The sequence below is a fragment of the Cheilinus undulatus genome, linkage group 13, assembly GCF_018320785.1.
Source record: "Cheilinus undulatus linkage group 13, ASM1832078v1, whole genome shotgun sequence".
NCBI classification, from domain to species: domain Eukaryota; kingdom Metazoa; phylum Chordata; class Actinopteri; order Labriformes; family Labridae; genus Cheilinus; species Cheilinus undulatus.
Genome location: NC_054877.1, coordinates 17,665,235 through 17,733,787, shown reverse-complemented (window position 1 = coordinate 17,733,787; position 68,553 = coordinate 17,665,235). Strand labels below are relative to the sequence as shown.

Below are 68,553 nucleotides of genomic sequence, written 5' to 3'. Positions count from 1 at the left end.
AAAATTAAAATTGGTAGGAAAAAAACATGAAAATGTGCAGAAAATTTGTAAGATAGGATTTTAATAGCAGCAGATAGCAATGAAATATGGCTTAAGTGTTTGTTAAGTGGCAAAGTTGGTTAAACATGGCCAAAACTATCACAAAAATTGTGAAAAGAACAGTCAAATGCAGTCAAAAAGGGCTTAAAACATGGCGTAAAGGGGCTAATAGAGGCAAACAGGAGTCAACTGACACAACAATAGGTGGAAAGTTGCAAAAATTGGTCAATTGTGGCAGAAAGTTGCAGAACATTTTAAAAATGAGCAAAAACAGGATTTGTGGCAAAAAAGTGATGAAAGTGGGGTTCAAATGATGCAAAAATTGTACAAATTTAATGAAAAGTAGCAAATAGTGGTAAAACAGGTGGAAAAGTTGTTTAAAGGGGTTCAAAAGTTGCACATATGAATAATTTCAACATCAGAACCCAATAATACTTTGGCACACTTGTCAACTCAACAATGAAGTTACTCTTAGCCAGGACGCTAGTACCAATGCTCCTGAACCAACACACATACAGTACTTAACAAATTTATCAGACCACCCTAACCCAGCCAAAGTAAGGTTTATGCCACAGCTGCCCTCAATTAACAGCATTGGTAATCACCAAAATCATTTTTTATGTTTCTAAAATGGTTAATACACCAATATGTAGAAGCTCTTTAACCCAAATGATATTTTAATGCTAAAATATCATTATTATTGTTATCCATGAATTTTCAAATTTACTGATTTACAATAAAACTGAAAAAATAGTAAAGCATATTAATATTTCTTGAATAATATGTCAAATTATAGTTATTTACTTGCATTCGTGAACAGAAAAAATGAGTTTTAGTGGTTGAATGTTATGCTTGATTAATGTCTGACTTCTCAGAGAAGCCCAGTGAGTCAGCTCAAATTTGGGTGAATTCAGTTTGAAATTCCTCATTCCTGTTCAAAATGGAAAAACATGGAGAGCTCACTGAAAATGAAAGAGCCCACATTAAAGCACTTCATGATGCTGGATGGTCTTTGAGACAAATATGACAGGTGGTCTAATAAATTTGTTAAGCACAGTACATTAATACAATCAATAAATCACAACTGGGGACGGCTGATACTCTGGATTTTTCAGGGGCCCAGCCAAATCTGACCTGAGTAAAACTGGTTTCATCAAACAATGAGGATCCTAAAACACAAAAGGCATCAAGTTATCAAACTATCTTAAAAATGAAAGGTTAAGTTGGCTCCAGCTACAGTGCATCTCAAGGTTTCCACAGCTTGGTCCTTTAAAGGATGACACCAGGGGGGGCCATTCAGATTTAAAGGATGGCTTAGGCCATCTCCTGGTCTGAAACTATGTCTCCCTATTGAATTTGTTTTACAAGCATGCATGTTTTCCCAGTACCTTCATTTTGGTCATGCAGAAATTAGAGATGAAACCCTCTGCCCTGATTTTTCAAGTTGTGTGTGTGTGTGTGTGTGTGTGTGAGCATGCTTGTGGCGGAGTGTGATGAATGAAAGGTCCAAGTTAAGATAACGATGATGAATCTGTTAAGCAATTGTTTAAACTTTTCCCCTGAGTGGAGCTTGTAGGCACATGTTTGAATATTTTCTCATCTGTAATATCTAATTTATCAGTATGTTTTAAGGTACCGTGTACAACTGCACAGTCATCATGCATCTTGATGATTTCTCTTGTCATAATGTGGCTAATGACAAAAATAAATAAATAAATAAATTTACTGCTGGGTCATGTGCTTTTTTCCTCCTCTGTGAAATGTTTAATTTTTTCTTTATCAGATTTCCACTGCTGTCGTCTCCAGCTTGTCAGACCTCCTGATTCTCTGACGTTCCACTTTGAGTTCATCTGGACATCTCAGTCATCTGACTCTTGAATGACCATAATGCATTGCAGCGTGCAAATCAAGAACAGAGAGTTAACGGGTAATAAAAGAGGGTGGAAGAGTTTATTTGTTGATATAAGCACATGATGAAGATGAAATGAATATTTCTGTTAAAAAAGAATCACTATGAAAAGCACATATAAAGTCAACACATGCATTAATGCTATTTTAATTCTCACATTCAATAAAGATTAATTTTTATGTGAATTAAGAAGTTAATAAATTACATTTAAGTTAATCATGAAAGATTGCACATGTTTTGGTGAATAAAAGGACCTGGTGTGCAGCAATGCTGTATTTAAATATACATTATTATTGGACAAAAGTATTTGGCCACATCTGTTAATTATTGAATTCAGGTGTTTCATTCAGTCCCATTGCTACAAATATACAAAATCCAGCACCCAACCATAGAGTCTCCATTTGCAAACATTTTTGATATAAAATGGGTCATTCTGGAGAGCTCAGTGACCTCAAGCGTGATAGGTGCCACCTTTGTAATAAGACAGTTCATGAAATTTAATCCCTGCTGGATATTCCACAGTCAACTGTAAGTGATATTATTAGAAATTGGAAGCATTTAGGAACAACAGCAACTCAGCCACGAAGCGGAAGACTACATAAAATCACAACGCTCTGCTGATTCCAAAGCTGATAAGTTCAGAACTTCCACTGGCATTAGCGTTAGCCCCAAAACTGTGCTGCAGGAGCTTCATGGAATGGGTTTCCATGGCCAAGCAGCTGCATGCAAGCCTCACATCAATAACTCTAATGCCAAATGTTGGATAGAGTGGTGTGAAGCACACCGACACTGGACTGGAGAATGTTACCTGCCTGACTGCATTGTGGCGACTGTGATGTTTGGTGGAGGAGGGATAATGGTTTGGGTATTATTTTAGTGACGGCCAATATTAATACTTCAGCATACCAATCCATTTTGGACAATGCTATGCTTCCAACTTTGAGGCAACAGTTTGGAGAAGATCCTTTTCTATTCCAGCACGACTGTACCCCAGAGCACAAAGCAAGGACTATAAAGACATGGCTTCATTAACTTAGAGAGGAAGAACTTGACTGGCCTGCACAGAGCCCTGACCCCACCCCCACTGAGTACCTTTGGGATGAACTGGAACGGAGATTGTGAGCCAGGCTTTTTCGTCCAGTGCCGCATCTCATTAATGCTCTGTGGAATGAATGAGCTCAGATTTCCACAAAAATACTCCAAAATCTTGTGAAAAGACTTCCAATAAGAGTGTAAGCTGTTCTAGCTGCAAAACAGGGATTAACTCCATGTTAAAGTACATGTATTTGAATACAACGTCATTACTATTCCTGTTGGTATATGGGGGTTTAAATAACATTGTAGTCGATGTCCAAATACTTTTGTCCATATAGTGTCGAATCACATAACTAATTCTTATTTTATAGTTATCAATTAACATGAAGGAGGCAGCCATTAAGGGGGGCTATAGATATTTTGGCCACACTTGAAGTGAATTATCCACCGTTCATTCTATGGTTTCAACATGTGGCAAATCCGTAGCCGAGACAGGCCCACTCACTGGTCATCTCCATGAAGCCTGGTGCAGCGCTGAGACCACTTGCTAAAATTAGAAGATAAATTCACATTAGTATTAATTCAAACATTGCATACATTTATCTTGAAATCAGTGACAGCAGAAAAAGGAAAAGGTAGTGTCAGTAAGAACACACCTGTCAGCAGGTCGTGCAGGTTGCAGTAATTCAGTCCATCATCGAGAACAGTGGTGATTGTGAGAGAGGCAGACTGAGCCTGAAAATAACATACAGAATGTATTAGTTTACATGTGTGTTTCCTATCATTTATCCTAAACCAGTAAGATAAGTGTGACTTACAGACACACGGCAGCTGGCAGTCAGAACAGTGGTATGCAGCGTGAACTCTACACTCTCGACATGTTGTTTATCTGCGGATGCGTGGTGAGCATGGATGGATTCATTGGTGGCAGAAACAAGCTGTAGAACGACACACAGGCGGTCATGCTTTACCTCAAATATGAACTTCGGAGTTTTTGCACTTTTAGATAATAAACCACTCAAAAACAGTGTTGCATGCAGACTGGATGTGACAGTTGCACCTTATTCCATCTCTGAGATTTTACATTAACATGCTAGTTCAACAACTTTCGCTCCTTTTTGAAGACTTCATAAAGGATCTTTAAAACTGCCTGCAGAGATTTTTGCAGTCAGGAGAGGCCAGGCTTGGTTGATTGGTGATAAAAGCTCACTTTGAAGTGGGTAAAGGTGTTTGAGTTGGAGTAAGCATTGAACGGTCCAATGAAGTGTTCATAAAATCGTTTCCTTTGGTCTTTGCTTTTGTGTACAGAAGTATTATCAAGTTGAAAAGGGAAAGAGCTTTTCCCCAAATCTTTATCTTTCCCCCTTCTCTTAAGACTGAAAACTCTTGCAAAATTTGGTACATGAAATTCTAAGCACTGTGTCTTAACAGTTGAATTGATTTACTTGACATCTATTGTTGTATTGTTTTGTTTCTGGTTAAACCCGTTTGTTCTTTGCTTGTTTGGATGTGCTTGTAATGTTCATGGCATTGGGGACGAGGGAAACATCAATGTCCTTTGAAAATAAATTAAAAGGTTTGAAGTGAAATGAAAATGTTGCCCAGAGTCATCTGTGAAGTCTCTGATTTGAACAAGAGGACATGCTACAACAGTGAAAACAGCCTGAGGCTCATAACCCAGAATCGATAAAAGTAAGCCTGCATGGATGTTCATATGCATAAACTCTACTTTGTGTTATCATTGCGAATAGAAAAAGGGTAATTAGTAAGTAACACATTCATATTAAAAATAAATGCTACATATTATAATTTAAAAATAAAGAATCTTTTGTGCTTTTTATCTTGTATAGACTAAACCACACATCCAAAATCAGTATACTCTGCCAGCATGTCCACGTGAGCCCCATTTGAGTCAGAGTTGGGCTGCAAATGTTGGTCCCATGTGGGTTCGTCTACAGCTTTAATGGTGGCCCCACCTGTGATTAGGCACACCTGTGATTGTCCTTGTGGACTTCCAGTGGTATCTAACTGAGATCTCTAGAAATAGGGCCTTAATGGGTCTCATATTGGCCCCATCTAAACCCTAGATACCACACAGGCAACCCATATGTGGCCCACATGGACATGCTGGCTGAGATCCTAGGGGACAAACTATACTACCAAACATAACTAATACAGCTAAAGCTAAGCTCACAGAGCAGGTACGTAAGCTACATAAGCTACGCAAGCTATGTATCTATGTTACCTATAGCTTTGCAAACTTTATCTACGTTTGCTAAATGTAGATCATATTACTAAAGCAAACATAGCTATAATTCATGTAGTAATGTAGGTACGTAGCTAGAGTAGCTGTGTTGGTTTTTGCTAAAGCAAGCCACAGTTTGAGTTACTACTTCTAAAACGGGTCTATACATAATTTGATCCTGGATTGGACCTCTGACCTTTTCCTCTGTTAAATTTAATGTTTTATTATTAAATGTCGCTAAGTCTGTAATGTTTGCAATGCAGTTGTTTTATGATTGTGAATGCCTGACTTTGTTTATGAATGGAGTTGAACTGTACTGACAAATTACAGCAGAAGCTGTGCATTTCAGATGAACCCTCTGCAGGGCCAACCATGGGTGGGGGCTCCCGGGACACAGATTTGTGGAGGGCCCCATTGAGGTTAAAAAGACATTATCCATCCAAAATGTAAGCAATAAGTAGCTTCATTTTAAAACTTGGTATTATGATAATACAATAGTTATTCAAATACACATTTTGTTTAGTATAGCCTTTTTTTCTAAATATAAATGTCCTCTTCTTTAAATAGCATGAGCATTTATTTTAGTATGATTAACATGATTGGTGGCCCCAGTGAACTACAACAGTAATGTCAGAGTGTTTAGCCACAATAAAACCTAAAACCTTTGTTCTTTTTCCACAGCTACTTGGAGCAAGGCCCAGGAGACACATGTTAATTTGGAGGCACTAACGCTACTGTATAAATCCGATATGCATGTGCTGATATTATAGAAATGGCATCAGGGTGGGCCCATTCACTGGACCATTCAGGGGCCCTGCCATTTCTTTGTGCACCCCTGCTGCAGCCAGGATGTCTTAGGTTGAATAGCAATTCAGATTTCTCAAATCCAGCATGAAGGTCATACAAGAAAAAGATCAGACACGTAACAACAAGAGTGTAGACACAGGAAGTGGTCAGAATAGGACTCTGTAACAATTGCATTACTCTACTCTTGGTTTTGAATTAAGACAAATTTAGTTTTGTATAAAATTATGATAAGGGTCCATGCAGGCCTGATATTATTGTTGTGGGCTGGATTTGACCAAGGGCACACCCTTTGGGGATCATTGTACTAGACCGTATACTTACATGAACAAAGTCTATAAATAGGTTGGCCCACCCTTGAGAGGCCTCGTAAATGGACCCTCTCTAAATGTCATTTAATGATATCAACACATGTACATTGGATTTGCATTAGCGTCAACTTTCACTTTGTTGGCCTGGCTCCAATCCACATTTGAGCTGACTGGAAAAAAATGATTGCAAGTCTTATCACGGTTATATACATAAACTGGTAATGCTGTCATAGCCTTATGAGTCCACGGTATTAATATCATTAAAACAACAGCAAAAAAGAGGGGCTTTACATTTTTAAACAAGCAACAATAAATATGACGCATATTTTTGTTGCTTTAATTTGTAATATGGGTGTTTAGGTTTAAAATAAGGATTAAAAAAAAAAAAACTTAGGATTTGCTTGTCTGCATTGACCTTTCCATGACTCTGGACCCCTGAAAGCTTTACCATTTGTCCTGGGTGAACTGGACTTCAGGAGCTGTTGCAGCCAACTCCTAGTTCAAGAAACATACTGACATACCACATTAATACGCTTGATAGTCTAAACATGCAGCCTTTTGCATCTTCTACAACATTTTGAAGAAAATTTGTGATCTTTTCAGAGGGATTTGGATGCTTTTTATGATAGAATCTGACTTAACTGTCATCTGTGTAAAGATTTGTTGCATTTTACAACATTTGCAAAAAAGATAAATATTCTGATGTTTCAGGAAGACAGAAAAAATGTTTCAACCTCAGTAGAAAAGCAGCACATTTTTGAAACACCAGAGAATGAATGAAAAACCACTCACCATATAGTGACATTTTTCACATCCTTTCAGAGGACTAAAAGCTTGAATTTGCCGCAGCAGTTTGGTACCAACGTCAGCACACGGCAGCCCAAACAGCCTGCAGGAAGAGAGCAATTATCACAGTATGGTCACACTATTCTTGAAATGACAGCGGGGGGTGACAATTTGCCATCGGCTGATGTTTTTTAAAGTGTCATACATTTGATGCTGAAGCTTGAATGCTAAAACACAGAGAAACAAGTATTTCTGAGTCTTACCAGAGAGTTCTGCAGAAAGCATGGTATGGAACAGGTGCAGGGACAGCAAATAGTCCTGTAAGAAATGCTGAGGCCAGCAGCAGAGACCTCATGGTTGTAATTAAGAAGGATTATGGGGAGAGAGGCTGCAGGTAGCTCGCTTTGCTTGAGAGGGAACTGCAAAAATCTGAGCTTGTGACTGAGCGAGGGGATGATTTTAAGAAGAGAGTGAGATGTTAAAGAAGTCACGAGGGTGTGGAGGACTGGAAAATATCTGATCAAAGATGTAAGCTTTTGGTCTGAGAGGAATGAGACCCTCTTCATGTCTGAAGTCACAGCAATTAGAAGTAATGAGAAGTAGGCTAATGTGTTCAGGGTCATTTATATATAGGGTGTTTACTGCAGTTTATTTACCATGGAAAATGTAATGATGATGCTCTGGATCTATGCAGCAACACAGAGGCTCAGTGTTGAAGCCTTTCAAACTGTGGTGCCCAATCTTTTTTCCTTTGAGCCCCCTGTCTGTATTTAATAAATGCTGAGCCCCTCATGACCCAGACCAAAGAAAAATAGATACCATTCTGAAAAAAATGAACACAATTTAATTATTTCACCAACAAAATCCAAAGGAAATAAGTCTACACAGGGTGTTATTCTGACTTCCTGGTCTGAATCCTGATTGGACAGGGTCTGTATGGAGTTCGCATGTTCTCCCTGTGCATGCTCAGGTTCTCTAAGGGTACTCCAGCTTCCTCCAGCAGATCAAATACATGCTCGTTTGATTCATTGGAGGCTCTAAATTGATCGTAGGTATGAGTTTAAGTGTGCCAAGTAGTTTGTCTCTACATCATAAAACTAAAAATATCAAACATACTCAAAACATCACTGATTACCTAGAAGTTTTAAAGTAGTGGAAATAATGTTTTTGGTTTTGACTCAAGTTGAAATATATAGTTCACACATTTTCCATACACTGCAATTCTCCTTTATTTCCTTTTCCGTTCCCCATTCACATATTTTAATGCTGAACAATCACGCCACCAAAAGTAAGCTAATTTTACTAACTACAGGTAACAAAAGCTTAAAGGTGCACTTTGACCCAGAAGGCGCTCTTCCACAGAATTCAGTATCATCATTCTTGTTATGCTGAAATCGGTCCCAACAAGTGAGACTCTCCTAACTGAGAGGGTAACTTCACTCATGGTGAAAATGTGTCTAATGCCAAAAGGCATTCCTGGAGAACTCTGTGTTAATGGATGATTGCCAAATAATTTGAGAACAATGACAAAAAAAAAATCAATGTTTGAGGACTGTTTACTTTAAACTAAAAATGTTTTCTATTATTCTATAAAGACAGAAACACAGAGCTGAAATAGCTATGTTGGATTTTTAAGTTTACATAACTCTTTTTTACCTTTTACTGTTCAGTCTTAAGGTGTATATGTCAGGCCTGTGACTGACTGGCAACCAGTCCAGGGCATCACTCACCCACTTTCAGCCACTGGCATCCCATAATGACATATGTGATGTGTAAAATCTATGGATAGATGTTATTTTTACCAAAATGCCTTTAAATAACAAGTTGATTAGGGTTTTAGCCCCATTTCTGGATAAAGAAGAAAATCTCACTCATAAAAAGGCCAAAAAAGGCAAAAAAAATATATATATATATATGTTTAGCAGTGCCGCAAATGTTTTACTGAAGTGTTTGAAAATAAATTGGTTTAAAAATCTTTTTTGTAGACACTTAAAAACTTTTCTGGAAATGGGGCTTATTGGAAGTGTAATGATGTAATTTTTTCTATTGGAAATTAGACAAATACAATTACTAACATTGACTTTGCTTGCCTATAGAGTGAATTTACATCAGAAAAATGTATCTACCTATACTTAAAACAGGCCCTGATACATGAGCCTGTATTTTAGCACTATTCACCCAGTAAAAGTACGTTTCAACCAACAGAAGGGAGCGCAGCAGTCTTACAGACCATCTAAACCTCTTTGAGATGAAATGCAAATATGCAGAAAACAAACAGAGTTATTTTATTATTATTCTCAATGATACCAGCATAACTCTGCCTTTGAGATACAAAATAATGTGTGAAGACTTTTAATGGGTTACATTATTTCAACATTTTGATGACTGTTAAGCTTTACAAGTGGCGAGTCCGTAGCCCAAACACGCCCACTCATTGGTGATCTCCAGGAAACCTGGTGTGGATGTGAGTCCACTGGCTGAAACACAAACAAATGTAATTATTACATTATTCCACACTGATGCTTAAAACTTCTGTGGGAAGATTTAAACTAGTCAGGAAACAGACTGGAACTATAGGTAATGAGTGTTTATGAACAAAGATAAAACTAGTGATAACATTCATAATTTCCTTTTCAATAAAATCATTGTCTGGGCACAAAACAAAGATCATAACTCAATGATGCATTTGAGATGTTATAATAAAAGAACACATAGTGATAAACTTGACTTCAGAGAACCATGACAAACTCTAAAACCAAAGTAGGTCAAACTGTTAAAACTGTGACCTCACCTGAGAGCAGGTTGTGGAGGTTGCAGTAGTTGAGACCATTATCAAGAAGGCTGGTGAACCCTACAGAAATGGACTGACCCTGTTAAGGAAGCAAGTTTAATGAATAATTTAGTCTTACACTGAACAATTCAAATTGTATTTATACAATTTATTGTCAAAAATATTGCACTTTATTTTAGTTGGCCCAAATTACCTGGTAATTTCATATTAATTAGTGTAATTATCAAGTAATATTACAAGAATAAGGTGATAATTACTTTGAAATAAGTAATAAATTTGTAATTGTGGCAATTCTCTGGTAATTAGGTGGTATTTGAGCATAACCCTTTTGCCATAACCCCCTAATCCTCACTGTTTCCCTAACCCTTGCAATATTGTGGCAATTCTCTCTGATGGGGTGGTACTTCACCAAGAAATTTTGTAGTAATAAGATAAGTAATTCTCAGGGTTAGGGAGTTAGGATTAGGGTAGGTTAGGAAAGATACAATGACCTCCCTGTCTGGGCTGTTTCCTTAACGGTTTGGTATAGAGGACCAAGGGAAAGGTACAGGCCACGCACATGGCTCTGGAAACCACCAAGCATTGTCAGACATTCACACAGGTTACCTGTCAGGAAAGAATGATTTGAAGTAGAAGATGTAGAAGGAGAGTCCACCACTGATGGGTTGGAAGCGCTGAGAGCAGAGTATCTGGTACTTGGTCCAGTGTTTTTGTGTTTTTATTGAGTTAAGTCGTGATTGATTTGGATTGTACAGCATGTTGGTTGATTGTTTGTGTTTTGTTTTGAGATGTGTCTACTTTTGGTCCAGCACCGGAGCATTAAAGAGTAGAATTTCAGGACTCAATAATCTGAAGTATCTACCCCGGCATCACTGGAAATTTTCATCCTTGAAACTCTAGACTCCGTTTGCCAGGTCGGTCTCATGCCCAATCAGAAGGTCTTGGAGTATTTTTTGTACAATTGGCTTCTTTGTGTCGATTATAGTTATTTTGGTGTTTAACTGTCATTTTGATGTTATCAAGGATTTTATCCTAATCCCCAAACAGGGTTAGGTCCCCAATCCCTGAATGGTTAGGTTTAGGATGAGGTACTGGGGTTGGGGATATATTCAAAGTGGTCCAAGACCAAGGGTTATGCTTAGGCGTGGAGTCCACTGAAACTATGTTGATACTACCTTATTACCAGAGAATTGCCACAATATTAGCACTTACTTGATATTTTATACACTATTACAAGGTAAATACGTCCTTAAAATGGCCATACTTCTGAGTTATCACCTGTAAAATGACTAGTTATTACTAAGTAATTACCACCTTATTCTTAAATAGTTACTATATAATTGCACCTATTTCTATAAAATTACAGGGTAACCAGGACCCACTAGAATAAAGTGTTCCCAAAAATCTGATTACACTTATTTGGCTACCAAGGACCACACCACAGCAGGATAAAAATGGACTATTTGCTGTACTTTTTTTTGTATTGGTGGATCTGTTGTATTATTTTGAACAAACGAAATAGAAATCTCACTATATTGGGTTAAAATTGCTGCTGAACCCTTAAGTGTTTGTGTTGTGGGTTTTTTTCTGTGTTGCATGTTCATGTGTTCTTTCAGTCTATTCTAAACTTAGCTTTAGCTTTAAAAAATCAGCACAAGTCTGTTTCAAATTCCAGGGCATTTCTTGATCTTTGTCTGTCCCAAATTTTATTGTAGATAATTTTATAGGAACAGATATCACACTCGATCTTGGCCAGAAGGCTGAAGTTATATGTTACAATAGGGAAAAAGGAAAAATCAGGCACCTGTGCTGTGTCTGCAATAAAAGTGGAAGCTAAAACTCTAATCCAGACAAAAGTACAAAAAGTTCTAAATGCTTGATTGCCGAGCAAGAGAGCACTCCAGCTAAAGGTGTTATTTCACTTTGGTAATAAGAGGAAACATTACTCACACTTGCACGGCAGCCCCCCGTCTCCACAGTCGGGCTGAAAGTGAATGTGATGTTCTCAGCCTGGAGGCCGTCCAGGGACGTGTGGTTGGCTCTGATGGACAGAGCGGAGGCTGACATGAGCTGGAACAGAAACCTACCATTAGGCTGAACATAGCTCTATGATTTAAAGGTAGACATTTCTATCCTTGTTTGCATCATTTGCATTGATATATGACATTTCTTACCATGTACTGAGGATAAAAAGCTTTAATTTGAAGAGCAAGTCTGATGCCAACTTCATTGCAAGGTTTTGCAAAGAGCCTGGAAGAAATTAAGTTTTGACAAGATTTATGCATAAAGATGTAATTTAAGCTTTCCCATAAAATATTCCTTTAAGAAAAAAAACATTCATTTCTGCACTCACATTTAGATGCACAGCAGATATGAAATGACTCACCACAGGGCTTTGCAGAAAGCATGGTAAGGAATAGGAAACGGGACAGCTGAAGAGCCCAGTAGTCCTGCAAAGAGAGTCAAGGCCAGCAGCAGAGTTCTCATGATGGAGATACAGCACGTTTCTTTGTGGATGAAGATGGAGCAATAAGAGGATTGTCCCCACACATGCCAATTTATATGAAATATCGGCCTTGTCATAAGGCTCATTGAAAGCCCTAAAATCGGATTATGATGGGCATGACTTGTGTGTCTTGTGCTGATTTTATGACCTGGTCGGTGGTCTTGTGTTGATGTCTCTACTTACACAATAAAATTATTCTTACTCAGTGAAAATGGGTGCTAAACCTACATGTACTTTGTGCTCTGAGAAGAGTAATGGCACATTTCAACATGAAATGTCTTTCAAGTGGCCGGACTCTGGGGGAGAGTAGCCTCCACTTTGTCTCATTTATCAGAAGATCTCTAACACTGGGCTTGATAGTGGACAAAAAGGGTGTTACCAGGTGCTGTAGCCTAGTGGTATGTATCCGCATGCCTCATGTACAGAGACTGTTGTCCTCTGGGTAGCCTGTCCATTTTTAAATCTGGTCTATAGCTTCATTGCCTTGTCATTCCCCACACTCTCACCCCACAGTGCCAAATCTATCCAGTATTTTATGAAAATAATAGTATAAATAACCCCGTCATAAATCTTTAAACTCACAGTATGTCCACCACCAGGGGACACTTAATCCAAACAATAACAAAAGATGAGGAGTATAGATGCACTGTAGTTTTGCCCACCTCCGTTGCTTACTTCTTGTTTGGATTTAGGTCTCTATTCAATGATAACTGTGCTCCATAAAAGGGGGAGAAAAGCTGTTAAGAGTGGCCTTTCTGTTTGGTACTCGAGTGATCCCAGAATGCTTTGTGTGGCATGCTGGCATGAAAAGTCACAGACATTTATGACTGTAAATTAAGAATTTCACTAATGCTTAGGTAATGTTTCAAACAAAAAAAATGCATAAGAATAGACATTTAAGAAACATCATTATTAGGAGTGTAAGGAAATATCAATAAGCTGATATATCGCGATATTTTGCGGCGCAATACTGTATCAATATTTTAAAATGCAGTATTGACATTTTTTTAAGTAATTTACTTTGTTGGTGCGGTAGTTTGTGGTGTAATTTCACCCCCTGACAGTTAGTTGGCGGCAGGCACCACCATCTTCTCCTCTGCTTAGACAACGAGATCACGCAAGACTTCCTGTCTGAGTGATGTAGTTGCTCATGCCTACCCAGCAGTGCAGCTTCTGCTGCATTCGTAGCGGATATGTGGACTTGTTTTGGCTTCCAAAACATTAAAGACGGTACAGACTTAAACAGGAGTCATTTGTAAGATATGCTACGCCAGATTGAAATGCTCGGACAACATGACGAACCCAAGCGCTAGACATAGCGAAAGCTTAGCGGCTAACAGCTAACGTTAAAGAAGCCTGCTGAAGCTACCGCAGATTTTTACTCATGCCACTATAAATTACCCAGTCAATGGGCTCTATGCACGGCAGGGGGTGGCGTATTTCCGGTGGAAAATAAGACCGGTTCTCAACTTCCGCAATACATGCTAGGCCAAAACGGAATCTAAACCCTCCTATACTGCCTTAATTTGTCCGTTTCGTTGTTTTTTTTTTGTTTCGATTGTTGTTTGTGTTTACTCTACCATCATTGCTTGGCATCCAAACATGCTAAAATGATGTTTCAAAAACAGGTTAAAAGTACTTCTGGACATTGTTGCTGCGTGCTGCAATGTACATCTTCAGCTAAATTTAACTCGTCATTGACAGGCAGCTCAGGTAACTCATGCAAACAGCGAGTAAACCGCAACGATTTTGCCATCATACCCCATTCTCTTCTCCCGACTGGAAGTGTGGGAGCGGTCTAATGCCAAATGCGGAAGCAGTTCAGGAATAGAGCCGATACTTAGTTGTTGTTTTGGTTTTTGTTTGTTTTTTTTGTTTTTTTTGAAGGACCTGTGCCATCGTAGTGTCATTTAGAATGACGGCTTCCATAATACGATTTTTTTTAAAAACCTGGCCAGTAACGTCATGCCCTCCTCACAACACAGTCCATCAGTCCTTAAAGCTGGACATGAGGATCAGTCTTCCTCCACATAGCTATAACAGCTTCATTAGCTTCAGCTACTCAGCTGTCATAATGTACTGAGACATTGTGTACTTCAAACTAACCAAGGGGTCTGACTGTAGATCTCAAATGCCCCCTCTTGCAGGCCACTACTGCACGACACTACATCTGCCAGAACAGAAGTTACATAATTTGCCTTTACAATATTTTAGATCAGGGGCGTCAAACTCAAACACAGCAGGGGCATGGATTCAGGTCTAACCTGCGGGCCTGACAGGGTCCTTTTTCAACATAAACTGTCAACCTCATTTCACCAGTCCTTAAAATACGGGGGGAAAAAACTAAGCACCAATGATAAATGATTTTGAAATTTAAAAAGTTAAAAAGATCAGTTTAAAGGCTCAAAATCTTTTATTTTATTAAATCTATTTGTTCAGAAAGGTCAAAACACGAAATTGAAAAATTGTTCTTTCTAAAAGGTCAAATTATGAGATAAAATTAGTAATCATGAATTTTTAAATTGTAAGTCTAAAAGGTCAAACCATGGGATTATGAAGTCAAAGTTAGGAGTTGAAAATATGAGATAAAATACAAAATAATTATATGGATCCAAATATGACCTAAAGTTTAAAATTATGGATCTAAAGCTCAAAACATTATAAGAAGTCAAAATTATGAGTTGAAATGTTCAAAGTAAGAAATTAGTCAAAATTGTGAGCCACTGAGTCCTAACTGTGAGATGCCAAATTTAAAATATGAAATTTTATGTATTTTAATGGAAATGTATAGTCCTGTTTTAAGAGTAGTAATGCGAAAATAGGCTAGCTTTAGCTTCATTAGCATAGCTACACTAGCTACGTAGTTAATGTTTCTTGGTAAGCCAATATACTGAAGCTATGCTAGCTTTCGTTTTAACAAACATAGTAAAAGCTAATGTAGCTACATTAGCTACAAAGACAACATAGCATCAAAGCTAACATTGATGCTATGATGCTTAATTTTGTTAGCTTTAGCTACATAGAAAATATAGCCAGCTAAAGTGTTGTGCTAGCTCCGTTAGCTTTAGTCTTACGTATGTTAGCTGCATTAGATTGTTTTTATAGTGGTCAAGCTTTTTTACCTGTGAGCAGACTGTTTAGTCAGCTTTATTTGACATTTTATAATTAGGTTTTGCAAGACGGGGCGTTTGAGATCTGCATTTTACCCCAGCAGTGGTCTTGGTGGGGATGAGGCGAGGGTAAATAAATATTCTATCAGTTTTTTCTTTCTGTATTTATTTTGATATATACACATATACAGTTCATTTAGAAAGTATTGAGAGCCCTTCACTTTTTTCAATTTTGTTAACTTTGTGTTTTGTTATCCTGAAAGGACAGTCTGAAATCATGTCAGCAGAGACACAGTTTGTGAACAACCACCAGCATCCTTACAGTAGTTAAGAGATAACTTTTTGATCTGATGCATATTATGTTTGGCAACTATAAACACCTTGCATTCATCTGGTTGGTAACTATAAGCACACTGCACTTAGATGTTAAGCTGCCCAATGTTTTCTGAAGTATCAGTGCCTTTGTGTTCATCCTTGCCATGTCATTGTGATATCCTGTGAGTTCACAGAGTAAGATTTAATCAGCTATGCTCTGTAAACAACAAACACTTTCAAAACACACACTTAAATGCAAGAAATCACATACGTCATCTTCAAAGGTTTCTTTGTAAAGGGCATAATTGGCAAATTTGGTCTCATTCATAGATAATCAATGTGGGGGAAATGTCTCAGGGATGGCCCACTGTTGCACTGTGTCGTGCAGCATGATTGTTGTATCTCTGTTACACCAGTTACTGAAAAGATGCTTTATCTTGTTCTTAGATTCGCTTTGCCCCAGTGGCCTCAGGAGTTGAGTCTTACCGCTGTCCATGTGTTGATAGTTTTTCATTTTTGGAGCAGTCGGTGGGTCCTGATAAATGTCAGATAAATGGTTTCATGGTGAGAGTCCAAAAGTGACTTTCAAGACTCCTTTTAAAACAAAGGACAACGGACAACACTTTTGTTTAGTTGAAAATACAAAACAACAACAACAAAAAACAAGTCAACCTTTCTGACCAACCTAAGACACTGGTGTCTTGTGTTAGCTAGCTGGATAGCTTTGTTAGTCTGGTGCAGATAAAGGTTGAGAAGTGTGTTGTTTTTTTGACAATGAAAACTGATGATTTAAGAAGAAGGAATCTAGGTAATCATTTTATAGTACACAAAGAGCTTCAGATAGCTCTGGAAAGTAAAAATAAAAAAGATAATCTAGTACTATTTCACGTTCAGACAACATACAGCCAAACATATCAGCTAAGCAGACAACAGCTAATGCTAGCATCATAGATAAGGATATGTAGATGCCGCGTCCGCGGTTGCTCAACGTAGCCGCTGTGCGTCTGCCGGTCCGCCATCTTGGAACGGGTGGGATTAGCGAACGCTCAATGTAAATAAGCCTACTTCCCCTTTAAAATCTGCCCTACCTTGCTTAATCTTGAACCAAACTACATGAAATTTGTTTTGTTATAAAGATGAAAGCTTGAGCATAATACTGATTACTTATTGGAGTTAAATCGAGGTACTGATTATGGGTCTGATAAACTTTAAATTGAAAAAACCCTGCATATGTCTATGATATGAACAGGGAACATCAGATGTAAAAGAATATTTAGAATCTATAATTAGATGGTTTTTTTTTCTCCAGATAAAAATTTTTCAGGGGCCATTTCTTGCTGTTGGTGACTTTTCTGTCCCCAGGATTTAGCTCTTAATTTTTTACTCAAGATAAATAAAATGTATTTTTCAAAAGACTTCTTTAAAAGACTGAGGTCTCCAGTATAATTATTACTCACAATAATGTATGTAAATATATTTTTCAATTATTTTGGATGCCTTTTTATTCACACTTACACTCATTTTTATGATGTCCCAAAACTTTTTTTCAGTTTCAATGTGACACCATTGTAATATTAAAATAAATAAATAGATAACGGACTTTATTATTGCATAGATCAAGTTATAATCTCTCTTATCATACATAAAAATAAAAGAAACGAATTGTATTATTATCAATATATATATATATATATATATGTGTGTGTATATATATATGTGTGTATATATATATAATATATATTTATATATATATATATATATATATAGGAGTGGCTTGACACGAGGAATGCCACATTTGTAGCCCATTTCTAGGATTCGTCTGTGCGTAGTGGCTCTTGATGCGCTGACTCCAGCCTCAGTCCACTCCTTGTGAAGCTCCCCCAAATTCTTGAATGGATTTTGCTTCACGATCCTCTCAAGGCTGCAGCTATCCCTCATGCTGGTGCCCCTTTTCCTACAACACTTTTTCCTTCCACTCAACTTTCACTGAATATGCTTGGATACAGCACTCTGTGAACAACCAGCTTCTTTAGCAGTGACCTTTGTGGCTTACCCTCCTCGTGGAGGGAGTCAATGACTGTCTTCTGGACATCTGTCAAATCTGCAGTCTTCCCCATGATTGTGTAGCTACTGACCCAGACTGAGAGACCATTTAAAGGCTCAGGAATCCTTTGCAGGTGTTTGGAGTTAATTAGCTGATCAGAGTGTGACACCATGACTTTCCAAAACTGAACTTTTTCACAATATTCTAATTTTCTGAGACACTGAATTTTGGGTTTTCATTATATGTAAGTCATAATTATCAACATTTTAAGAAATAACGGTGTGAAATATTTCAATCTACATGTAATGAGTCTGTCTAATATATGGGTTTCACTTTCTGCAATGAGTGAAAAAAAACACTGAACTTTTTCATGATATTCTAATTTTTTGAGACGTACCTGTAATGTCTGAGGCCCTGTTGGTTTTCTTTGTTTGTTTAGTTCTTTGTACAAGTTGGAAAATTATAAAGTACTTACAAAAAGATCCCAAGTAATAAAAAGCCTATAGAGCTGGACATAAAAAGAGTAGATGATCATAACCAGAGATGAATAAAATCACAATAACCCTAAATTGAAAATTAAATTTGTAAATAAAATAAGAAAAATGTAACAATGATTGTGATGATACTAATAATCATAAAATAATAAAATGACACAAAAGTGAATTGATCTATTGATAAATTTATTATTTGGCCTGCAAACATTACTAGGTGTGAGTTCATCTCTCAGAGTGTGAGCTCCTGTTAGTGATCTAGCTGTGTTCCTACCTTTGTACTCAGAATAAAATATGTGATGACGTCACATGTAACCATGCCAGTGCAAGCCAGAGCGAGCTAAAGGCTGTAACGGATAACGGATCCTGGAGGAAAATTTGCCGAGAGAAGTTGTGAATATGTCGGGAATCCAAACAGTGAGGAGTTTGGTCAAATTCAGACAGACTGTGGCTGCCGAAGAGATTTTGGAGCTGTTTGAAAGGAAGCTAGCAGAGTATGAGGAGGAAATTTCTCGTTTGAAAGTGAAGAACCAACGACAACAAAAACTACTGGACGCTGTTTTTAACCCCGAAGTCCAGTTACACAGAGCAGGTTTGTTCTCTTTATTATTGATTTAATATTATTAATCAGCTGTATCTGTTGTTTGGTGTAAGAGTAACTCTGTTAAGCTAACTCCTTCTAGCTAGCAACTTTACTAGCGTCAGTTGTAACCATGGCAGTCAGGGAGTCGTTCGTCAGAAAGTCACCAGTAAACTCGGCCACTCGTTAAACAGAAACACCAATGATTTGATAAATGTGATGTTTAAAACATCTGTGATGGTGATCATTGAAAGAGATGAGGGGTGTAGACGCGTTTAAAGTGCCTGTTTAATTATATTTTCCGTGCGCTGACGTTAGATGTTTAAAGAAGGTAGAATATGCTAACCGTTAAAACCGTTGAAAAGACGTTAAAAGTGGTTTAAAATGAGTCTTCACAACATCTAGTAAAAAGGGAAAAACATGTCAAGAGTTGGGCATACTGGGTTTGGTTGCAAGGGTGGAAAGTGGACAAGAAAATTGTACTCAGGTAAAAGAGGAGTTACAAAAAAACTGCCTCAATTAGGGATTAATTTAGTGTTCAATAAATTTGCTCAAGTGAAAAGTAATTTATTAAAGTTGACTAAAAGTACTGAGAAGTTAGTAGGTATTTTTTTCTGAGGGGGTTGTAAAGTAAAATATGTTTTTTTTCCCCTTAATTAGAAAAGTATGAAAATATTAGGTTTTGGCCATAATGTTCAGTTAACAGGTACATATTTTTGATTCAATTGCAATGCAGTTGCAAATTCTGGATAGAATGGGGAAACTTTGGCTCAGTCCCATTTCCAACATTTACTCCTACCCCACATTTTGAGTGCTCTATCCTCAGGGTTTCTGCAGATCCTGGAAAAGTCTTCAATTGCACATCTGAAATGTAAGGCAACAAAAAGTCTGAGTTTTTATCAGTGAGAGATCTTACATTTTCAAAGGCACTTTTACTAAGACATGTTCTTATCCAATCTTATGATTCTAATTATCTTCCGCCACAAATTGTTGAATAAATATTCTCCGTAACTATCTCTGGTATTCTGTATTGGATGTTCTACATTTCCTGGGTGGGGACCCCAGACCCCTCTCTGATTTTACGTGACAGGATGTCGAACATCCTGGCTTTGGTTGCCCACTTAAAAATCCTTGCAGCCCACCCTCATTTTAACAGGTTTTCCCTTAAAAGAAAACAAAGAAAAAAAAAACATTATTCTACTTTTTAAGAATTAAACTGTTTTGAATCAGATCAGCACACCTGATAAAATGTCTTATGATAAAAATGAGTGTACGGCATGTTGATAGAATAGAGGTAGTTGTTGAGCCATAAATCATCAAATTCGGGTATGAATGGACAAAAAATGTGTTTGTCTAATACCATGTGACATTTCAGAAAATATCTAAGGCATTTTGGGGGTATTTTAAAAAGATTATTTGACTTTCACCAATTTTTTTTATGTTTTTAAAATGTGAAGGAGTTTAGGAGATTTTTAATGTTTTGGGAATCTCTAATTATTTTAAAGATAATTTTCCAAGACCTCTTTAACTTTTAATGGAAATTGTGTTCATACCTGGCATTAACAAGTTCTTGTGGTTCATTACAAGAAAAGGGACTAGACTATGTCTCTTAATGACTGACAGCATTTCTTACTGACTGAATGGCCCCCTACAACTGGCCAAAACACACTCAAAACGTATAAAAATGTAAACGAAAAAGAATAACGAAATCCATATTTTATGCATTGTACAGTAAGATAGGCCTGTTGTCGTCATATGCAGACATCATTTTTGGTGAAAACTACTTCCTGTTCAAAGACAAGGCTTAGGTTTCTTACTTATCAGGTTTTACTGATCCCAAACAAGAGCAAGAAACCTAGAATGCACTCCAAACAAAGGCTCAATTCTCAGGAGGTTAAGGCTGTTGGTGCATCAGTCATGTGATGTGAATGTGACTGAGGTCAGTGATCTCACTGCCACTTCATCATAGGTCTATTCAGAGCCATGTACAGTGTCCAGCCCATATTAATGAAATATGTAATGATGAAAAATGGAAGGTTTGACACCTTAACAGATGTCACCTTTGTCTTGTAATAAAGAAGGAGCTTTTTGAGATGATTTTCTTTATGGCTATAAATGTGTTTCCTATTAAGTTATAACTTTAATACGCATATTTTTGATGAGAGGATCTTATTTCTGTGTGGTGGAATCCCTGTCTCTAAAACCAGCTACATCATCAATGAAATATCAAGGAAATGTCTGTGAGTTTTGTAGGAACTCAGAAGTGAGTCTGCCAGGAGAGTTTTATATTCCTCGCATCCAAGCCCCTGTTCTAATTTCTAAAATGCAAAGGAAAAAAATTTATTACTTTGAAATGACTTCCAAACATCCACTCATTTACAAAATGTACTACACATCCCTACTATGCAGAACGTAGAGCTATTACTGATTTACTGTTACAGTTACTATATTTAGAAAGCTGTGTGTTTGATTTTTCACCACAGATGTCCAGCAGCTGATTGTGACGAAAGAAGAGTTTTTCTATAGGCAGCAGAAGAGGAGTTCCAGTCTGAATCAGGAGGAGTCACCAGAACCAGCACACATTAAAGAAGAACAGGAGGAACTGTGTATCAGTCAGGAGAGAGCACAGCTTGAAGGAGCAGAGGAGCCCACTACCAAAGCGTGCACATTCAATTCTTTTTCTGTGAAGAGTGAAGAACAGGATGGAGAGAAACCTCAATCCTCTCAGTTTGAAGACCACCAAAGTGAAGAGAAGAGAGACACGGAAGGAGAGGACTGTAGAGGGTCAGAAGCAAACAGAGACTTTAATCCAGACTCTGATTTACAACCAGTTACTCCTGACAAGACCTCACAGCTTTCTGGATCTGAGACTGATGACAGTGCTGATTGGGGGGATAGTGATAGACTTCAGGAAGGTTTAATCCATCTACAAGACAATGACACAGCTGTAAGTGATAAAAATTCTAACAGTGGAAGTGCATTAGTTACCTCCTCTAAATGTGCTCATAACTTTGGACAGCAGAAAAAAGAGCAGAAAAACAGAGAAAATAACGCAGGAGAGAAACCATTTAGTTCCTCATTTTGTAAAAGAAAGTGTCTTAGAAAACAGCACATCAGAGTCCACACAGGGGAGAAACCAATCAGCTGTTCAGTTTGTGGTAAAAGATTTTCTCGACAAGGAAGTCTAAAGGACCACTCGGGTGTCCACACAGGGGAGAAACCATTTAGCTGTTCAGTTTGTGGTAAAAGATTTTCTCGAAGAGGAATTCTAAAGAAACACTGGAGTATCCACACAGGGGGGAAACCGTTTAACTGTTCAGTTTGTGGTAAAAGATTTTCTCAAAGAGAAGGTCTAAAGATACACTTGAGTGTCCACACAGGGGAGAAACCATTTAGCTGTTCAGTTTGTGGTAAAAGATTTTCTCAACAAGGAACTCTAAAGGAACACTCAATTGTCCACACAGGAGAGAAACGGTTTAGCTGTTCAGTTTGTGGCAAAAGATTTTCTCGAAGAAGAATTCTAAAGGAACACTCAAGTATCCACACAGGGGAGAAACCATTTAGCTGTTCAGTTTGTGGTAAAAGATTTTCTCGACAAGGAACTGTAAAGAAACACTTAAGTGTCCACACAGGGGAGAAACCATTCAGTGGTTCCTTGTAGTTAAAATGTTTGTGATCAAAGTTTCACAAATCTAGTGCATTTGAAAAATCACAAGTGTATTGCCATCAGCAGTGGAAATCCAGAATAAGATGTTTGTCAGTTCATCTTTCTAGCTAAGAAGAAGCATCTCAGTGATTGAAGTTCTGCTTTTTCTCCTGTATTTAGTTCTTGTTTCCACCTCTTAGCTCTGTTAAATGTTAAGTGTTGAGTTCATTGAGGATTAATGTTGGATCTTCGTCCCTACCATAACAAAAACTTCTCTGTTTGTAATGTTTCTTGGGATAATATTTGTTATAAAATGGAGCTGTGCAAAGATATATTTGTTTGATTGATTGATGCTTGCTTATTTTGTTCTTTTTTCCTTGTTTTTTTTTTCATTTCCCTGTTTGTATTTGCTTTTTTAAGGCACTGAAATAGAATTTGTTCATAAATAGTAAGTTAAAGTCTATGTAAAGCAAAATTAGAATCTCTTCTATTTATACACTTGATCTGTTGGAAAAGTTGGAATAAACATGTAACTAGATTTAAAACTATGTGTGACTGCATGATAGACCTCTAGAAAGTTTTTCAAACCTTCAGGGCAAGGCTTTATCTGGCAGGGCCAGAGAGGAGACACATTGCTTTCTATCATTAACACACTGTCCTTAAACCTCCCCATAACTATGCATTAACAACAAGGAAAAATCATGAAATAAGGTATTTGGCTCAAAATCTTCAAATTCATTTAAAATAGTCTCACATTATGTGCTAGAAAGCCACAGAATGAGGCGGGGTGCAGTGATGTGTCTAAGACAGCTGCAGATGTGAGGCAGGGCTGGTTATAGTCATTTCGAGGCCCAGGGCAAAGACCACTGTGAGGCCCCCTTTAGCTAAAAGCATCAAAAATTAGTGAAAAAAAAATAGAAAGCATCTTTGTTATGTTAATAAAGCCACAGAGCTACAGTAAATGTCCCAGTGTGATTTAAATACCCAGATAGTCAACCATAATTCATCAGCTCTTTGAAAAGCATCTCAGAGCTCAAACTAATATTTTAACATCATTAGACCAGGTGGCACTTTCAAAAATAAAAAAAATATTGCTCATTATTAGTAACATATCCTTTCCTCTAACACTATAAAGATTTTCATGTGGCCTATTGTATCCCATTTAATTACAAAATAATCCAACAATTCAGTTTCATTTATTTCCACCATGGATCAGCTGAGCTTTAGATCTTCCTTACATCCTAGGTTTTGGAATGTGGCTCTTGCTAAAGTATTTTAAGACAATATGACTCTTTGGTAGAATAAGTTAAGGACCACTGGTATAGACTGTCTTCAGACACAGAGAAATAACAGTGGCAGGCAGAAATGAACTAAATTAGTTTTATGTAGAAAGCATGAACACCCTGAAAGAAGAAAGAGAGGAGTTATGAAACTATGTATTTTTATATACTATTTAAAACATTTCTATTTTACTAAATTCATTACTGGATATGTTTTCCAACATCTTTTCCATGAAATCACTCCAGCATATAGACCTTTAAATACCAACTCATAAATTCACTCAGGCTGTTATTAGAAAAAAAGGAAGACCTCCTCAAGGCTCAGGAAAGGACAGTCTCCTAAGGAAAAGAGAGTGAACCAGATTGCAGATCCTGATAGATGCTCTACAACTAAAATGAAATTTATGTTTTTAAAGATGTTTGAGGAAAAACTGGTGCAAAAACAATACATGGCTAAATATATATATTCTACTTAATGTATTTGTGTTATTATTACTTAAAGGAAAAAACTAGCATAATGGACTAGGGGACACAAAAGGTCTACAAAAAGATATATATATAATTGACATTTTGCAACACCAATGTATATGTCCCCTAAGGGATGAAATTTTCTTAGTCTTTTCTGTAACATTTGCCTATAATTTCTATTTTTGGGGTGCTCAGTATGAAAAACTGAAAAATGTGATTTTTTTTCCCCCCAAAGTAAGCACATTGAAAAGTCACCAATAGAGAGGAATGACCCATAGATCATTTCTCTTCCTCTCATCTTGCAACTGGCCTTTAATCTATAGGCAAGCATACACTGTGAGCCCTCGACGCCTTTTCTCACCTGATGATTTTTGAGTTTGCAGTGCGTAGTTTGGCTGATCTCGGCTTTATTACTCATGAAGGGGAGGGATTTCTGACTTAAACACTCGCAGAGCCACGAGCAGATTCTAAAACGTCGGGACATTTTTACTGTATCAACTTTTCTCTGAGCTAATCACCATTATATGATCCATGGGGGACAGAGAGAGAGCTAAATGAGGAAAACTCAAATCTCAACAGGTAGCTAAAAGTCCGAAAACTTCACCAAGTTTTATCAACTCCTTTCCCTCGTCGATCTCATCCGCCGTCACTGATACTACGCCTGCTGAGAGTCACGTGATTTCTAATTTCTCGTGACTTCTTTTCTGGATTTCTTTATGGTACAACAAAAAGTGGCAAAACAAAGAAGAAAAGACAGAAGTAAAAGCTGAATGTTCCTGGCTTATCTGATTGTCTTTGTGTTGTTCAAAAAGCTTAAATCAAACTGAGACTGACAGCACACGTGCCACTCTCTCTCTCTCTCTCTCTCTCTCTCTCTCTCTCTCTTTTTCCATGGTGCAAATAATCATGTTTATCGGCCAAACGAGAGAATTTGCCAACATCGAAGTCAAATACCAGTCTTCTCATGATTGATGTATGGGTCTTAGGGACAGCAGAAAATTAAGGCATTGGAATGGGCGATAAGAACTGCATGCTTTACTCGCGAATATGAATACGACTCGTTGTATATTTTAAGTATTGTACTTAATTACATTAGAAATAAACACCGAGTAAAAAAAAAAAAATACTTAAAGCCACAGCAAGGAGGTCCAAGTTTTCTTCCAGCAACATCAAAATGACCTGTCGTTTGGCTTTCACAATCACATGGCGGTCCGTACATGCACATAGAGAAAGATTCCACATTTCTTCTCAAAACAGCATTGTACTTTAGGTTAGTTAACCACATATAATAAACAACCCGGTTGGAGGTCCATATTTAGGGCCAGAGCACTAACCTCAGAGCGAGAAACCTATCGTATCTGTGGGCCTCCGCACATGAAGTTGGCATTTTCGGTGCTGTCTGCCCATTTAACTCTCCTGAACTCTCACCCTTTTGCCCTTGCAAAGATGGCGGCCACGTAGACGTACCGTCAGATAGTGAATGCGCCATCTACGTCTTGACACCCATCAATATCTATGGTTAGCATAGCCTACTAGCTAATGTTAACGTTTGCTAGGTTGTGACTGAAAGATATAAATCTATTTTAAGTTAATGAATGTCGGCTAGCAGTGGTTAGATGCTAACTCTGGCTTTAAATTTTCAGGTAGTGTTTGTGAAATATATCAAGGTTATATGGCCTGATGTCTCATTATTACAATAAGTTGATTTTTTGGGACAAATGTCATACATTTTCTTAAAAAAAAAAGAGACAATTTCTAAAGTAATTTCATGAACATTACTGTAATCCAGCATGAAAGTTTATGAAATGTTGTGAATATTTAGATAGGCCTAGTTGCCCCCCACATTTATCCCCACTGAGCAAAAATTTTGAGTGTTTTGAAAATTATTACATAAAAAAATTGGGATTTCTTCATTTAAAAAAAAATCTGTAACATTTTCTGATGTACATTTCAGAATATTCCTAGTACAAAGTGTTAAATTTCCAGGATATTTATGAAAGATATAGATATCCTGTGGAGGTCTCTCAGGCATGTCCTGCTGGGAGGAGACCCCAAGACAGACCCAGAACTCGCTGGAGGGATTATACAGTATCTCCCGTCTGGCCTGGGAGCACGCTGGAATGCCTTAGGAGGAACTGGAAAATGTTGCGGGGGAGAACGATGTCTTGGTTGATGTGACCCCGTATAAGTGGAAGAAGATGGATGGATATAAATTTCCCCTGCAAGTTGTCAAGAATTCTGCTACACTTAGGGGAATTTTGTTGAGCATTGTTTTTAAATCCCACAAATGTTAATAAAACAGACAAATTATGTAAAGAAATGGCCCATAATCTCAAAGGAAGTATTTAAAGTTGGCCTTTAGATTACAATGTATATTCCAAAAACTATGCCTGTATGAAGTAAAAAAAAAAAAAAATCCAACATTTCAATGAATTTTTTGGACATTTGGAAGTATCTGAAAAAATACATTAAATTTTCATGAAAATTTCCATAAATTTAAAAAATGTAAAGAAAAATATAAAAACAAAAACATGTATCTAAAAAATGTTCCCAAATCTCAGCCAAAAATGTTCAAAATTGGCCTAAAATGTTCTTAAATTACTCAAGAATTTTCACTAAAGATTCTCCAAAAACACACTGCATATTCCAAAAAAACCATACACCAGTGCAGATTAAAAAAAACTTGTATTTCTAGAAATTCTTGTAAATTTGAAGTATCTAAAAAAAACCTTTTACAATTTCATGAACATTCCACAAAATCCCAAAAATGTTCTTGAAAAAAGAAAATAAATATTTTAAAAGTAATTTCCCCAAATCTCAGAGGAAAATATTAAAAATTGGCCATGATTCTACCATTGCCATAAAACTCTTGGAAATCTGACGGTAAAAAAAAAAAAAAAGAAAGAAATAATACGAAAGTTCCCCAACATTTGCAACATTTTGATGGAGTTTCCACTGTCCTGTCACTGGACTGTGTTGGGGTTGTTGTATTATTCCTACATCCTAACCTGCCATCAGACGAGGGGCTCTCGTTAATAAAAGTGCATTACCATCTCCAGTCTGCCTTTTACTATGGCGACTGAGAGTCTGACTACTCTTTTCACATTCTAGGATGCCTCACCCGGGGTTAAGGGTCAGGGTTTCCCCCAGTGCATTATAGGCCTGGCGGGCCGCCAGGCTTTGCCCCCCCCGCCAGGCTAAGCGTCGCTGAAAATGTTCCCCGCCTCGCTGTCATGAAAGCCAGAGTGCAGCAGTCTGGGGTGCGCTTCAGTTTATCTAACAGCGTGCCCCGCTCTGCAAGACGAGTATTGACGAGTTATGTGTGTGGGTGGAGCCAAGCTACGTGCGTGACCTAACCTTGGACTGACTAAATGCACCCAGGGGGTGTGTTGTGAGGTGTATTTTTCCTCACGTGAACCCCGAAAACATTGCCTTATTTTTTTTGGCCATGTTTGCATTTATATTTACGTTAATTTATTTTACTTTTAAGACAATATTTATTGTAATTGTGTTTGTTAAAACAGTATTTCAGTGTGCTTTTTTTGTAAGACTAGTTGGTGTGTAAGTCTTGTTAATAAACGTCTTACAATAACGCATAATAGTCATAATTTCGTATTTCTGTCAACTTTTAACAGTTTGTTTTACAAAAACATGGCGGGCCACCGGCGGGCTTAAGAAGATTTCTGGGGGAAACCCTGGGGGTATCTTTAAAACTGTATTTTTTCTTTCTACTTCTTCCTCTCGTCTCCCTGGGGTAGCATGGGGAAATAAAGTGAACTGCCCAATTTCGCAGGTTGTGTGCTGACCCCATCTGCGTACCTCACCTGACTCTTCCTCCCAAGTACACAAAAATTTGCAAAAAGAACACATGCAAGTTTAGCTTTAAGAGCCCTTCTTGGCTCTCTTACCAGACATGTGTTCCTACTCAGGGTCTTTTGCTCTTAGAGAGGGTGCCTCTGGGAGACATTTTTAATCGTTCCTTCATTGCCCCGAACGATACCAAGCTGGAGAAAACAACAGATGACTGAACTCAGTTAGCTGAATGTTTCCAGATCTAATGAGAGAGCTGTGACAGAGAAGTGTACAAAGAAAGACAGAAATCAATTCAAGTGTAAACATTTAGATCAGCAACCCTGTTTGTCACTGTCAAGCAGGGATGAATTTCCACATTTAAGTGCCCATTGCCAATGTTATAATTCTCATCAGGCTGCAAATTATCAGTGTGTCATTGTCTCACATGAAACTTTAAACTGTGTGCTTCAGAAGAGGACAGTGATGCTATTTTGTTATTTCTCTGGACTCACCAGAGGGGGGCGCAAAAGTGCAGCTGGGAAAAGCAAAAAGCTTTGTTAGACAAAGTGAAACAAGTGATGACTCAGAAAGATATTTTGCTCGATTAAAATTGCAAAAATGAATATTGCTACATTAAGTGTTGATAGGATACACACACGTCTACAGGAAAAAACTAACACCTGATTCAAATGGAGGGAAAAGTGATTTGGTTTAATTTTGTGTTTATTCGTTATTCTGTGAGGTAATTTAAAATTTAAAGCTTGAGAGCTGCAGTGGGGCCATGTATCCCTCAGATGAAGGAGCAACATGCTAGACTGAGTCCTGCTTGCTAATTTCTCCTGTACAGTATGAATGATTTTTTTCTTATACTTACCCTATTACCATGAACAGTGATGTGTCCTGTCTTCATAAGATCCATGTTTGCTTGTTTTTAAACAGCTCATTTTTATTGTTTGCATGTCTTAATTTTGTGTCTGTGCTGAGCTTTATCTATATTCTTTGTCCAGGGTAAACAGAGCCAAAATGAATAGCGAAAGACTTACTCCAAGTTCCCTGAGTAAATCCCTCTATTATGCTTTCGTTATCTGGATTACTGTTGTGCATCTTATGGCTGTCACTTAGCTGAAGAAGAGAACTAGAGGCCGAATAATGCAACTTTATGCCAGTGACTTATTTCGGAGTATAACGTTGCACTCATTATGCGCATATTCACAAAACCCATTTATTTCCCTGGAATAGAAGTTAATAAAACAAAATCCTCAGCAGCTTTTCATGCTGTCTTTATGAACATGTTATGTTAATGTATTTGACTAAAATGCACTGGGAGTGTGTTTTTTATTCATCACTGTAGAAGATCTTGATGCATTTATCAAAAAGCTCTCAGCCTCTCTGATGTATCGACTGCTGTCTAATCAGCCTCATCTACTTCCTTTAATGACTTTCACTCTGCAGCGTGCATCAAGGCTGGAAGAAAAGAGCAGTGAGGAGTCTGGAGATAGACAGGGACAGGTCAGAGCATTCAGACTTCCTGCTTACACTTTGTGTAATGTCACACATTTCAAGTGATTCAGGTGTTAGAGAGGCCATTGTACTCACTCCAAACTTGTAAGTTTGTTGTTCGCCTCTTTAAGAAGGGTGAAAATATTCACAGTAGATGAATTGTTTGTTGTTGAAGAGGAAGAAGAACTGCTGTAGGAACAAATGCATTTCAAACCCACTTTATTGACAGCTTCTCGCCCTCAGTACAATGCAATGCAAGATTTGAGGTGCTGAGCACAGAGGAATAAATACGGCAATAAATATAGTACCGACTCGCCTCACTGGTCATCTTTAATTCACACTCGCTGGAGCTGTCAGACCCTCACCACAAACACACAAACTGATAAGACGTCACACACAACACTGAGCCAAAGGTTGTTGCTTCCTCCTTAAATTACAGTGGTCATGAATCAACATGGACTGGTGCACGCGGCAATTCTGCACCGCTGCAGGAAAGCAAAAGATGTTCCTGTCTTTCTTTAAAATGTGTACATTTTCTTTTCCTGTAGCCTGGAGATTGGAACGGGGAGAACGGACTGAAAGAGAAGTCATTTCACATGGTTTAAAAAAACATGACAGCTTGGGTGTGCCTATGTATCTGACAGAAACCTGTCGCCTCATTGAAACAGTATGTTAAAGACTGAATATTACAAGAGTGTCAATTGATTCATGGTCAACAGGATGACATCTTAGTTAACAACAACATGCATTGCCCTTATGTAGATCTTCAGTTATTACCCCTTACATGACAGATCAAACCATATCTTATCACCTTTTAGATAGTTCATAGGTACATTTTAAAACTCTATATCCGTCTGTGGTACGATATAAAAATGGCATTGCCTTGATATCAACGAAAGATATGCAGAGATCCTGTACACTTAATGTTGAAGACCGTTTCTAGTAAAAAAAAAAAAAAAATTCATAAAGCACGAATACAAAAGAAATCACATCATGAAAGCTCACAGACTGGTCATCCGGCAAATGCCACACCACACAACCACATTGTCACATGTATGGCAGCAATCGAAGGCAAATGCGAGACGGTAAAGTTCACTAGGACCCAGGCTGTGTGTTGCTTTCTTTATACAATACACAGCTGAGCGAATAAAGCTTCTGCTTTGTTTAGCTCCATCTTAAATCACTCAAATGTCTGTCGCACTTCTTCAATAAACACATTATAGTTCATTTTTTATGTCATAAATATTGGTTACATCATAAATTTAGACTAAATTTAGCTGCTTTGGGTTGTCAGATATGCCTGTTAATGCCAACCATGTTAGACTAGTTTAAAACATTTGTTAGTAATTTGTTAATACAACATTAGTAAAGTTTTTTGTATAATGCAGAGTGTAAAACAACCTGGCACAGCCAGGGTTTGTTTCTTCATAAATCCTGAATGTTTCTTTTATTTTGGCGGGTACTTATTCTTACTGTTATATTGTCTTCTTCTTTGAAAATGTTCCCTTAAAAATAATTTCTAATGAGAAGATGGAGCTAAAGCAATGGCTGCTGATACCAACTAGATATGAAGTGATGACTTCCTTTTTTTACATTTGTCTCATTTTATGATCGCTTTCCATTTCCTCTCCTTTCCAGTTTGATGAGAAATATCATGTAAACTTACAAACCTTGTATAAAAGTTAAAAGCAAAAGCAAAACATGGATCAATTCAGATGATAAAAACATATTCACTGTCACTGTTTGGAGTATTAGAGTCCAAACATGGCAGGAAAATGGGGAAGCATGATGTTTGCTGTTGAATAGCTGACACTACAGTATGATACAGTACATATATAGTGTGGGTAATAACTGTCTCTTCCACACACACAACCAGCCTTCCCTTTCTCTCTTTTACACCCTCTGGCGAGGCAGAAAATCAAAGCCAAAAGCCGTCCTGCCATCAGGTATTTAGCACAGCTTTTCAAGAGTGATGAACCCTTTGTGGATCAAACCGTCCTTAATTACTGGTTTTGAAATTGCATTATGGGCAGTAATTAATGCCTGTTGGAATTCTAGCAGCGTCCCTCAGTTTCCAGCATCCAGACCAGAGAATCAGAGAGAAAGAGAAGGGAGTTTAAGCAATCCGTGATTAAGGCAGTCTCATAAATATTGCAGAGAGGTTTTTGGCCCCTGTTTGGAGATAGACCGCCACCACAGTCTTGAGTTCTGAGCTCTTGCTTGCTAACGGCTGTTTCCTATCCCCACAGATTACAGAGCAGACGGGTGCATGTGAAAACCCACGGCAAGAGAAGAAAAAAAAAAAAAAAGAAAAATTGGAGTTATGATGCCACAATGTTTCGATCCATGGAGGAAAATGATCCCATCAAAAACAACATCGAGCGGTAATCCTCTTTGGAAGAAAAAGGTCATATTTGGTTTGTGTATCAGTCCTCCACACAATGAATAATCTTTTACAGGGACCCTAAATAATAAAAAAAAGCACAGCTCAGAGCGATTTAATTAAGAAATGAAAGTAAAGTAGAAGCCTATATCTAATTTGTCCACTGAAGTTAGTGCTAGGGGCTTTTTAAGCGGCGTGCAGAGACGAGGACAGACAAAGGTCCCACTTACGGTAGCTTAACTCTGTCTCACTTAATTGAGTTCATTCCAAGATACAGAAAAAAGTCGAAGCAGATACATACATATTAGTTGGACATAGGGGATGTGGCTCCCTCGCTGTGTCTTCATTTAAGTTCTGCTGATCGTTTCGCTCCCTTGCAGCTTGCACGTTACAAAGTCAAGCAGTTTTTAAAATCTGCCAACATGGCAATCCTTACGCACCCTTTAACAGTGCTTCCAATTACTGGGCTCAGGGCTTCAAGTAATAACAAGACCTTTATCAGAGCTTCACACCCCTCTCTATACAGAGCAGGAACAGTCCCTCACACCCACTCCTGCATGGAGCGCTTGCAGTACAGTATGTGGCGCTGTGTGCTCTTCCTCCTGAACTGGAAAACCGTGTAGAGGAGGACCATCATGCACAGCGCCAGGACGCAGGGGATAGCGATAGCCACTGCTTTCTCAGTGCCCCCCGCGCTGTCCAGTTTGATGACGACGTCCACGTCACCGTTGTCGTAGTGCCGTTCTTCTGCAACAGGGGGGCTCCAGTCCCAGTCGGGGTCGGCGGGGAGGCCGTCACAGCCCATGAAGTCTCTCAGGATGGACCTCGGGTAACCAGGTTCCACACGAAGCAGCTGGTTGTTAAACTTCCAGTACTCCTTCCCCTTGTAGAAGTATGTAAAACCTGCAGGGAGGGAGAGAGGTACACAAAAAATCACTTACACAAAAACTTTTAAAACAGCTTTTCAGGTTTTGCATAACTTGATTTAAAGCTAATATAAATATTGACATCTTAAATCATTTTGACAAAAATGTATATGGCAACACTCTTTTCGGAACCAGCAGCGAGCACGTTCTGCTTTTAGCACCTCTTGTTTGATGTCAGTCACACCTTTACAAGCGATGCTCCTATGTGAATAAATTCACATCTGGTTGAGCACATGTGTTTAGCTGACTAGTCTAAAACTGAAGAAATACTCAGGAAACAGTCACATGTAAGCAGCATGGGATCACAGTGGCAGTGGGTAAATGATGTGAGGTTGCTTTTGCAGAATGTGGCTAACATTAGCAGCGCCAGTATCACTAGCCTTCAGTTCTCTTTGCAGGTAAATGTCCACATTCCTGTGCTGAATGTTGTCATTCAATGCTTTGGTTATATTTAAGTTATGCTAAATAGTGCTTACCTGTGCTGTTCCGGTGAGATGCTATCAGCGCTATCAGTTCACTGTTGTTTATCTTCAGCTTATAGAGCATTATGGCTGCATGGCAGTAGCCATTGATTGGAGCTACAGTGGCTACAAGTGGTGGATGTGTTGCATTTTAGATAAAGTATTTAACTTGGATTGTAGGCCTGAAAATTCTTTAAAATATCAAGATTTAGACGAACTGACTTGTATTTCTGGTGCAGACTATTAAGGGATCTGGCGTTTAAGAAGAAACTAACCCCTAAGACCACATTTATCAGAAGACCAATGTATAACTTGATTTAGTAGTACAGTTAGGGTCAAACTCTTGACATTTCAGCACAAATCTAAATTAGGGTTGTGAAATTATCAAAATTTGTAATCAAATTAATCAAAAGTTTCTGTGGATTAATTTGGATTAATCACATATTGATTCTCGAATCCCCTGTTGCCACTCGCAAAACTTTAGTGAACCCCTTAACAGAAAAAAACACATGACTAAAACTCAAGTAACTGCAACACCAAAGTAAGCAAGTAAAAGAAAACAGCAAATCGCTGCAACACAACCACAAATTACTAAAGACAAAAGGTCTGTTTGTTAAAAAGAGACTGCCCGTAGGGACGACTGCCTTGTGGTAAGATTTGCTTTGTTTTAGGAGGTTCAAGTCCTCCAAATGAGCAGCCCTGCTTTAAGTTTCTCCTGCTTTTTTTCTTTAAGATTTATTTTCGGGCTTTTTAGTGCCTTTATTTGACAGAGCAGGACAGTGGATAGAGTTGGGTCGCGCCTTAGACTGCTAGGCCATCTGCGCACCCCATTGCCTGCTTTTTTACAGCATTTTATTTCTCACGCTCTCTCCCTGATTTCAAACTCCATCCACTGTCCAGTCTAATCAATAAAGGCCAAAAGTAAATACACTCATTTGTTGTGCCTGGTAAAAGGCTGCCACTTATTTGACTTTTTTAGTAATCCAACAGAAAGTAAAATTTAAGAATTATTTTCCAGCAAATATCTGACATTTACATAGATAATGACTAAAAAGCTCACATTTTATTCAACTAAATAAAAAAATTGTCAACAAATTTCTTGTAAATGACTGGTACATTAATAGATTTGAGGTTGTAATGTTATGTATAAGCAGGTGTGCATTGAGTTCCTTTATTCAGGTGCATCTTTATTTGAGCACATATCAGTAGTGTCTTTCTATATAAACATATTCCTACATTTACTGTTGGAAAAATAGATCCAAACCCAACAAACGGCTTCAGAAAACACAGCAAATTGTGCTCTGGCAACTTCTTTAAGAAACCATTCTTACATGCAAAGATTATGTGATGCGGTGTGTGAAAGGGTTTGTTTTAGAGATAATGTCACTGACTTTTAATGCCGCCCATCAATAAAACTGCCATACCATTGGCTTTGTCCACAAAAGCCCCCTGTGGAGAGTCAGGGATACCCTTCCAGACGGTAATGGGTTTAGGGTAGCCTGGATCCATGGTCCTCATGTCCTCATTGTACCTCCAATATCTGCAACAGGACACACAGAAATACTACAGTCACTGCAGAACAAACATCAAGCCAATTTATACATCACTAATCATAAACAAAGCATTTTCAAGTGCTTTACAAGGTTAAAACAAAGCATTTACAGCATTAAGAGCAATAAAAGAGCAAAAGTACAAGAAAATGATAAAATTACAATGTAAGAAGAGAGGCGGAAAGAAAATTAAAAGAAATTAGTTATTCAGCCGTTAATATGATTTGACTTATTCAAATGATTAAGCACATATACAAGTGTGTTTGGTCTGTCAATAATGTTTACTGTAAGACTGTGATGACCAAGGAGTCACGCAGTCCCATCAGACACAGATTCACCTTCTGGTCTCTCCTGATCAAAATGAAATTCTGGGAATTATTTCCCCCACAGAACATCTTCTTATTAATTTAGACTCACAAGTTGCTGTCAGTGTTGAAAATGTACCACTCACATGCACCTGCATCTAAGGGAAACCATGAACAACCCCAAAGAGGAGTGATTTTGTTTGAGTACACCCCAAACTTAACACATGAACACAAATCAGCACGGGGAGAATGATGGCACCTGCAGATAGATAGCTAGATCTTAACAAAAGACATAATTGTCAGTCTACTGGTGAACACAACAGTGACTAACGTTCCTATTCTACTCCCGTCCACTGATATAAACACTCAAATGCACCACGTTTTTGTCCTCCCCTTGAACCAGACCTCAAACAAGGGCTAGGGGACAATACATAAAAAAATAAAGATTTCAGAGAAGGAAGTGTGAAAGGATTTTGCACTCTTGGATCCAGGCTTTTTTTAAAAGTAGTGCCAGGTGTACAGTTTGTGCAGCCAAGATTTTATTCCTCCTGCACAGGAGCAAAATGCCCACACACTGTGAGAGCAGTAGCAGAAGCTTGGATTTGCAGAAGAAAACATTGTTTTTAATCTCAGCTCTGTTTATCTGTCCTGTACATAGAAAGTACAGTGTGTAGACAATAAAGAAAAATACGTTTAGACCAAACACCTGTCACAGAACGAACAACTAAAGTCCATGACTATGTTATTCTAAACACCTTAAAAAGCTACAAATACAAAAAGTGTAGCCCGTTTCTTAACAATGGCGAGATAGATGTATTATTAGAGGTCATAGTGGTTCTTTAAAATAAATCATGAAATAGATCATAAAGTGATAAAATAGAGGGAAGTGGTCTCTGGATCTTAAAGTGCCTAAGCATCATGGTGTTCTCATCTTTTTCACCAGCAGCGTTGTGTTTCATTTGGATCGTGCTGTTAACACAAGTATGTGCTTCTCTGTTTGAAAGCGGACTGATGTTTGTTTTTATTGGATTTTTACATTTATGAACACTACTGTGATGACAGCTAAATGTCTGCAGCACTGCTGAGTAAGAAGACAATATCCCCAACAGGAAATTCTAATATTTTCCACTGTATCATATCATACTATATCATCATATCATATTGTATTGCATTGCATCTATCATATCGTAACATACCATATCACTTCATATTATATTGTATCCTGTAATTTCACACAGTATTATTTTAAACGTATCAATCATATCGATATCTTATAGAGTCCCTGCATTCCTCAGTGCATTTGATAATAATCTTTATATATTTAGACTCGAAAACCATTGAGGGGGAGCCCTAATTTACAATGACATGGAGCAATAAAAGGATAAAATCATGATAAACAAGAAAAAAATACATAATATATCAAACAAGGTTTACAAATTTAAAAGCACAGTAACTTAAAAAAAAGACATAAAATCATTCAGAAATGGAACAATAAAGTCAATAAAACAGGTGCAATCAGAGGATAAGACGTCAACATTTAATAATTTGAAATTACCCGAAGAAACCAGTTCTTTGTATTGAGTTCCAAGCGGATGGTGCAAAGAAGCTAAAAGCAGATCTACTGAGCTCAGAATAGAATTGAGGAACCTGAAATGTAAGCCAGTCATTGGCGCGGGTGTTATGAGCTCCAGATGACCAGACTAGCATGGAGGAGATGTTGGAAGGATGCATCCCAATAAGAGCTTATAAATGAAAATATAAGTAACCAGGTAAATCACCCTTCAAGTCTGGCAAAAGGTGACCAATACATGGGAGATACATAGAATGCTGAGAACATTCAGATGGTTTGCCTATGACACGGATTTTATTCCCAGTAGGCTTGACTCCAGCTTTAAATCATGGACTAAGTTTGGTCTCACAACTTTCCTTTCACTTACTCATAGAAACACTGTGTGCAGCTTTGAAGCCCTGCAGGATAAGCATGGTCTGGCATGGATTGAATTTCCTAGATACTTGCAATTACACTCCTATATTGATCAGGAATGTAAACTGACTGATTTTTCAGATTTAGAATCACAATTTTATCACATCTTGAAAAATGCTGTGACTGCAGTTCCTTCTAGGTCCATTTCAAAGCTGTACACAGCCCTTTTGAATGCCAACAATAATAACACTCTGTACATTAAAGATAAATGGGTAAGGGAATCAGGGATGGAGATTTCGGAGGAGGCGTGGGACAAAATATGGTTCTTCCAGTGGACAACTTCTAGCTCCTCGGAATGGAGAGAGCATTGCTGGAAGAACATTATCAGATTTTTTAAGACGCCATATCAGGAGAATTACAAAGGTGCAATGTTACCATGCTGGAGGCAGTGTGGCTCAATAACTGCTAACCATTACCACATTTTCTGGGACTGCCCCAAGCTAAAAGTCTTCTGGAAGGGGATCCAGACTTCATTAAATACAGTCTTTAACACTCAATTTCCCCTAAGTTTTGATACTTTGTACCTTGGTCTTGTTCCTTTTTTGAAATGCGGGAGAGAGATAAAGTTGCTGCAAATACTCTTGGTGGCAAGTAAAAAAACAATTACAAGAAAACGGTTAAGCCCGATTGAACCCACTCTAGATGACTGGATTGGAATTATTTTGGAGATATTTAAGACGGAAAAAACTGACCTATCAAATAAAAATCCAAAAGGACAAATTTTACCAAATTTGGAATAACTGGATCTCATTCATTGCCTCAGACTTTGTCTGATCTCACTGATTTAATGGCACTGTAAATTGCTCATTTCATTTGTGACTGGTTTTTGATACTTATTTTTATGATGGCAGCGGCAGCTGACCCCCCCCCCCCCCCCACACACACACACACACACACCCACACACACACACACTTTTTGTACATAGTTCTGTGCTAAATGTTCTTTATCTTATTAAGTTGTATCAGAATTCTCTCTAAGTGAATTTATGAGCCCCTTCCGGCTCTGCCTATTTTATGAAGAATATCAGCACGGTCCTTATTTCTATGACCATGTTTCCATTTATGTTATTCTACCAACAATCTTGTGAAGTTCAATCTAATAGAGGAGATCTGGTTCCACAAGGTCGGGTGAAGACCGACCCTCATCCTGGGACTGTTTTCTCTCTGGACCCTCGTGCACTGGTGGCTGGTGAAGCACACTTTCTGGACTCAAAACATAAAACTGGAAGGTCATTTGTTTTTGTGTTTTCTCAAATGAAATCATGTTGATGTACTTTCTTTGTCCTTTCCAAATAAAAGATACAATTTAAAAAAACAAGTAAGCAGGTAAAGTCTCACAGAGAGCGACGACCATCCAGCCTTACTGTAAATTATGCAGTGATGAGTGTTGTACACATCTCCTGTGATGAACCTGAGTGCAGAGTGGAAAACTGAATCAAGCGGTTTTAAAGGTGCAGCCGAAGCATGCCTATACAAAATATCACTATAAGCCAACACTGATAAAAAAAGAAAGGTTGCCTCAACCAGGGGTTTTCTACAGTGCAGGGGAAAAGAAGATTAAGTTTAAAAGAAAAAGCCTTTTTTGTCTAAGTTTACTGAAAAAAATTAGAAATATGATTTTTAAATGGAATCTCCTCACCGATCCCAATTCCAAGATATTCACATGTTGTCATTTTTTCTATGTTGGTGCCACTGTCAGTAGTGGTAGTAATAATGACACTCTAACAATCAATTCAATCAATTCAAGCTCTTTTGATGGCAAACACCATTCAGTTCATCCCAAGGACTAAACACCCCAACATACACAAAATAATGTTGCTGTTTATTAATGTTTGTGGGACTGCTTCTGTACAAGGAAGCACCACAAGGTTCAGTACTGGGCCCTCTGTTATTTACAACCTTTTATTATTATCTTGGACAAAATATTTCTAATTCTTTTTTCATTTTCATGCACACGATTCAGGTATTTACTGCTATGGATCTATGCCTGCACAAGCTTTTGCCTATCTTCAGCATATGATTCACATGGTAAAAGATCAGACTTGTCAGCGGCAACTTGTTTCAAACTAAACTCTTACTTGGTATCCTCTCTCAAAAACATTCAGGCTTTTATTCCATGAAAACCTGTCTTTTAAAGAGCATATTCAGCATGTTGCTAAGAAGCTGAAGGTTTTGCTGGGATTTTACAACAGAAACAAGTCCTGTGCTCCTTTTATGTCAAAAAGAGACCCGCTGACTTTACTTTTTATCTGTTCTTGACTATGGTGATGTACCTAGTGCCTCTAAGTCTTCATATGTTGGACAGTGTGTATCATGAAGCTCTGAGATTTATCACTAATAGTGGATTTCTTACTTACCATGGTACTTCTATTCTAAAATCAACCGGACTGCTCCAAGTACATGCCGTCTTGAGCACTGGTACCTCTTCATTTATAAAGCTATTCCAGGCAAGGTTCCAGATCCTCTCTTTTAATCTTGAAAGGACAGAGTGCACAATCTGAGTTCATTTGCCTTTATCTTAACTGTGAAGGGAGGGAAGGCTTTTAGGTTTTCTGCACCTTTTGCTTGGAGCAATCTGCAGACTGAATGGAAACTGGAAAACCTGGTGACTCTGAATGTTTTAAATCCCTAGGGGAAACTCTTGAATCAAACTGTTCTGTATGCCACTGTTTTAGCGGATGTTTTATTATTTCTGTGTTTGTAGTTTATTGTGAACGTTTCATGTTTGAATGTGTTTCATTTTTGAAACTATGTGTTGCTGCTGTTCCAGTCAGGTGTCCCTTGAAAAAGAGATCTTGGCTCTCAATGGAAGTAACCTGGTTAAATAAAGGTTAGAAAAATAAAAATTATCAATAATAAAATAAAAATAACTTCAGGCAAAATAAATTATAAAAGGTAACATGTATGTCACATCTTCTGGCTGTTTTGTAATAACCTTGCAAAGCAGATCGATTTGTCAGACTCCATCTCTGTCATCAGGCAAATCCATCTTGAAAAGCTCCCTTCCACAAAGCTTGTGCCAACAGCACAAAGTTTGGACCAATCAGCTGTTCAGGTTCCAGTGCGGTTCCAGTGCACGTGTTGCCGACACCAGCGCAAACAGGCCTGACCGTGAAGGGCAATCATGGCAGGCCTCCTGTCAGCCCTTTGAGACTGAAGATTGGCTGCGGGCAGTCTGTTCTATATTGTCTGGGCAAAGAGCTGTCGGCCATATCGTCCTGCAAACCTTAACTGCAAATCTGTAGAAGACAGCCTACGGTACCCAAGTGCTGACAGGTTGAGGAAACAGTCTTCTTGGGCTGTCATCTTCTTGGGACGCCCACTTCGCAGCCTGTCTCTGACATCCCCCATTATATGGAACCTGGTCTTCAGTTTGGAGATGGTACTAGGGTTAACTCCAAACAATGCCACAACTTGGTTTTGCGGCACACCAGCTTGAAGTTGCCCTATCGCAGGGGCCCTATCCAGATCAGTCAAACGTGGCATGCCGATCCTTGGAGCAGACACCCACTGACCATTGTAGCAGGGCCAATGCTCACAGGTACCTGGGGGCACCAGAAGCTCAAAACAAGAGTCAATAGCAACACCAGAATATAAGCTGTTAAGCATTGGCAGAGAAGATTTGGTAAATTTTTCATGGGCGCAACTCACAAACTCAGCTCTGCTGCTCATCCCACAAATGCATGTTCCTTACAAATAAGGCACCATTTACAAGTGAAATAAACAGGCTTTCAAAAGGTATAAGATTTATTGCCAAGAAGCACTGTTACAACAAAGAAATAATCTACCAAACACAAATTTCCTTACTTTTTGTGCTAAGTTTATTTCCATGCAATGGGTGTTTGAAACAGTCAATCTGGCATGTCAGGTTAGTTTTATTAGTTCTGGGACTTCCTCCAGGGCCCATCAGGGGGCCGCGGCCTACACTTGAGAGACACTGATTTATGAGAGTTTTCAGTTGGACGTTCATCGGTGCAGCTCCACAAAGTTCCAAAAACGTGACACAGCATTTCAAACAGCGAACAATTATTTAAGACCCTGACGCAAACCTTTGATCAGAGACTGAGCTCTTTACTTTTTAGGATTTACTGGTGTGCTCAATAGTGATTTAGTCTGATCTCATTCAAATATGGGACCCTGTATCTCAAGTTTGATGGACATAGTCCATAATCACTGCTCAGAAGGTGGTTTAGGTCAAAGACAATGCTATTAGCCTTAGCCTTACTCTGGGCTGATTCATAGAATCTCAGGACTTTTTTATTGACAATCTTTGAGCAGATTTGTATTTCCAAGAACAGTTTAGATTTTAAAGTAGGACACTTAGAATCATCACAGAAGTAATAAACAAAACAATTTGTCTACTTGCTCCAAAAGATTGCAGTCAGCAGAGGAAATTAATTTTCTGTCTTGTCTTTTTTTTTCTTTTTTTCTTTTTAAAATATGGTCTGTCCAGGACAAAAACATGGACAACAACATGGATTAAATATCCAAAAGCAAAGATGGTGAAGGCTCAAGAAAAGCCACAGTCCACAAATCAATGGGTTAACTCAACATGGGTTGGTCCACTGTTTGTATAAAGACTTGACTCATTCCACATTCGATATGGTAACCAGTTTGGGACTCCTTTGTTTCATAAATCTTTGCTAATAGCCTACTGACTTAATTCATATAACCAGGGAAAGCTTCCAATCAATCATCCATACCGTGTTTATCTGCCAGACAAATCTGTTTCAGAGGCTGTTGTGATTGATCTGCTTCTCATACCCCGGCGCTCACACACATTAATCTTTTCACACAGTGTCATTTCTTGGAATTAGAACAAACACCCTGTCACATTTCACAGAGAGAGAGAGAAAGAGAGAGAGTGATAAAATCATGTTTGAGACGATGGACAGAACGTCCTGTTTGTCATGATGTGCAGCAGCAGGTTGAGGGATGACAGTATCATGACAAAGCATTTTGTCAGCTCTCACCACAGAGTCCCCTGACCTCTTAGGATATGATTTATCAAGACAGCCGAACAAACATGTGAGTAACGCTGGCACACACTCAAATCTAAGGAAAGAAAAACAACAGATTTTTACTCTATAGCATATAATGTCAACCGTGAATGCACAAAGAGATTTATGCATGCAGGCAGACAAAATGAATTGACTACAGAAAAAGGACTGAACTCTGGAGAGACGTTAATGGTTTTCACAACTACAGGTCTGGATTGAAAGCCAAATAAGAGAATTTTTATCTGTTAAAAAAGCAGCTTTCAAAAGCAACAGCTTACAAATACTGACAGACGGCAGCAAACCTCTGCCAAACTAAAGAAGTATTGATCCACAAACCTGCAAAATAATTAAAATCCTCAAGTGAAACAGCCCCTGAAATCATTAAACGCTCCAGAAGCAGACAGATTGCATCAATAAAGAGGCACAGAATAAAAGGAGAAAAATGAACTGTAATTATAAACCAGATTAAAATGTGTTCTGTGATGTTTGTATTTACTCCTCAGTATCACTAATCGGTGCAAGCAAAAGACTTTATAAAGACTTCAGCTGTCTCTCATAGTGCTCTTTCGATTGAGTTTCACTTCAAACAGCCCCCATAATCGCTCCACACCGACCTGTCTCCTTTGAAGAAGTAGGTTTTGGCGACATCCTCCCACCACACAGCTGTCTCAATACTCTGAGTGGGCATGCCGCTCCCGAACAGCGAGATGTCCTGAGGGTACGAAGGCTGGAGAGTTGTGTCCTTGAAGACCCAGAAACGGTTTCCTAAAATACACACACACAAAGTCAGGAGACTCTAGGAAAAAAGACATTATCATAAAGATGACCTTAAAAAATGTTGCCTCGCTAGCTCTCTGCTCATTCTTGCCTTCTGTGTGTTAGTTTGTCAGCACGTTGAACTATTTCTATCACGTGATTTCAAAGGTAAGATGTACCACCTCGTTAACAAAATACTGCACAGCAGCAAATCTATGCAGCGTTATCTTTAATACAATAAACAACAAGACGAGGCTCTGAACACAAACCCACCGAGACTTGTTGTTTTCATTTTTATTGATGCTATTGTTGCATTTAATTCAGTTTGATCATAAGTGCCTCAGGCAGCGTGAGGAGAGCTGCTGTGTTGTGTTGTGCTTGCAGTAAGTAGCAAGACACACACACACACAACTACGCAGACAGAAGCAGCTAAGTCCCTCTGAGTGAATAAATAAAGCATGAGGCACTCTGATCCCACTGGGTGACAGATGTCATGTTAATCTGCCTGATGGTTGGATGAATGGATGGATGGATGGATGGATGGATGGCTGTACTGGACCTGCACACACTCTGTTAGCATGGAGAACGCAAAACAACCTCTGACTAAACCAGTCAGTGATGTACTGGATGATAAGAGATTACTGTATGTTCGAGGAGCTCATGTATATACGTTTAAATGTACATATCTAGGCATATATTATTGCATACATATATCCTTACATATTACTTTTTAAACATTCATAGTACCCCTAGGAGATTGCCTAGGGATTGCCACATTTTGACTCGTGGTCTTCTTCAGCATTGTGAAGAAGACCACGAGTCGAAACACGTCTGTTGCGCCTTGCCTAAATAAAACTACCTAAAAGGACATTTTTGAGAGCTGACGTCTCCTTTTCTAGTAAGTCCATTTTTGCTTTCTCTATGTCCTTTAGTTAGACACATCACCCCAATTTGCTCCTACTGCTTTGCTGGTGGTGTGTAAATGGGTATGGAAGCATTTGAATGGGATTAGCTAACAGCCAATTCCCTATAGTCACCTTCGTCATCAGTTTGTATATGTAGAGTGAATGGGTAGGTGTGACCATGCTGTTGTGTCTTGTGGTTAGACAACAGAACTAGAGTGGACATCTTGCAGTGGAGCCAAAGTGGCACACCTTTGACTTCTGTTAGCATAATGTAAACAAATATTAAAACAAAAAAAATATTTAAAGTGATACTGTAAAATTGGGAATATTAGTGATATCCCACAGCCAGAAATTTTTAACACTTGCTTGCTCACCCCTCCTGTTGGTAAAGTTGGGGTGGAATTCCAAGGTTTAAAAAATATGTCATCCATGACAGGCTCGAGTATTTCAGCACAAACTTTTCACAGAACAATCTAACAAGCATCTCTTTTTTCACCCACTATCCAAGCACTTCCGGTAGTAATCAGGAAAACCAATGGGAAAAACAGAGGGATGCATTGATACCACTTTTTTCCAGCCCTAGTACAATTCCAAGTACTTACATTGTGGTACTCACCAATACCAAATACATGTATGAGCATTTAATAATACCAAAAATATCTTAGAATTATTTTGAAAGTTTATTTTATTTTCATCAGATGTTCTTCATCCCTCCACTTTACAATTTCAGTGCAGAGTTTTCATTCTCTACTTTTGTTTTATTTATGTTAAAATATCACCAAACTGCAGACATGACTTCAACTTTGACTACATACTCATATAATGAGAGGCTAAAATCATACCGAGTACAGTGTCCGCAATGTTTTATGAGTACAAGTATTTAGGCTTGGTATTAGCACTGACACCAGATAAAAGTATGTGTGCATACCTAGAAAAAAACAATAAACAATAACAACAAAACATGTAACTATTATTTGGTTCAGTCTGTGGTAAAAACATGGCAGAAAGGTGGCAGAGTCTGTAGAAGGGGACCCTCCTCATGTATTAAAGGCTTATTCTAAGTTAGTAAAAACAAATGATTTTACATTAAGGTTATTAAAAACTGATTTAAACACACTTATAAATATCATATCAAGCTTATTGTTAGTTCATGCAGGATGCTGTAGTCATACATCCAGCTGTGATCAGCGGCCAGCTGATCCCAATTATTGCCTCTCAGCTCCCACAGCCAATCACATCTCTTTCTCCTAACACAGCTGTGCATTTAAATATAACGTACTTCTCACTAATCCCTGCTTGCATTAATGCTGATGCACCACTCTGCCACTGCTGGAAGAGTTTTGCCTCCTCCACCCCAGCCTCCTCCTTTACAGCATTACGCTTATTGCACTTTAATGTAAATTCAAGCAAATATGGATGAACTGCTTTTGAACTAATTTTATTGTATTCAGTATATGCGTTGTCATAGACATATCTATCCATATGGGGATTTCTAGCTATGCACTCCATGGAAAGTCAAAGAATGCTGCTTGATTAACCCAGGGAGCATCTTTTGAGCAGAGCCTTCTCCACCAAGTAAAACTTATATCATTTTGCAATAGAATGGTTAAATGTATGAAAAGAGTGTTCCTGAATAATGTCCTATTTCACTAAGTTTGTGTCACTTAATGCTATTAAATATTACACACTTTACCTTTAAATGGTAGATATTTGATTACCTTTAAAAAAGACGAACTTCCCTTCACTATTCTCATACACAGCATCGATTTTGGGAGGCAAGCCTTTCCAGAAGTAGTTTATCTGCATGGGGTAGCCTGGGACTACGGAGTTGTCCCGTACCCTCCAAAACCACTGGTCCTGCAGAAACATATAAGGAACCATCATCAGCACCATCCTTACCCTACAAAAATGCCTTTAAATTCATCAGTAATAATCACTCAGGTTCTAATGTACCTTAAATACAAAGAGTTCCTGTCGTAGGATGGCCAGAGTGTTGAAGCCTCCATCACAGATGTTGGGTTTGGAGTTGGGGTTGGAGGGTTTAGCCCCCTGAGGGGGGCGATGGGGTCTGGCGTGGCGGTCATGCTTTCGAGGGTCTGAAGGAGGATGGAATCGAGGTGGTGGGACAGTAGGTGGGGGCCTCGTGGGCTGTGGCGCTCTATCTGGTGGACCTAAAAAACACATATAGTTATCTATCCTCCTCTTTTATAGTTCCTTCTCGTCGTGCTGTTCCTTTTTATCTTTGCTGCTTTTCTGTGTTTGTGAGATTGATCTGCATTTGGGACTTTGCCCGGTGAAATATTACGTAACTTAACAGTTTTTTTGTCCAATGAATCTTGAGTTTTGGCACTGATTTTGTCCTCTTTGGAGCTCTGTTATCTGACTCATGTTGTATTTAAAACACCTGTTTGCAGTCCTTTTCAACAGCTGACAAGACAAATGCTGTTTACTGGCATTCAGCCTCACATTACTCATTGTTGCCTTAACATTTGTTATGGGAGCTAAGCCGCTTCAAGACTTAAGTATTTTTTAAAATTCTATAATATACTTTAATCAAGTTCAGGAACAATAGAATGTATACAAAAAGATATGTCTGACTTTGATCATTATCTTAGATGCTAAAAAGACACTAAAGTATGGGACAGTGGCTTACCATAGATCTTCTGGATGCCCTGAAGGTCATCGTGAGGTAGTTTGAAGTTCTCTGTGTCCATGTATTGGTAGAAAGGAGCCATGATAGCGGTTGGGTCATTTGAATGTTCCAGACCGAGGGCATGGCCCAATTCGTGTACCGCAACCAAGAATAGGTCATTACCTGGAGAGGGGAAAAGACAGCTTTTTACACTGTTTGTCTAATTTCATTATTGTACAGTCATGATTTAGCGGTTTTTATTTTAAGAAAGAGTACCTAAAGACTGAGTACATTTTTATTGTGTTATTATTAAAATATAGGAGTAGCCCGCGTATTTTTATGCTTTTATTTTAATTGGTAGTTGCACCGGATTATATGTTTATGAATGGGCAGGAAGACAGGATCAGTGGACACTAGGTGGTCGTTTTCAGCAAGAAAATCAATAGTTCAAGTTACCCAAATTGAACAAAAGGATATCAATAATAATAAACTGTAAGCTAAAATATTTAATAAACACAGAAGAGACTGTATTTTTGACAGGACACTGACAATTTGTTTTAGCCTCTGTGCTCCATAGCTGGTTTGTTTTTAGTTGTGTTTTTGTAATTTGGCAAAAAGTTGTGGTGCTTGTGCAGCTAAACTTATGCAAAAAAATCCAAAGGATACCATCAAATTTATGAAGCACACTCAAAGGGTTTAACCCCCGCCCTAACTGTGCTGCAGAGCAACCTGCATCTCTGAACTGGTGCTGTTTTCTCTTGGTGGCAATCTCTCAATGTAGGCGTAGAGGAATGGAGTAAAAAATAACACATGGAGGTTAGCACTTTCGGTTGAGACCAGGATCAAGATGGTGGGACAGCTTAAAATTAAATAGTCATTGTAAGGGAACAGCAAAATAGTTTTGCATGTCATGGGTGACTTGCTGTTTCTGAATGAGCTTTTTTCCCACACAATTAGGGACAGCTACTGCTGACATGGCATCCTCTCTTCTTTGGAACACGCAATAATGTTTTGTTGAGTTTTCATATGAAGAGGTTTTTGAGAACATAGTGTGGTGGACAGGATGTTTCTGAAAATGGAAGAGGAAAACCTTGGTTTTTCAAAATACTTGCCGACTGTACATGTGGACAAGGCCTAAGAATAGAGCTATAACTATCTGTTAGGACCATGTGGTACCTGTGCTGCAGGTTTTATAAGAGATGTCACAAGCCTACTTTCCTGTGATCCAGAAAAAATCTGCTCCTTTAAGATTTGAAATAAATAATCTGTAATGAAGTCTGTAAACACAGCTTTGACATTGCTATAACTAATTCAAAATAGAGGTTAAATCAGTCCAGCACAGTCAGTGGCTTCACACTCCACTGTTAATTATTATTTCATTGTGACTTGTTAATCATTATTCATTGAGTTGTCCTTGCTTGCTCTATTTGGGGAGGAACTTATATTACATTTTAAAAGACTGGCATCAAATAAACCCTACCAAAGTTTCCTCTCTACTTCTAGTTCACCATCTTTGTGTGAACTTTTCTCCATTGGCAGAATGAAAGGTAGCTTTTCTCCAAAGTCAGGTGCAAAACAAGAGCGAACAGTATAGAGCAACACAACCTTTTGGGCACGTTTGAGCTCTATTATTATTATTAGCGTTACATACTTTGTGGATTAAACTTGAGACAGAGCAGACGGAGAGAGTCAATGATGCACAATTGTATGAGCAGCCATAATCCATTTTTACAGAATCAGACCCTCTGCTACACAGTGCCTATATCAGTTTTCAACCCCTTGGATGTTATACTCTTTTACTGATTTTCTAAATCAATCATGGTCAATACAATTTGGCTTTTATGACAAAACACTCTTTAATGTCAAAGTGAAAACAAATTTTTACAAAGTAATGTAAATTAAACAAAAATTTGTTAGGTTGCATATATATTCACCCCTTTAAAGTGACCAACCTAATTCAACAGAGGTCCAGCCACTTAGTCTCACAACAAGTGAGTTAGCTTGAGCAGTTTTGCAAAGATGAATGGAGTAAAATTGTAGAGTCCAGATTTGCAAGCCTGATTGAGACCTATCCCCCTAGACTCAGTGCTGTGACTTCAGCCAACAGTGCGTCTACTAAATACTGACTTTAAGGGGGTGAAAATTTATGCAGTCACTTATTTTACATTACATATTTTATTTGACAGTGCTTCACAGAAATCTGTTTTGACTTCAACATTAAATTGTTTTTTTTTTTTTTTTTTGTCAAAACTGCCGAAGTACAATGACCATACCCAAAAGGGTAAAACACCCAAGGGGGTAAATACTTTTATAGGCACTGTATACACTGTATACATTGCATAGCTGTCAGCGGTAGAGACTAGTGAATGAAAATAAATGATATATGCTGAAAGGAAACACATCAACATATGCACTGGGAAATTAATTTTATGTGGACATAAAACATCTTTAAAAATGCTCAGCATCTATACAGATGTCTAGAAAAGTCCCAAATATTATTCTGTTTACCAAAAACAAACAATGTTCCACATACTACAGTGCCACTGAAGTTGAGCTCGTGTCTTAAATGTATTACAGGAATCAATCCAAGAGATGAGACCAAGAGATATGTGGGAGCATACGTAGGCATATTACATAAAAACAGCCTACTCACTAGTCTTCTGGCATTTTCCTGATTATGAAATAAACAAACAAGTGTTTTGATAACCAGTTAACCATTTAAGCTGATTATGAAAGCATCATCTAGAAGATGTTTACAAGACTTTTCTTCAGTCTCCTTTAATGTTATCAAATCTATATCTGACTGGACAAAACTAATTTCTTTTAGGTAAGCGCTTAAGATGTCGTTGTTTGATGACATTAAGAATCAAACTATTAAATATGAAATTCACAGGTGAGCAGTTGATTGTTCAACAGTGAAAATTATCATTACTTGAGGCCCTCTGGTCCTGCAGAAACTTTCAATGAGCTGATGTGGTTCAAAAGTGCAAGCAAAGATTACTGGAGGTGAATTGGAAAGCATGACCACTTCTCCTCTTTTTCTCGGTAAGAGCAGATTAGCTGCATGTGCAGCACAGCTCACAGGGAGCAGAGGGACAGACTCACGTTTGTTCTCCAGAGCACAAAAAGAACAGTAAAAAGCAAAAATTCATATAATGCACCTGAACACATATGACTGTTGGCAGAGCACATGAAAACATTGTGGGTCCAGTTCAAACATAGGAAGATAAATGAGAAAAGAAAAATGTCATAGGCAGTGTCTGTGGTCAGCACTCAGCTCATGGTGTCAACCTGATTTAAAGAGGAGTACACCATTTACGTACAGCTTGTGACTGAAGCTGTCCTCAGGAGATTGTTGCCCTTTAATACATGATATGCACTCTTGCCAGGAGCACTGCAACGAACAACCACTGACCCTCAGCCAGCAGCTAAAAGGTTACACCTCCCCCTCCTCCATACATCTCTCACAAGCAGCCTCTTCCACCTAACCAAAAAATGTCCAATAAGAGCTCCCAGGAGACAGGCCCCAGCTACCATTAGCGCACATGTCAACATGCAACATTTACATTTGCACTGCTGTGAAAGCCCATTAAAGGTTGCACAGCTTTCCAGACATTATAAGCAGGGACAGAAGCTTTTCAGCCTCAGCCTGAGCACTCCATGTAGATAACCGTAGGACACCGTGCAAGGGTGAACACGAATTTGACTTGGGAGTCTGAGACAATTACCATTGGAGTTTGAGAACAAAAGAGAGGGAGAGAGAGGGCGGGCAGCTGATGGGTGGCAAGCAGTTTCCCAGAACAAACACAATGTGAGCTGTTCCCCTCCTCTTCCACTAATGGGAGGATAAAATTTAAGTGTACAGCACAATGGGTATTAGCAAAGTAGCCTGGTGGTGCTCTGACAAGCCTGGCGCCCTGTAGGTAGGGTAATTAGAGAGTGTGTGGATGCACGGCCAAGGAAAAGGCATCTTATCTCCCTCTTTGGGCAGAGTTTACCTGCTGGTAGCCTATGTTAAAATATGATCCATAAAAATATGACCTACATTAATCTATGATAATAAAGCATTGGGCAATAACCAATACTAACTTAGCTACCTACTAAATAGGAAACCATAACATAACATCAAATAACTTCATGTAACATCACATAACATCACATGAAAAAACAAAACAAAAACATTGGTCAATAACCCACACTAAATTAACTAAGGTAACCAACAAGGAAAGAAATAATAACATAACATCACAAAGCAAAACCTCACCTAACTTAACCTAACCCAACATAACCTCACCTAACGTAACCTAACCCAACATAGCCTCACCTAACTTAATCTAACCCAACATAACCTAACCCAACATAACCTCACCTAACTTAACCTAACCCAACATAACCTCACCTAACTTAACCTAACCCAACATAACCTCACCTAACTTAACCTAACCCAACATAACCTAACCCCAGATAACCTCACTTAACTTGACCTAACCCAACATAACCTAACCCAACATAAACTCACCTAACTTAACCTCACCTAACTTTATCTTAACTAACTTTACCTCAACTTATTTAACCTACTAACTTACCGTTACCTTACCTAACTTAACCTAACCCAACATGACCTCACCTAACTTAACCTAACCCAACATAACCTCACCTTACTTTACCAAACCAAACAGAACCTCACCTAACTTAACCTAACCTAATACAACCTCATCTAACTTAACCTAACCCTACATAACCTCACCTAACTTAACCTAACCCAACATAACCTCACCTTACTTAACCTAACCAAACATAACCTCACCTAACTTAACCTAACCAAACATAACTTCACCTAACTTGACCTAACTTCATCTTAACTAATTTAACCTCACCTTATCTAACCTACTAACCTACCTTTACCTCACCTTACTTAACCTAACCCTACATAACCTCACCTAACTTAACCTAACCAAACATAACTTCACCTAACTTGACCTAACTTTATCTTAACTAACTTAACCTCACTTTATCTAACCTACTAACCTACCTTTACCTCACCTAACTTAACCTAACCCAACATAACCTCACCTAAATTAATCTAATCCAACATAACCTCACCCAGTCTTAACAAAATTAACCTCATGTTATCTATCCTACCTTTACCTCACCTAACTTAACCTAACCCAACATAACCTCTACAACCTTAACCTCACCTAATCTTAACGAACTTAACCTCACCTTATCTATCCTACCTTAACCTCACCTAACTTAACCTAACTTATCTAACCCAACATGGCCTCACCTACCTTAACCTAACCTAATCTAACCTAATCCAACAAAACCTCACCTACCTTATCATAACCCCACTAACCTTAGCCTCACCTTACCTAACCTGACCTACCTTAACCTCACCTAACTTAACCTAACCCAGTATAACCTCACCTACCATAACCTCATCTCTCTTAACCCAACATAGCCTCACCTACCTTAACTTGACCTCACCTAACCCTTCATAAACTCACCTACCTTAATCTTATCTAATCTATCAAAATATGTCATCTACCCTGACTCAACATAATCTCACCTACCTTAACCTAACCTAAACCAACCTTACAAATCTTAACCAAACATAACTTCACCTATCTTAACCTAACCTAACTTTACCTACCAAAACCTAACCTAATTCAACCTAGTCCAACATAACCACACCACACCTTAACTTCACTTCCTTAACCTAACCTAACTTAACCCAACATGAACTTAACAATCTTAGCCTCACCTTCCTTAACCTGACCAACCTTAACCTCACCTAACTTAACCTAACCCAAAATAACCTCACCTTAATCCAATCTAATCTATCAAAACATAATGTCCACTACCCTAACCCAACATAACCTTGCATAACGTAGTAAAGAACAAAATAGGACATTTACCGATGCTAACTGACGTTAGCTAACCTATAAAAAAGGGAATGATGGCAAGGCATTGTAATGACTTACATTGCCTAACCTGACGTAACATAACCTACCTTATCCTAACCTAATAAGGGCGGTTAGCAATAATGCATTAACCACAATTAATTAACAAAAACCATTTAAAATGCACATAGTGGAATTTCAACTGCAAAAACAAGAGATTAATCAAAACTCGCCATGGAAACTCTGAAATGTAAAAAAATTGAGTCATTTGACAGCCCTAACATAAAACATAACATATTACACATAAAACAACCTAATGCAACATCATGTCATGTTATGTGGGGTAAAAGAACTGAGCCTAACCAAACATGCAACCACAGAAAATAAAACCCCATAATACAGGTTAATAATACTACTTTACCAGTAACAACACAAAAGCTCATTCAAACAACCAACATTTTAGCTTTTCTCTTACTTGTTTTAACTTATGTACCTTTAGGCACAAAATTTAATTTAGCCTAAATAAGCCTATCACAACATATACTGTAGATTAACCAATCTTGACAAATGCTAGCCAACCTCTCTGGCTGAAATACCATACTACTAAAAAGCACAACATAAAACAACCTAAAATAACATTGCATAACTTATCATATTACTCAACAATATAATCTGGAATAAAATCTAATGAGATGAAACAGAACACTCACACTAACTCAACCTGACTAATTAGTGACGAGTAAATTAGAAATTAGTCTACAAAAGACATGCATAAGCATCACAATAAGGCACGTAATGACAAAGCACAACACTACATAGTATGACAGAACATAACTAGTTAAAACTAGTCCTTATTCACCTTATTCAATATGCAGATAATATTCCAAAAACATAATGTTACGTGACTTTATTAAACAAAACAAAACTGGACACAGCATTGAATTACATTCAGTGATGCATGATGTACATCAGAAGTCTGATATCTGAATTACCTCTCTTGAAGTACATCAACTTCAATACAAGTAGCCATAATCATGTGCCAGCAACCAGCATCTTAAAATAGCAGAGCTTTCTATCCTGTCATCTGAAGAGCTTATTATGCAGGAAAAAAAACATCAAAATCATGACAGATGGGGTGATGCGTCTTAACAGAGTACAGCCCAATCAGAGACGTCTCTGCATTCTTTGTTTTCAGTTAAGCATCCCTCATACCCTGTGATAGCATCTCTGTCATACTGCCCTCCTGCCCAGCCATCTGTATTTCCAGTGTATGCTTTCTATCTGTCTCCACTGATGCCTGCTTTTTTTCTGTTTCCTCTTCAGCCATACTGTTACTTACCTGTCAACACTCAGCATTTAACAACCATTCTTTCCTTTTTTCCCCTCCCACTCATAATCTCTTCACTTAGTTTTTCCTACATCTCTCCCTCTCTCTTGTTTTTGCTTTCCTGTCTCTCTTTTATTGGATGATATCTGTAGCCTCTTTATCGCCCTGACAACTGATTTTTTTACACTAAAGCTTAACATTGATGCCCACTCTTTCTTTCACTCACCATCATGGTTGGGGTTCCCGAGAGTCCAGGGCTCATCTGAGTCAAAGTGCGTGTCCCCACCAATGCCTGGGCCAGGGAAATAGGCGTGGGCAAGGAAGCCACCCTCTCCGTCAAAAGGCGAGCTGTCGCCATGAAAACCCGAAGCAAAGATGATGGTGATGTCCACGTCACGCCTGCCAGTTTCCAGGGCGCTGTATGGAACGGCCTCAAAGCGGAGGGGAGTCACACCCTGCCACACGTCAAACGCCCGCCGGATGGCATCATGGGTCTCCCGGGCACCCACCTTTGGTGTGACGTTTTTAATGCTGTGGACAGTAAAAGAGAAAATGAGGATGATGGGCACTAGAGATAAGAAAATACTTTGGAGGTTGAAGCTTGCACACTGTGTTTATAGGTGGGCAGAATATACAAATGTGCCACTGCATTGTTAAATATTGCCATATACTGTATGTATGTATGTATGTATGTATGTATATATGTATGTATGTATATATACACAGTGCTTAACAAATTTATTAGAGCACTGCCCAAAGTAAGGTTTATGCTACAACTGCCCTAAATTAAATGCATTGGTAATTACCAAAATTTTTTTATTTGTTTCTGCAATGGTTAATACACCAATATGTAGAAGCTCTTTAACCCAAATGATATTCTTAATGTTAAAATATGATTATTATTGTTATCCATAAATTTTCAAATGTACTGATTTACAAAAAACTGTAAAAATATAAAGCACATTATTATTTCTTGATTCATATGTCAAATTATAGTTATTTACTTGCATTCCTGAACAGAAAAATTAGTTTTAGTGGTTGAATGTTATGCTTGATTAATTTCTGGCTTCTCACAGAAGCCCAGTGAGCCGGCTCAAATTTGGGTATAAAAAGGTGAATTCAGTTTGAAATTCCTCATTCCTGTTCAAAATGGTAAAACGTGGAGAGCTCACTGAAAATGAAAGAGGCCGCATTAAAGCACTTCATGATGCAGTTGTGGCATAAACCTTATTTTGGGTGATGGTCTAATAAATTTGTTAAGCACTATACAGTGCTTAACAAATTTATTAGACCACCTGTCATATATGTCTCAAAGACCATCCAGCATCATGAAGTGCTTTAATGCGGACTTAGGGCAGCTATGGCATAAACCTTACTTTGGTTAGGGTTAGAGGGGTCTAATAAATTTTGTAAGCACTGTATATAAATATATACATATAAATATACATATATATGTATAATATAAAAAATGTGTATTTAAAAAAAAAAAAACTTTTTTTTGCATGTCTTCCTATGTTTATGCCAAGACCCTGCCTTTACTGTCATCCTCTGTAAATAAAGGCATAAAAACACTAGATATGTTCCAATACCATTTCTTCCTTCCAGATACAGATTCTGATATCATGGTGTTAGCTACTGGGTGATACCAGGTACCAATGGGATACTGGTGTAAACATTCCGGACTGACTGTGCTGTGGAAAACTGGCATGTTATTTTAGCCCTACAGTGAACTCAGAACACTGCTCAACAAATAGAATCATAATGTGACCCTTGAAGTTATTTTTCCTGGTAAATATTGAGTTGTTACATTAAAATAACAATGACACAGAAGGCTACATCACAGGCTCTCTTTCTTTCTCCCCATTTTGCTCTATTCAGGCTGTCAGAGCATGCACAGTTTGACAAAGCTTAACCTGATGACGAAATAGCCTGCCATTGGTTGACAGCCCCTCACGAAGCAACTGATACTAGCATCGTAAACATAACGTGTTTATTGCAATTTGTTCCTATGGTGATAGTGGGAAAATTGCAATTTACTGTGCAGTCCTTGTTTGTAGTAGTGAAAAAGAATGTCATTTAAAACAAAGGGGGAGAAACCGTACAAGTGAAGAAGAAATGAACCATACTGCATTAAACCCATGCCTTGTTATCCCATTAATTTCAAGAGAACAATTTTTTACTTTTTAAAATGAGGAGACACTAAAAAGAAAAGTTGCACTTGACACAACTATTTCAAGCCCGGCAGCTTTTAGTGAACTTTTAACACAGCAGTCGTTATCAGTCCCTGGCAGGCAGAGAGGAATGGGAAATCTTCTCCCTCTCTCTCCACTCATTTTCATGAATAAAGTGCAGTCAGCAGCCGCAGCGGCACTGGCTCAGCACTGATTGACATTCCATTAGGAGAGGTGGCTCATCAATTCAAATTCGTGGAGGAAGGAAGGATTTGAATAAATTGACAGCGTTATCGTCTATTACTGCTGTAACCTGTCAATTTGCAGTTGTGCTGGAGACGCCGTTTATCAGTCCTTCTCAGAACCCATTAAAAGCTGGAGCTTAATCAGGCAAGATAAGATGAGAGTTTGAATATTTCTGCTGAGATTACGCACAATTTAAACAGTTTTAAACGAGGGAGAGAAAAGCCTTCAATCTTCATGCTACTCAGCTAAAAATGTTTGTTTTGTTTTATGACAAGAAAAGAAAAAATGGAAGAGCTTTAAAAAAACCCTGCCTTATCCCACTTCCCATTCTGCAAGCACGCTATTTATACACTGAAAAGTACACACACTAGCAGCACACAAGGGCGTTATGTGTGTGTGTGTTACTTTGTATGTGTGATTCTAAATTTATTTTTGTGTGTGCACCCACATATGTGACGTACTTACTCGGTCTCTATGACAATACAGAGCATGTGATAGCAGAGGAGATGAGAGACAGCGAAGAGCTGTGAAAATTAACAATGGCTCATCTTCACTTTACAATAAGTGCAGAGAAAAACTCAATGGCTGCCATGACGACCCCCTCCACTATCTCTCACCTGTAGGTGATGTGTGGACGCTGCCACTTCTGTCCTGTCAGCGCGTATCTCCGCTTCCTTGTCCTTGAAGCACTTTTGAACTTGTCTGGAACTCCACATCGAGGCTTTTGCATCCAACTTACAGATGAAAATAAAAGAGAAAAGAGGGAAAAAAAACATATGAATTAAGTGTGATAAATATAAAGTTTAAAGGCAAACACTATCACAAGACAACATAAAGCACTGAAGTGAACTCAACAGTTCTCTTCCTGGCAGGTGATAAATATTTAGAGCAGCAAAAGAAAGTGCAAAATAGAACTAATCTACTTCAGCCACATACAGGATACAAGTGTGTGATCAAAAACCTCAATGAAGGCTGAAAAGAAAGTCAAGAGTTTTTTCATTCATACCACATGAGATTATCACAAGTACAGAGGACACGTAATATGTAGGGAAAACATTTTTTTCTCACCTCAGCGTGATATCACTGCATCATCATGCAAAATGAGAAGAAGGAAAAGTGTTAAAACCTGCACCTGAGGTTGTGTCAGGAGAGTTGGCGGGAAGGGGGGGTGAAAAGAGGATCTCTATTTCTGTCACTCGCTAATTCATTGAAATATTGATAACCATTCCAGCTGCATTTTAAATGAATGAGCGGAGAATTAACATGAGTGCATCATTAGCGCGCCACAGTTTGTGTTTTCTGATGCGTGTGTACTCACTCCTTGGTTCTCTCATCCAGCGTCCCGGTGACATTGAGGCCATAGTTGCGCTGCATGGCGGCGATGGCTGAGTGCATGGTTTGGGCCGAGCGCAGGACAGACATTCCCGGTTCTGTGCGGGGAAGGTAGCCATACCTCTGTAGCCATCCCTGCAGGAGGGGGAAGCAGAAGAAAGATTGTGGCCTCCGAACTGTGGCTATTTCAAGACTTGTTTCACACTCTTTGTCTTTACTAGAAGGTGGGAGGAAAATGTGACATGGGGATGGACATGACATGTGAGGAGCTGAAATCACAAACAAGAGGTTGAGCATGCCATGCTCGTTCTTCTTCTGTTAGAAACTGTCATTTAAGGAAGCAAAATATTGGATTTTTGCTGATATGTCAATATATTATAAATCATTTTAGTTGATATTAATATATCAGTATTATCCACAAAATAGTCAATACTTGTGTGGGCCACCCTGGTATATTTACATCGACCCAAGTATATTTGCCGACCATATTTTCCTACTTTTTTTTATTTATTTGTATATAATCAACCTCTGCATGAGAAAGGCATCTACATCTCTCCCCTCTTCACTCGAGGACATCCTCTCCCAAATTACAGTATTCTGCAGCCCATTTTGGGACCTGAAAATCATCTAGGGTCCACCAAACCCCTTATACAACTATAACATGAGACTGAGATATTTTGCTTTTAAAAATCGTTTTTTTTTTTTTTTTCCATTTCATGAACAGGGAATTTTGTTCTTGGGATGTTTTCCTCAATCTCAGTTCCAGGGGTCAGAACTGAACTTGAAAAAATGTCCTTATGATGCTCCTTTTGGCTGGAAAAAATTTAAAAAGGACCTGAAATTTCTTGACTTGGTCTTACTGGATGCTTTAAAAAAGGATGGTTTGGTTGATTTGGATGCAGACACTTCTGTTTGTAAATGTTCTATCTGATCAATGGGGTTTTTTTGAATGTTGTCCAATTTTGACAAACACTTTACTTGTTTTAAATGTATTTCTTGTTTTCTAGTGTGCTATTTACTTGTATGTATGGCTGCTTATTGTCTAAATCTTTGTCAACTGTGCCGTAGCCTATCTTGGCCAGGACACTATTGAAAAAGAGATTTTTAATCTCCATGAGGTTTTCCTGGTTCAATAAAAGTTTGAAAAACTTTTGCTTTCAGATATATTAACATTACTCAGAAAGTGTTTGAGGGATCACAAGGTACAATTATGAACCTCTGCCATTTATTTTGTTTTGATCAGGTATGTGCAAAGACACTTAAATTTTCTTTTTTAATATTCATCTCTGCCAGACACTTTGTGGCAGAGCAAACTCTTCCCAAGCAGCCCTTGTGTGTCAGTGGAGGGTGATAAATTCTTAAAATCAGGAAGCGACTGGCATGGCAGAATGGTTAATGGAGTGTCAATCCAATACCAGTTAAACCATGACACCAGTTCTATAGATCAGATAGAATACATGATAGAGGTGTTTTAAATTTCTGGCTGTATTTTGTTGCTTCTGAGACTTAAATTAAAACATTTAATCAAGTTTGTATGATCATTTAAAATATGATTCACGTTTTTTTTTTATTTCTATGGTTTTTAGTTATTGGAAATTACCTCTAGGGTCCACCAGTGGGCCTCGGACCACACCTTGAGAAGCAGTGCTCTAGGATAATGGTTTTAAAAGGGAAGTGATGGAAATGCATGGTACAATCGGCATGAAAATGAATCATCAGGTATCAGCTTAAAAAGTGAACTATCTGTATGGGCAGATATGAAAAATCCTGCTGATATTAACAACCGATATTTTCACTAAATAATCTTCCTATATCGGATGTAAACATTAGCAAATGAACAAATATGTTAGTGGAGCTTTATTCTTGACAGACAGACATACACCAACTGAAGTCTTTTTCTTTATTCATCATCATTCCTTACACTTTAAAGTATGTTTAAAGGACTGAAATTTGATCCTTTGTTCATCCTCAAACCTTAAATTGTGTTTAAAGGACAGAAGCTTTAGGTCTGAACTACATTTGAAAACTGACATCAGCTAAATTGAATTTATAATTACCAGCTTATTAGATATAGGAATAAATTCAACATCATGCATTCCTAGTAAGCAATGTTATTTGAGCATCTTTATACTTCATACGTCATTCTGTGCCAGACAGTATGACTGCAGACCACCACTGTCAGACACCACCACAGTTGGGGTGAAAATACATGCAAAAAATTTTCCAAATGATATTGTTTTACTTTCCAGTTAGGGTTAGAACTACAGTAGTGTGTATTAGGAATGGCCTGAACCACACTAAAACTTTATCACAAACATTAAGCATTTTACACTAAAGCAATTAACCTGACCTGCAAAACCTAGTTACCAAACATCTGATATATCAAACTAAACGGTGTGCTGAGAGAAAAAAGCTCAACCTCCATGAAAATCCCAGCTATAGCAGCTAAAGCTAGCAACCAGACATGTAACTACTTCTGAAATGGCAAATGTGTCATATTGCTAAATGATGTCACTGCCATACTGATGGAGGTGGAGTCTCACAATGGTGGTCTGCAGGAGGTGGCATCTGACTCTAGTGGTCTGCAGCCAGACCCCCCTTATTCTGTTAACACTGTATATAAATGCAGATCAAACATTAAAAACTCCGTCCTTAAGACACACTCTCAAGTGTAATTAGTAAAGAACGGAACTTAAATTCTTAAAAAAACACTTAAAAACGTAAAGAATGAAGACGAACAAAGAAATGATTTCAGCTAATGTAGGTCTACTGGTTCGGCCTAACACTCAGCTAACTTATGTGGTATATAGTCTATTTTTACAGCTGATATCTCAGTGTAAATATCAGCATAATTTGCATAACTGTCAACATTTGTCTAATATCTGCTCTGATATCATGCTGATGATACTGTGCATCCCTACTTTACGTTTGAGTTGAAATTGTGGACAACTAAGGGCCTCTTATCATTTGCTTTGCCACCCTGTATATGTAAACAGAGCATTGTGTAACAAAAATCTAGGGATGCACAATATTGGATTTTTTAAAATATCTGATAGCTGATATTTACAAACTATTTTTACCCGAAACTGGGATTTAAAGGTAGTTCACATCTAAAACTTCAATAAAACATGCAATTTGAGGTTTGAGGATGAATAAATTAACTATTTCAGTCCTTAAAAACACCCTTTAGAGCAGGGGTGCCGAAACTTTTTCCATTGGGGCCACATACAGAAATTTACAAGGATGGTGGGGCCACTTTTATATATCTCACCTTGACATTGAAGTTAGTAAAACCAATCTACCGTTGGTTAAGTTATGTTGAGTGATAAGGTCTGCTTAAATGGCTAGTTGATGGCTGGGAAGGCAAATTGCCAAATACTTTAAATTTTTGGACAGGCCAGTCAGATTTCAGGGGGCCCAAGTCAGCTCTGGCTACCCTGGAACATCATTGGTGCTGCTATTTGCTGCTGTAAACCCTTAGGGTATTATAAACCAAGATATCTTATTATTTGTTTAGGAATATTTTTACTATTTACAGTGTCGTCTCAATTTAGTCCTGTAAAAAGGCCATAAATCCTTGTCAAAATGCTTGTTTACAGTATTAGCATGGTAGTACAGCCTTGTTTAGAAACTAAGAAGAATAACACAGTGTAGCACAAGCTTCATGCTCTGAGGGCCATATTTAATTTAATTAAAGAATTTTTCGGGGGCCGATCACAAAATGGGCCGCGGGCCACATTTGGCCCCCGGGCCATAGTTTGGACACCCTTGCTTTAGAGTGTAAGGAATGATGAATGAAGAAAAAGGCTTTCGCTGACATAGATCTGCTGGTCCAGCCTAAAACTGTAAAATATTTACATCTGATATGGGCAGATTTTTATTGCCAAAATAGTATAAATATCAGCAGGAATTTCATATCTACAAGTACCAATAATTTGCGATTTAAGCCAACATCTGCAGATACAGATATCATGCTGATCATATCACGCATCCCTAAAAAAATCTCACCCAGCTTTCTTTTAACAGTCAGAATCATCACTTATCTTTGCCAAAATCTTTCCTTAAGTAAAGGATGCCTCAGCAGGGTACGGTTAAACACTTAGACACGAACGCAATGCAGTGGATCCAGGCATTAAAAATTACTATATAGAAATAATCAGTCTTGTGGATAATGGTCCTGTTTGCTTCAGTAAGTCATACAGACACAATCACATTAATTTCAGACTTTTTGATAACAACCTAGACACTCCTTGTTGCTGCTTAAAAGGTCTAAATTCATAATGTTTCATGATGAGGCCTATAAAGTATTAAAAAACTGGTAAATGCAATAACATCACTCATAATCTTGATGATGTTATAACTTGCAAAAAAACCCACACTTTTAGGCAACGCTTACTTTGAAAATTATTATTGCAATCAAGGAAATCTTGCATATTTTTGTTTTCACAAAACAATAACAATGAAGATGCAATTTATTGTGCATCCCTACTTTGCATTAGCTGCAGCTTTGTTTTATTAGATTTGGTCCTACTTGCATCACTTTCAAAATATTCTGTTATCATATTCATATTTTAGTCATTACTCTGAAATAAGTGGCCCAAACAGACCCATCTTCACTGTGTTAAAGTTAGTTTTGACTGTTCAAGGGCAGCAGATGATAAATCAGTATTAAGTATCATTAGTTGTGGTGCCTTTCTTGACCCAATCCCAGAATAAAACGTAACTGTGCATAAATTATTTTGCAGAAGTGGTGATTATGTGACTCAAGCTGGTGTTCTTTTTCATTTCAGCGAGACAAATAGCACTAAAATGGGCTTATGTGTTTACATTACAGAGAGATGTCCTGTGTTTTGAGGATTTAATTAACTATAATTTGCATGTAAATAGTCTATTATTTGCATAAATTGTCCCAGGAGGAGGTTAAGGTTAAAAATTTCCCTGTGTATTTTTGCTCGGAGGCTCTCTAAGCAGAGCAACATTAGTGCAACTGTTTGCATTTGCATCCCTTCTCGTGACCTTAGTGTTTGTGTCTTGCGGCTGCCGGTCAGTGTACATGTGCAGGACTGTGGCCCTGCCTCCTCTTGTCCTACAAAGCAAGAGGTCGGCTCCATGATACAGAGTGGAAAGGTGAGACCGAGCATCATGCAGGGGTCACTGCCAGGCTCTCACTCTCAATCCTGACACTGAGTGCCACGAGGCGCCCACGCTATCCACAGCTGTCTGCACGCCAACCAGCTGCCCACCCATCATCACTCAGCCTATGAGAAATGCTCCAGCTAGCTAATCTGACTAGCTGTCTCCATCCATCCCTCCCCCTTCTGCCTGTATCCCTCTTTCTGCTGAGCTAAACGCCTTGTTTATCCCTTTTTTTCATCCTCTCTCTCTCTCTCTCCTGTGGGTGTGTTTCCTGCGTGTGTTGTGTTTGTTCAAAGGCAGAGATCTCAGAGAGATATCGGGCACATTCCAGTGAGCCATAAAATTGAATAATGATGTGTGTGTGTGTGTGTGTGTGTGTGTGCGTGTGTGAGACTGTCAGCCTCAGCATTTAATTTCTTCAGAGTGGTGGGAGGGGAGCCAGAGGTGAGGATGAAAATGACATCAATTAATAAGGTACAAAAAAACAAATCCTATTATGCAACTTGTGTCTGCAAATGTTTATAATCTCCTCCAGCACTGTGATGCTGCCAGAGCATGCCTGAAATCATGTTGGCCTGTCATGAGAAAAAGTGAATCTAACAGTGAAAACATCTCACTGTGGGGCATCTCTGCTAAAATAGCCCAATCATATCTAGGTTGCACATTGGGGGATCAGTGGGCTGGATCAGCACAGCTCATGGACCCGCAGTGCAATAAAATGAGCATCCTTCTGTTTCACTGCACTCTCCAAATGAGGAATATTTTCGTCTTTAAGTGCGCGAGCTGTCCTGATAGGCTTACAACGCATCCATGTTGCTCTGCGTTATGGTAATCGAGCCCATCGAGCGTGGGGAGTCGACATGTAGCCTCTGTATGTTTTTCACGCTGAGGCAGATGATGTGGAGGAGAGAGCACGGTCATTTATGATAACCAGGGAGGCAGGGAAGGCCATTTGTCTTACCTCAACGCTGAACTGATGATGATCCTCCTCTCCGGACACGGCACACGAAATCCAAAGCAAAAGATGCACGCAGAAAGATGCCGCGTGAAAGCAATCCGATGGTTTTCTTTTCCTGGAGGATACTAAGGTCATAATGACCTGTTTTTCCCGAGTGTTTATTAGAAGAAGCCGCCCGTCTGCTTTGGCTCTTGTGTCAAATGAAAATCATTAGGCGAGCTGTCAAGGCAGGATTCACATGAAAACGAGGAAAAACAGGGCCACGCGCTTTGTAAAATCCCGATGGTGGCGTAAAATGTTCCGATGTCAAGCAGAGAAAACGCGACATGTTAGACCCGCTGCCCTCGCCATTCTTATTTACATCAGGGGCTACATCTATCCAGCAGCATCAATGGCCATGTACAGTGCCCAGTCTGCGCAAGATAGGCTCCCTCCCGACTCCACGCCTGCGCTTTGATTTCTCACACGGCGCAGCGCTGCTTGGCAGCATCACAAGAGCTGCCCTACAGAGTGCATGAGAGATGAAATACCATGCCTCAGAACTGCCTGTACGTTTCACATTTACATGGCAAAGGCCGAGGATCCGTGCAACTTGATGCGCACATGTGCAGCCAAATGCTCTGATATTAGATTCCTGATAGTAAACAAAGCCCTAAATCCAGATTATAAATACTTCTGCAACCTATACCTCCCTGTTTATACTCTTATAACCGTCTATCTATGTGCTTTAGAATAAAAAATATAAGATCTGCACATGATAAATAGATCATGCATCCCAACCTCATTATTATCACGCTTCTGTTACAGTCAACACTAAGACTAATGTCCACCACTGAATCTTATTTTCCACACCAATCTTAAAATGTCAGCCCCGTTCCCCCCCTGTGGTGATCTCTACCCTGTAGACCCAGAAAACATGACCTAATAGCTTCCCAAGACATTTATAGCTCCTGCAGCCTCTTTATAGCTCAGAGATGCTAAAACAAGCTGCCTAAAGCCAGCAGGCCACACGATGGCGGTGTTCCATCGAGGAAATGTAGCCGCCAGCTGTTTGCTTTAAAACCCTCTGAGGACACAAAACACACCGGAACCCGAATCCACCGCAACATCAACTAATGAGGCGAGAAACAGACCTGACTTTGATTTGATGTGACAGGCGAAATGGCACATGGAAAGTAGTGAAGAAGAGGAAGCTAGTTAAAGGGTTTGTCACTCAAGGTTTTCTTGACAACAAGTAGTCACAGAAAGAGCTTGGTATGATGGGAAATAAATTAGGAATTGCCAACAGCAAATGGATGGACAAACTATTGTATTCTTTTAGACAGAAAGAAACAAGTTCTTGAGTTGTACTCAAACTTCAGATTTGAATAAATAAACTGAAAAGTGAAGAGTAGTCTGTTTAAGTGTAGCCTATCTCAAAAAATTATGATGTTCACTTCACCAATTAAAACTAAACGAAAACATTGTTTAAAAAATAGGCAAAAGACTAAACTAGCAAAACGAAATTAAGAACCTTAAACTAAACTGAAATTGAAAACAAAAAGTAAAAACAAAATTAAAATAAAACCCTCCAAAAATCCCAAACCATTACAACCTTGCCTCGAAAATGGATTCTAATTTTGAAGTATTCATTTGAAATGAGCTTGTCAATAAAGCTGAACAAATCTGTTGTTATAGTTTAAGAAGTGACCATGTTAACTTGCAACTTTCATTCAATGCTTGACAAAGTTGCAATATGCTTAACATATAGTCCCCGTGGTTGCTACCCCGTTTAGTATTTCTTTATAGTAGGCTAGCAAAACAAAAAAGTAATCAATAAATGGAAAAACTATCGGAGACATACCTATGGGCTCATCAGTTCTCAGTTGTTTACGACAACCACAGACGTCAAGTCGGGGGGTATAAGACTGTATGAGTGGTATATGAAAGTATTGTAATTGTTTACTGTGTTTTTTTTTGTTGGTTTTTTGTTTTGTCTTGATGTATAAATGTATAAATGTTTTATGTTACGTTATTCCGACACCACTATGGAAGAATGTAGATTGTGTTATATTGTTATTTTATGTTATGGTATGTTATGTTATTGTACTGTTAAAAAAGGCTATGTACCCTGTGGTGGCAAGCATGAAAATTAATAAAAAGTAGTTGAATAAAAAAAAAAAAAAAACCACAGACGTCAAGTCACCAGTTTAAACGGTCCTTCAATAAACCAAAACACGAGGGACAAAGAAAAAAACCATAATTAACATATAACACAAAATAAAATTCAATCAACGAACTACAATTGCACTTGAAGCATTTAAGTAAGGAATGCTCGCTTAAATAACTGCTTAAACTGGTAGCAAACAGCACGTAGTACCAGCTAAAATAGATGAGTTGTTACCACGGACACAAAGCTACACAACATGTTAGCTTGCTGTGGTTGATGTGCTGGAGCTAACGGTAGGCCCGCCGAGGTTCAGAACAAGCACAGCTTACTTTACTGTTAACTTTTAAAGTGTTGGTGAAGCTCAGTCAGACAGCCCTCCCATTTTTCATGGTTTCCCTCCATACTTGCCATTACACACAACGTTAGCCGTTAGCATTCTCCATGCTGAGGTTAGCAGTGTTTTTGGCAGCCTGAGATGGGGCTAAACAAACCATCTCAGTATTTTTTTTTTAAAGTGGAGTGACTCTAATGGCCCCCTGAAAGCTTTGTGGATACCTGCAGAGTTATTGAAACTATAAATGATGACATTTATAATCTAATTCTATCTATCACTTGTACTTCAGAGAAATGGAATGGCTGTCATCATGCCAGGCTGACACATCTGTGGCTTGGCAGTTTGAAGGTGACCACAGTCCACTGCAAAAATATGGCCTGCTGCTGCTGCTGCAGCCAGTACTCTGATGGTCAGTCTTTTATTTCCACTTGTGAATGACTCAGAGATTCCTGTAGCTAGGGCCACTTTCTCACCACTGATTTGAATGAGTTTGAAAGAATGGGCCAGCCGTTAATGGAAGAGTATGACCAGCTTTGTGAATGCTGACACTTAACCAAACTGCCACACAGTACAAAAGCGCTTTACTACACTGGTAATCACAGCTCCATTAAGGCTGAAGAGTCTCATCAAAATGTAGATAGCTCAGCTTAATAGAGGGTTATAATTAAATTCAAGATCACCATGCTTTCAATCTGATTGTTATTTTCGCTAGATCAGTGGTTCTCAACTAGTGGTTTGGGACCCAACAGTGGGCCGTGGAGCACTTTCCAATGGGTCAAACGTGTGCCTGGAAAAAAAAGAATTGTGGCAAAAAGTCTATGATGTATCAAAATCCAACATGTACAAACATCCATACTTTTAATTTTACTTTTTCTGCTATGATGATGAGTCATTAAAATTCTACTTGCTCATCTCCTTTTTGTATTATGCCTAGTAAAAATGGACGATGATTAACTGATTAATGAGGCAAGGCAAGACAATGCAAGTTAGAAGATTAGAAGAAATATAGAAAATGACAATCAGGAAAAAGAGAAAAGAATAGAAGCAACCATGGTTAACTGATTTAAAAAGTAGACCAATTAAGAAAATAAATATAAATTAAATTGAAATGATATTTTAAAAAGAAGCCAAGAGGAGAAAGGAATGCCGCATCAGTTCAGGTATGGAAGCATACGCTGGTTCGGCACTTCACTGCTTCAGCCTGGGTCCTTGATGGCCATCCTCCAGGCCTGCGCCAGGCCCATGCCCCATCTCCAGGTATCCTCCCAGCTGGCCCCTCCACAATGCAGGCAGTTGCCCCTTGATATCTGGACCAGTCCACCAGGTCCTGGGCAGCAAGTTCTGGGTGATCTGGATCAGGCCCAGGCAAGTGCACAAAAAGCACAGCTGCCATTGCTGTATCAGGCAGCTGACCTCTCCCATCTCCACTCTCCTAGGCCCCTTAGCTTTAGACACACAGTCTTGCCAGTGATTCCCAAAGATGTGCTGAAGAGAAGTTGTAATAAAGGAGTCAAGTCAGTGCATCTGGCCATCAGTCAACAACCAGGCCTCACAAGAGTGTAGTAAGACTGGAAGGACCAAGGACCCAAAGACTCCAACTTTTGTTTGCATACTCAGATAGGGGAAACAGCACACTGTATTGCTCAGCAAACCAATCTCCCACATGCATGAATCCAAGTCCACAGTTGATCTCAGCCTCGGATCAATGGATTGCACTGCCAAGCCACCACATACAGCACTCTCTGTACCATAACATAAGGCAGACATCAGCTGGATGAGCACACGTGGGATCCTGTGGAGCTCCAGAATCCTCCAGTGGGCATCACTACTCACCCAGTTGCCTTTCAGAAGTCAATATAGGCTGCAAGCAACCCTCTGTTGAATTCCTGAAAGTGCTTAGTGAGGACTCGAAGTGCCAGGATACAGTCTACCCTAGACCTCTTTGGTAAAGCCTTGCTTTTCAGGTCACCGGTGTTTGAGCAGCAGATCACTGATCCTGTTCAGCAGTATCAATGCAAGGACCTTGCCTGGCACTGAGAGAAGTGTAACACCCCTGTAGTTGTTACACTCTCACACATCACCCTTTTTCTTCTAGACTGGAACAACAATGCTCCTCTTCCAGTCGGTAGGGATGCCTGTTCTCTATACGGAGCAGATGACAGCATGTAACCAAAGGAGGGATGTTTCACCACCTGCCTTGAGCATCTCAGCCTGGATCTCACATACACCTGGAATGCAGCAGTAAATAAAAGTGTTCACAAGTTGATAAACTGTTTTTTTAATGTTTAATCTATCCTTCAAATTTCTTTTTTTTGCATATAAGACAATTCTAGGCCCAACATCAACCTTTCATCGGCTTATTTTTCTGCATTTTAGTGTGTCTTTTGTGCTGCAGACAAACAAAGTGACCATATCATGGCTGAATCACAACTTGAATTATTGT

At 38.6% G+C, this 68,553-nt stretch overlaps 2 protein-coding genes across 3 annotated transcripts; one reads left to right on the top strand and one right to left on the bottom strand.

Moving 5' to 3' along the window:
* The first annotated feature begins 18,746 nt into the window (after positions 1-18,746).
* On the top strand, positions 18,747-22,898 carry LOC121520633 (zinc finger protein OZF-like). Its single transcript, XM_041804181.1, has 2 exons — positions 18,747-18,978; positions 21,450-22,898. The coding sequence occupies exons 1-2, from the start codon at positions 18,786-18,788 to the stop codon at positions 22,625-22,627; spliced, it is 1,371 nt and encodes a 456-aa protein (XP_041660115.1). The 5' UTR covers positions 18,747-18,785; the 3' UTR covers positions 22,628-22,898.
* A 6,973-nt stretch (positions 22,899-29,871) lies between these two features.
* mmp16b (matrix metallopeptidase 16b (membrane-inserted)) lies at positions 29,872-64,031 on the bottom strand. 2 transcript variants are annotated; one of them, XM_041802374.1, is made up of 11 exons: positions 63,631-64,031; positions 57,520-57,668; positions 57,270-57,284; positions 56,819-56,935; positions 54,011-54,315; positions 46,576-46,737; positions 45,876-46,093; positions 45,641-45,779; positions 42,876-43,026; positions 34,847-34,962; positions 29,872-32,938 (listed from the first exon to the last, which is right to left on the bottom strand). In XM_041802374.1, the coding sequence occupies exons 1-11, from the start codon at positions 63,760-63,762 to the stop codon at positions 32,577-32,579; spliced, it is 1,866 nt and encodes a 621-aa protein (XP_041658308.1). In that variant the 5' UTR covers positions 63,763-64,031; the 3' UTR covers positions 29,872-32,576. The 2 variants fall into 2 exon arrangements, with proteins under 2 accessions (XP_041658308.1, XP_041658309.1); XM_041802375.1 differs by lacking the exon at positions 57,270-57,284.
* Between the last annotated feature and the right edge of the window lie 4,522 nt (positions 64,032-68,553).

Bases quoted from the DNA above. Each gene is read 5' to 3' on its own strand.
- LOC121520633 (XM_041804181.1), top strand. From the start codon at position 18,786: ATGTCGGGAATCCAAACAGTGAGGAGTTTGGTCAAATTCAGACAGACT. The intron at 18,979-21,449 runs GTTTGTTCTCTT...TTTTCACCACAG, and splicing joins AGTCCAGTTACACAGAGCAG to ATGTCCAGCAGCTGATTGTG.
- mmp16b (XM_041802374.1), bottom strand. From the start codon at position 63,762: ATGACCTTAGTATCCTCCAGGAAAAGAAAACCATCGGATTGCTTTCAC. The intron at 57,669-63,630 runs GTAAGACAAATG...CCCCTCCTGCAG, and splicing joins ATCATCAGTTCAGCGTTGAG to GGATGGCTACAGAGGTATGG. The intron at 34,963-42,875 runs GTCGGTGTGGAG...GTCCTGTTGCAG, and splicing joins TACTTCTTCAAAGGAGACAG to ATATTGGAGGTACAATGAGG.